Below are 51734 nucleotides of genomic sequence, written 5' to 3' on the forward strand. Positions count from 1 at the left end.
AAACCGAAATAGCTCGACATTATTAGATGGTGTAATAAAGGCACATAGATTAATAGATGATCATATTGAGAGAGTGAGAGAGAGAGAGAATCAAGAAGGAAGAGAGAAAAAGTTGGGAGTCAGAGTGAAGGTGGAGAGAGAAAGGGGAAGATATAGAAAGGGAGAGGGAGTAAGGGACATATGAAGATATAGAAAGGGAGAGGGGAGTTTGATGGAGAGAGGGAGAGAGAAGGCGAACAGAGAGAGAGAGAGAGAGGGGAAGGGAGAAAGAGAGGATAAAATAGGAATAATTGAACGTGAGAGAAGAATATCTCAAGCCGCGATATGATAGCAAGAGTAAAAGAGGGAGGTAGAAAATAAAGGATAATTGAAAGAAAGAAGAAGAAGAAAAAAGAAGGAAGAATTAATGTTGGAAGAAAAATACCATTATGGACAAACTAAGAATCAGGAGTGACAAAAACCAGAAATAAGGCTTGAGGTATGTTAAATGTTTCATCATCAGATAAGAGAGCAGAACCAGGTACAACTATTACATGTACATGATATATTGATATGAGGATATTGTAAAATGTACATGATATATTGTTATGAGGTTTAATAAAATTTAGTCCATCATTAAAAAGGTTATATGCTTAAAAGATTACTAAAAAGGTGAAAGTAGATGAATTATACACTAAATGCATTCCTCAAAAAAACAAAAATAGGATATTATTTACATTTAAAACATAAGATATGTAAATTGTTGGATGCGAGGAAGTATACAAAAACAATGCATAGGCAGATGTATATATTATAGGATGTTGATGAAGTGGGAGAGAGAGAGAGAGAGAGAGAGAGGGGAGAGAAAGCGAGAGAGAGAGAGAGAGAGGGGGGAGAGAGGAGAGGGGAATAAGATAGAAAAAATAGTATGTGAGAGGACGAATAACAGAAAGGAGGAATGAGTAATATAGTATATATTTGTAAAGCGCTTAGAGACATTTGTATTAAGCGCTATATAAAAATTAAATATTATTATTAGTAGTAAAAGAGAGAAAATGGAAGGAGGTGAAAGAGAAAGTCCAAATTCATCAATATCCAAATCTAAGATATGAGTAAACCGAACATCATCCCTAGATTATAACTACATTGATACCAATATCCACGTACATGATGATCAGTCTTATTAGAATTTTCATGAGGTATTGTTTAGTATGTCAATAAAGAAAGGGATGGTGCTTTTTCTATATCTTTCTGTCCTACAGCGCATTTGTTGGTAGATGGTTTTATTTCTAATTGATCGGGAACCTTTATATTGTCTCCTAAGGGGTAACCAGCTATTGAAGTGGATAGATTTCGTGAGGGCCTGGGCAATTTTCTTACAAAGATGAATCCTTCTAACTTCAAGTTTGTCAAGTTGTGTGTATTCAAGCGCTCCGTCGTAAGATGAATAAGCAGAACCCATGATCAAACGATGTCTTAAGTTTCTTAAGTCTAAACCTAGGCAAGAATAAGACATTTTGACACTGGTAACGCATCTTGTTCGAAGCGGTTCCCTAAAGATCTCCGGTAGGATAGTGGACTTTGCATTTAATGAAGCTAGAAAAGATCTTTCAGGCGTTGGCGTCGGAGCTTTTTGGAGTTAGTGTATTACAAGCTTCTGAAGGGAGTAGGACTCACTTCTGATGTTTATTTTGTAATTTTATGCCATGTATAGGTACTAAAGTTCAAGTAAAGTTCGGAGTAGTTATCAAGAATATTGACACCATATTAATTACCTTCCATTATAGTTTCACATTATGTGATTATTGCTTGGTATAATTCCAGATCAGTCACGTGCACAGTATCTCTAAAAAACAAAGAAAATGCAATAAATTATCAATAATTCATTGCATTTTACCACGACCCCCAACCTAAACGATTCCTCTGTGGGGCCATGCATTATGGTTCAAGGAATGCCCACATAGAGGATTTTTGATTTTGGGGGTCGGGGCAAAAATGCAATGAATTATTGCATTTTCTTGTTTCCTTTTTTATTTGTGGGAATTGCCCCCTACCCTAGCCCCCGCTGCGTACAGTCATGGTTCAGTGGCAAAGCAAGTGGCCTCGTAACTGTGAGGCCCCAGGATCAACACCCCGGGATCAACACCGTGTCGATGTGCTATATTAGTGCCCTTTTGTAGTCCCCAAGTTGATAAGCATAGTAGCAAACACATGCTTTAGCAGTCACGCAAAACAAACACTGGCAAATTATTATTCAATAAAATCTGAGAATGTATACTATTTCTAGATCTATTAGGAATAAATCATTTTCAAAATAATTCCATAACTTGGGGCTAAAAAAATATTCCAAATTTAAAAGCAACAGTGTATTTCGTATCGAGAACGGAAGAATGTAATCTGACCATTTCAAATGGCAACAAGGGATGTATTGAAATATGGACCCATGTGTTTTTCACCGTATACATGGTATCTATGCCTAGATATACTTTGTCTACTTTTGATATTCTTTTACTTATGTACAACGCTGCAAAAAAAAATGTTTCTATAAAATTCAGGTTTTCAGAATCTATTCAACTTCGGCTTAATTGTTAAAAGCCCTCTTAGGTTAAAGTATAGCATGCCATACCTAAATACATAAATGTAGTTCGGTATTTACGTTTTAGGGTTTTCACAATTAATACATATATGTATATGCGAAATCTTGTTAAGGATGGTGGTCCTGAACATAAAGGTACTATGTCCCATTTGCAGGCCAACAAAATGAAAAGGTTAAAATCCAACGGCTTTCAGTGAAAGACAATACTAATTTAGAACTTACCTCAAAACGAAAGGGCTTGAAAATTGCTATTAGTGGGAAAATAACGACCCTTAGTTGTCGAATCGACTTAAGCGATTGCAATCACCTGAGTAATAATCTGATTTTTAGACCTTTTTACCGAATAGTCGTAATTTTTGTGCTGCACACAGATTCAATCAAGTTAATTTTGACCATTACAAGTAGTGGGTTATTGCATGGAGTTAGCTTAGTAACTCCATGGTTATTGGCAAATGCTCATGTACCTGTTACAGCTCATTTTATATATGTTATTAACAAAGATAAAATATGTCATTCAGTCACTCAATAGTGTCTGACAGTGAAGTCTAGAAGGTAAACGGGTTTCCTTGCATAATTTGAATACTAGGACAATGTAATGTTTAAATTTTCCAGTATTATATGTCTGTTTTTAATTTTCTCGTATATTATTCAGCGAGGAATGTTTGTATCAAATCGGAACGAAGTAATACCAAATTTGGACATGTTTAGACTTCAAATAGTTTTCCTTTGTAATTTGATTCTAAAGAATTTATTCGACAAACATGTTTTGAGCTTCTAGGCACCCACGCGCTTCACGTCACAATCAGTGATCATAATTTTTTTTTTAATGCAAAACCTACCAGCGTGAACATCATTACAAATGATTTCAATCAAGGTACGTTTCCTTTCAGAATATTCCTTTCAAATGCGTTTTTCTTTCTTCTTTTACCCTTGTCGCAAGCCCAGCCGTGTGAAATATCTTAGTCTCCTACGATTCTGTGACATGATATAAAGAGTGTGCCAGTCCGTACATCGTGCATGTCTATGATAAATGGGGATCGGACATAAATTTGTGTGGTTGCCAGGCAAAGTCCCTCTTTTGTCTCTTTCTCTCTCTCTCTCTCTTAAAAAAAATCCAGGGTCCATGAGGAAACCTATATCCTTTACAAAATATATACAAAGAAGAAGGAAAAAAAAACACTACACTCAAAATCAGTAACAGAACTCAATGATTTTGATTTAGGGTAGAAAAATCGTAAGGCTGCGAGCAAAGTCACTTGTCGAATCGTCAAATGTCGGGTGGTGATTTTGTCTTCAACTTAACGTAGAGAGCCTCCTTCCTACATGATGTAATAATGACATAATTATTTCATGGCTAAAGTAATTTTTAAAGAATATTAAAATCATCCCTCTTACACGTCAACATGGTCAATCGCCCCATGTTGTTCATACCAATGATCTACTTTAAGCACAATGTTAAGTTGATTCACTCTCCCGCTACAAGTCAAGAAAGTAATTGCACACAATGTCATTGGCAGACTAAAATATAATAATGAGTCTTGCAGGAATTTCCATCTTGAAAACAAATGTCAAAAGGACGTCAGGATTCGCTGATTTTTGCTTGGTGTGTCACTACACAAGCACCAACCCACACATTCTCATTTTTGCTTTTCCGTAACGTGTATTTAAAATTTATTAAATATTAGAACAATACAAATAATTCTTCGAAATACATTTTTGTTCATCATAATAACATAATTCGATTCCCTCAATACAAGTACAATTTACAAATAACGATCGATTTTTGTGTGGAATGAAATCAGCTATGATAAGAAAGAAACTATAACCTCTGCCTTTACTACTCAACCCTAACAAAACACACACCCTACAGCAAAGCGTTCCCCTCCACGCACACTCACAACCACCATCACTGGGGACAAAAATGAAGAAAAAAAAGTAAGGCAAGGGCTACATTTCGCCTCGATATATATATTTTCTGCTTCATCCGAATTCATACTTCGAAGTATTAAGACCTCGAATAGCACGGCCTTTTTAGGGTTAAGCTCCTAATTTTAGTATAAATTTCCTTAGATTTAGATAATAATAAATAAACACATGTATAACGATTATAATAAAACGAAACTCAGATTCAAATTTAAAAAAAAAAAAATCAGATAGTCAGACTGGGAATATCAGACTGGGAAACCAAAACTTATATCCTCAACCATGTAAGTAGAATATGAGGTCACATAGTCACGGTCAAAGGTCATTTCAGGTCAACAAACTTAGACTATGTATGGGGGGGGGGGCTAAAGTATTTACGCTCAGGAAGAGCGTAGCAAACGAAGCGAGTGGAGCTGACGTGGGCTCCAGGGGCAAAGCCCAGGTGTGGGTCAAAGGGCGGACCCCCCGAAAGTTCAGGGGTTTTAGGCATTTTAATTACGGTCAGATGAACATATTTTGATACCTTAATTGTGACACAGGCAGGTCACTAATATGCGTGGGTCCGAGGGGACGGAGCCCCTATAAAAGCTCAGGGGTTTTAGGCAATAAATTACGGTCCGAGATGAGCATTTTTGATACCTCATTATTTTGTGACACTGGCAGGTCGCTATTCCTTCTTTCTTTCTTTCCATTTGTCTTTTTCAAAAAAGTGAGTGGAGGAGGGGGGCTCTATCCCCCCCCCCCCGATTATCGCCGTTCCGCAGGTCCTGACATGTAGGCTTCTTAATAAGCATATTTTTGGCCCGACTGTATACTTGGGAATGAGTCATTGTCCAAACGCATACAAAAGTATACATTAGTGCGCCAGTGCCCTAACCCTAGTTACCCTCACGGCCTGAACCTAACCCTAACCATGGACCTAATACAAAACTAACAATGCGTAACTATTCTCTTTCCAGGCTTTTTCTCTACTTTGGGCAGAATCCGGAGAATTACCAAAGATTGGATTGTGATTTTTGGCCATGTATAATGAATTTTGATAATCGTTTTCATTAAGTTTTCACAATAAAGTCTAACTTTGAGACGGTGTAAGAGTGGTTGTAAATCTGTATCCCTATCTCCGGCCCCCCCCCCCCGTCACTGTTATTTAGGTTACGTATATGCGCGTTCCTCTAGCAACCCCCCCCCCCTTGCAGCATAAGTCCGGTGTGTAAATTCAAAACGGGTATACCTTTTTCTTTCGTTATACGAGCCTTTTCAGCACCCCCATCCACCCTTTCAGCATATACATAATATATTCCTTTCCTTCTCTCACGCGCTCTAGCCTATCAGCCTTTGTCATTTACATTACCCCTGTACCCCCTTTTCTCTCTCTCTCTCTCTCTCTCTCTCTCGATTCCCTTATAATCGACACCCCATCTTCTTTTACGTTTTCTTATTTTCCTCCTCATTCCTTTCCAGTCTATTTTGCCTCTCCTCTCCTTTATTCTACACATTCCAAGAGAGAGAGAGAGAGAGAGAGAGAGACAGAGAGGAGGTGCGGTCATTTACATTCTCTCTCGAGATAAATTGTAATGTAATGCATAAATAAAATATTTCCCTCTCTCCCCTACATCCGACTGTATATCCCAAACTCTCTCTATGTTTTATCTCTGTCTCTCTCTCGATCAACAACATTAGAAAGAATGATAATAATACTAATATGGTACAAGTTATGATCACAGTCTTAAAAAAAATTGATTTAATTTTGATTTGATTTATAAAGGGAGTTCAGACGATGCCTATATGTTTTGTCAATACATCTATAAATACAAATAAGGCCAATAAGAGGCCAATTATCTAGAAAATAGTTATCTAGACAATTTAGTAATCTAGATAAAGAATTATCCCTTGAAAAACATCCCATGAAAAATTCTCTAACGAAACAGGGAGGTGTTTATCCCTGAACGAAACAAGAACATTTTCGCTGGATTTTTCTTTCTGTAGATGTATGGATGCATGGTCTCCTGCGTTCTGATTGGTTAAAACTGTTCCGCTCGTCATAAGTGCGTATTTGCACATAACATTTTAGGGGATTCCCGTGAGGTAATTAAGCGCTCGATCGCCCGCACGATACGGGCGGTGTGCGGGATAACGGCTCGTATTATCACGATCACTAATCTTGACTTCCATCATTCAAGCTGCCAAAGGCCAAGTTGTAGACAGAAATGACACTTTCGTGAAACAGGAAACCTGCACCATTTGCCCCAATCTGATCCGCACAGTTAGTAGCGCTGCATTTCACCAGAGAGGTGAGACTATAAATTAAATATACCGTACTTACCCGGTACTTACTTGACATGATTTCACAAAATTTGTTTCCTTCTAATTCCCACCACCACCCAGTACTGTAGACCGTGTACGGTATAAGTACTACTTGTAGTACACACAATTCACAAGCTTGCTTGTGCCTGCGGACGAACGCGTGGTTTCGAAAAAGCAATGTAATATACATGTAGGTACAGCAAATTACCATCTTGTAAGTATGGGAAATCTACCATGCTAACATTTGTTAACTAATGTTTGTCAATAATGGCAATGCTAGCTGATGGTTCTTATGCTTGCTTACATATTTGTCAACCTTCTATTGTTGACTCCAGTGGCGTACGCAGGATTTGTTCAAGGGGGGGGGGGGAGGTTTTTTTTAAATCGGGTCCAAAATTTCGCAACAACTCAGCCAGTCGCTGAATAAGCAGGGGGGGGGGGGGTCTCGAAATTTGAAAATTTGACATTTTGTTCCATTGGGGGGGGGGGGGGTTAGGTGAGCCATTGACATAATTTTTTAATTTTTTTTTTAAATCAAACAAAAGACACAAAAACAAAACAAAAATTAAAAGAGGGGGGGGGGGGGTTCCCCCAAAACATACACAAAACATACACTTAAAAAAAACTCAAGGGGGGGGGGGGTTTAACCCCAAACCCCCCTCCCCCCCCCCCCCCCTGCGTACGCGCCTGGTTGACACATCATTCTTGTAAATCGTAATTAGTTTTGTGTACATTTCATTTTACCTTTAATTACCCAAGAATCTGGAAGAATGCTGTTGAGCTGAGTGCAATCAGGTAGTCAGGCTTCCAGTAATTCCAACAAAATCGCATGAGGTGAAATATATGAAAACTATAGAGCAAAGCGACAGAGCTAAGCATCAGCAGGGAGGGAGCGGGGGTGGGTCTGGGAAAGGGTCAGAACCCCCTCCCTGAATAGGAATCATTTGCAACTTTAGAACCACATATTAGGTGCATTTTCAGGCACTAATTCCTGGAGTAATATGATGTTTAATAGCTCTTTCCTACCCCCTCCAAGAGAAGTGATCTTTTGCAATATGAGAACCACATTTGGCGCATTAATGTCCACCAGCACGTCCTGGTAAAAAATGAGGCCTTCTGATTGATTAGAAGTTAGAGAAAATTGATCTGTCACGTCGCGTAACATTGTATAATTATGCTTCGTTGCCCCTGTACAATGCACAAAGACGGTGGTCTGGTACTTCACCAGTAGTACTTGAAAAATTATCTCGAGTGTATATGTTGTTATCAGGGGCGTCGCTAGACCATTTTCAGTGGAGGAAGGGGGGGGGGGTGTAGAGGCCACCAATTACCAACAAATATATTAATGCCAATGTCCCAATGTTTACAAATTTAACCCTATACACCCAGGGCAAGGAACTAAGTGATTTTTCAGTTTCCTCCCTCCCGCGCGAAGCACGGAAGCTATGACACTTCATCAAATTATTAGAGAAAGAAGACGATTCGTTGTACCGTTCTTGACTCTTAACTTCTTGTTTTGCCCCTCCCCCCGCGCAAAGCGCAGAAGCTATGCCGTTTCATTAAATTATTAGCGAAAGAAGACCATTCGTTGTACCGTGTCCTCGTCTGAATTCAGTTCCCCCCCCCCTTTCCCGCGCGAAGCGCAGAAGCTATGATGTTTCATTTAATTATTAGAGAAAGAAGACGATTTGTTGTACTATTTTCGACTCTTAATCCTTGTTTGAATTCAGTTCCCCCCCCCCCCGCGCGGAAGCTTTGACGTTTTTTTAAATTTGTCCCTATTTCCACGAAGTGACGGATGAGTGCACAATTAAAAGAAAGTTTTGAATAAATCGCTTTCAAACTTTCAAACTATAATCTCAACCTTTTTAATGTATCAAGGGCAATTCAATGTTATATCCTGGGATTGAACATATCTCAGGTTTAGTTCTATGTTTAATTATTTCCGTAATTTCTTATATATTTGGGGGAAATGAGCTGTAAACTTAACCGTCACTTCGTGAAAACACGAAATTCAAGGACGCGCTGTGATTTTGTTTTCACGAAGTGACGGCTCGTAGCCGCGCCCGTAAAACATACAGGATTTTTCTCTCGTGAATGGAATTCCCAAAATATGGAAAAGCGTTATGTGTATTTGATGTACAGATAAAATAACTCGAACTACAAGATGTTTTATTCATTCAAGTTCGAATGATCATAGTTCTATGTAGCTTGATATCATGGTAATTTTGAGGAAAAAGCAGTCCAAGCAACGATTTCTAAATTGTAGCAACAAACGTTCGCCTTTGCTGCTCTTCAATAATACTAGGACCACCAGCAGTATTAATTAATATTTCAAGAACTCATGATAAAATCGTCTAACAGTTGATTACCCTCCCTTGATTCTTTTGTTCGGATTATTCGGCGGGGAGAAAAAGAAGTGAACGGTCTCACGCTAAACAACGTTGTATTATTATTCTCATTTGTTCATCGTCTCTACGATGCTCTTTGAATAAAAAACAGCTTTCATTGTTAGGCTTCCTGAAAGAAATTTCAATTGTTGTTAAGAAATTTTTGGTTGCACTCTGTAGATTATGATGATGTGTTTGATATTGTTTTCAATAACCAGATCAAACACATGATGAAAATCTACTGGGTGCAAGCTAATAAGTTCTTTACAATAATAAACAAAATTGAGGTGATATTCGGTGTGGCGTACACATGGCAATCACATGGTAGATAAAATTATGATCTTTAAGTACTGGGTCTAATAAATTAAAGAGAATTGAATTTAAACCCGGGTCATAGGCTACCCCCCCCCCCCTCTTTCTATTTTGTCATTGTCCTTCCTTTCCCTCGCTTATTTCCTTTTTGCCACGGAGTATGTACATGTAATGTGTAAGCGCGCACACGGAGGGGGTGGGGGGGGGTGTTTTGGGGGTTAACCCCCCTCCCTTCATCAATTTTTGTTCTCTTTTTTTGGCCCAAGGGGGGGGGGGGTGTGACTCTTAGTGAGACGAAACGCTGAATATTTACAAAGTCTCAGGTTTTTATGGGAGTGTCAGTTTATTTCAGAGTTATAACCATCAAGGGGAATGCACTCTGTCTTTGATGAACGAATCTTTTATATTTACTCCTTCCACATTCCACGTTCTTCTTCCCTTCACTCCGTGAAAACTGTACATGATAAAGCATAACAGGAATGCATAATAAGTACGTGTTCGTGAATATAAGTTTCACAATATTATAGCAGCTATTTTAAATAGCATATTTCTGAATTCAGTGTTTAACTCCTTTCCATGTTTGCTTGTAAAGCTTATAAGTCAGACACATGACCAATCTCTGGAATTTCATATAGAATGTCACAGCTAACACACAATTAAACTTATATCATCTTTATCATGTCTAAATCAGAATTAACACGTTTTCAACTCAAAATGTGACTATATTTAGTGAGCTTGAATGACTTCATCATAGTCAAGGAACACAATAACAAAGTCATAACCTTGACCTGTCATTCACACAAATATGCTAACATTTCTCATCCATTTTCATCATAGAATGTTTTATTCTGCATCAAACATTTTACTTGACTATTTCTTTCAACTTTAAGTAAAAATAAACATCAATTATAGATGTAATGACATATTAGATATTCAATAGATATCTCCGGTAAGGTAATTGTACTATCATATGTGTTAGTACACAGTTTACACAGGTTATACATTTGCTATACAAATTACTGCTGCTACTGTGTATGTTTCATACCATGTAACAACTTTAAAACTACCTGTTATACATTGATTTCATAATGTTCAAATATGTGTTTTAACTAACCACTATGCCTCCATAATACTGTAGAAACAGTTTTCAGGAACAAAGGATGCTCCAGAAAACCACAGATTTTCCTCACAAAACAGAAAACATGTTGCAAACATGATCATTGCAAATCAGCCAACAACAGGTGGCGCCAAACCAGTTTTTGACCTTCAAACTAGAAAAACTTAAGAACTGTCAAAGTAATCTTTGACAAAACGCCCTCTGTAGTTCTATAATGGCAATGTCAAGCTAAATCAATAAATACTAAATAAATTGACTTTAAAGGTAAAGACCAGTATTGGAAACGCCCCAATTTCAAAAAATGAAATGGAAGCTCTCATTACCAATCATGTGAAAGAATGTGTTTTGACTAATACATGATGATAAAAAATTTGCCGGGAAACCGCCTACTAATTCATATATTTGGTAAATTTGTTTCTCTCATGGACTGTGAGAGATATAGGGTAGTCCCATATACATCTTTCTGTGTATAGTGCTTGTAACTTTACTAAGAATGGGCCAAATTTCTTATCATTTTGATGATTCCAGAACCTTGCAGATGCTAGATGCTAGATGATCAACCTTTTCTGATCGATTCCACAACGTTTCTTTCACAATGCAATCGCATGACCATAACTGGTATTTACCTTTAACTGGCAAATACAAACTTACAACTTTCACAGGGGGTGTGCTCAGTAGAAGAAGAAAAAATTGTTTAACAGTTGATTCCCCTAGGTTGACTCTTTTGTTCGAATTATTTGGCAGGGAGAGGAAGTAAACGGTCTCAAGCTTTTATAGTTAGGCTTCCTGAAAGAAATTTCAATTGTTAAGAATGGTTTGGTTGCACTCTGTAGATTATGATGATGTGTTTGATCTTGTGTTAAATAAGAAGATCAAACATATGATGAAAATCCACTGGGTGCATGCCAATAAGTTCTTTACAACAATAAACAAAAATGAGGTAAACATACATTTAAAATATCAAATAATGCATACCAAACATATATCATCAATTATCATCAATACTACATTGCATTTTGAAACATACATTTAGGGTTTACAGTAGGCTTGCGGATGCACCAAGTGAGCGAGAGGGAGGATTGAGGAGTCACATGGTGCATCAGCAAGCCTACTGTATATCTACATCACCATGCAAGCCAATACTTACAAGCAGCATTTAGGGTTTTGGGGAAAAGACTCATCAGGTATACATCCAAGAAATACGAAGGTTATTTCAAACATTATACAGTACTTGTAAATATGCTAAAAATGTCTTTATCTTTTGCATCATCTTCCTCATCATCTGCATAGATTGTTTACCTGAAGACAAAAGAGGTATTCAAAACAGCACTGTGTGGTATATAGTCTCTTTCTTGCACGCCATGGTTATCATGTTCTAGCTGAAAGGTTTATATGTTGATCGTAACAAAACAAGGCAGTTTTTGAAGAAAAAAAGATGGTACAGTTTTTCAATGGAAAATATGACTAATATAATCATCAACGTTACTTTTTTGTTCATCACTGTTTTTCATAAATGTTTTGTGAGTAGAGTATCAGAAGCAAGTCAGTTTACACAATCTCTTTGTAGGGTATTTCAATAAAATTTAGTACACAGTCTCAAACGCTCCAAAGTTTACCAATGCTAACGAGTGACGAGTGACTGTACTTATGCGCAAAGTTTAAATGTAATTTTGGACTTTGTCCTGGCAGCGTTATTTTTTTATGCGGCACAGATTGGGGCATGGCGCGTGTTAAACCTATGGGAAGTACGTTCTTTCCCTTCTGAATAGTGTCTGCACGTACGTGAGACTAGTCATGTTCGCTAGCGCTGCGAAGAAGTTTGTACAATCGCGAACTATGTGTTTAGATAACATTCCTCTTCGTTTAAGTTAGTTAAGTTTTATTGACTAATTATTGTGATGTTCTCCTTATTGACGTGCTGCCTCCTCTTCAGATTTCCAATTTGATTTTAATTGTTGATGTAACGATTTTCCATGCGGTAGTGGATTACATGTAACACTATTAAAAACAGACCTCTACTACTTATACCGTCTAGTACGCACCCGACCAGTATTAGTCTGTAAATCAAGACCCCTTTAAAAAAAAAACCCAATCTGTGCCGCATAAAAAAATATCGCGTCCCGGCAATGACATGCCCATCCCCTCGGGCCTGTCTAATTATGAACGTAAAATATCGACCATGAAATTATTTTTTTCAAGGCTCTTACAGACGGATTAGCCTATAAGGAATCCCCAACTTTGGAGCTGGATATTTCCTATTTAATGACATTTCTGGAGTCAGCAGATGGGTTGTCTTAGTTAAGATAATTGCTTTCTTTTAAAAATAGTTCTAACGTTGAGAAATGAGTAAATAAAATGTTAGATTTTGGTATTGGACTCCCTACTTCTATTGTTGACACATTATTGTAAATTGTTGTTTGTTTTGTGTACATTTCATTTTACCTTTAAATTACCAGAGAATTTGAAAGAATGCTGTTGGGCTGAGTGTAGACCAAAATTTCTGTCTCTTTCGTTCGTTCGCCTCTGATTTGGGTAAGGTCGGCTCCTCTCTTTAGAGACAGAAGCCAACCTTAGGCACTCCTGTGCAAACTCGGTGGAACGGATCTGACCATCAAACTTGGCTATAGAGTTCCGTACCCCCAACTAAAACTAAAAACAAATATATTGATATGTTTCACAGTGATATACCTAATAATAATATTATATATAACACATGGGAAACTAGGGTTAGGGTTAGGGTTAGACAATGAGACAATGATAGAAAGAAAGTGTAATAATATTTAGCGGGGTACATAATGAAACTCTTTCCCCAAACTTATGCCCGAATACTATATTTTAGCGGATGCATATCAGACGCATTTATACTCCAATATTAGGCCTAGGCTAATCTACATCGGGTCCACTTACCAAAGTTGTTGACTATATAATCCGTTGAATGGTCCCTTTTCAGGGTATGGGTCAAAATCGACATCCATGTTGAAAAACTTGCAGCCGTATTTTAAACTCTCGCTGCGCATGACGCCATCTAAATCTCATCCCTTCTAGTCTACATGCAAGGCAAAATGATTATGAAGGAAAAACTGTGATAAATTGATTTATTGGTATGTTTTAGTAGAGTATCTCCATGTCGGAGTTACAGGTAAAAAATGGATACGAAAGTACACGAGCGCCAGATCTTGTACACAATTTGCAACTTTCTCAAAAATATCTAAGATATTCTAAGCAGTAATATAAATTGATCACCCGATACATTTTTTTGTTGGTGAAGCAATGTGTGTTTCACCTTGTATATTAGCCCTGTGGCACGATAAGAGTTAACAAAGTATCTGAAAATTTAAAATTGTCTAGAATTTTACAGATATAGTGTATACATATATATATATATGCCCTAGGTAAACTGTGAACTGCCATATGGCGTTTGTGATTATTTTCATATATATGTATCTCTATTTATATGTTGACATTTCTCCTCAGCCTGAATACCATTCATGATGGCAAAGAGACCACGAACCGAAGAGATGACTGAACCCCAGAGTGATGACACACCAAGTAAAAGGTACAGACATGTTTAGCTGAACTTTAGTATATGTCCACTGTGCACTGTGATACATGTATAAGGCCCCCCCCCCCCCCCCCCCCAAAAAAAAAAAAAAAAAAAAAAAAAAGTTGTTTGGTTCCCCTTGATTGCTTTTCTGGAGTAGGGGTGGGTTGGCAAATTTTTCATTTTTCATTTCTTTTTTATGTTAGTAAAACTTAGTACATGTACAAGTACGAGGCTAGGATTCGAACCGTTGTGTGAATGATCCACCATAACACCTCCACTTTCATCATTGGATGTACATGCATGTAGTGCCATAGGATCCAGGATTTGAGGGAGGGATACACACAAAATCTGAAGAGCAGGCAAACAAAACAATGGAAAGAACAGTTCTCATGTGCCTTTCGTTTCAAAATGTTGAAGAGGGACATTTGTGGGTGGTTGTAATATGGAGGGAGAGGGGGTATTACATGTAGCTATTTGCATGTGCCTCCTCCTCCCAATCTGCAAGTGTTATGAACTATAGAGGGTCTTTCTAATAACATAGCTGTGTACAACAGGATTATAACTACTTTCTAAATATCAACCGCGGACAATTTCAATAGCCTAATGCGTGAACAAGGCAATGAAGTATTATGTAATCCAACCATTTGAGTTTGTTTTTCAAAAGTAGATGTGATCATGTACAGTTGTATCTTGCTCATCAGAAATAGGTGTTTATTATATTTCATAAATATTCTTGAGTCATAGTTTGGATGGTACCATTGTAGAAAGACAAGTAATGGTAACGTGATGATGCTTCAGAACTGGGCAGAGATAATCAAACCATCCAAGCAACTTTCAATTCTTATAGCTGCTCTCAAAAAGGCAGGCTTACTAGAGGTGGAAGAGACATGTTTCACAAGCAGCTGCAGCAAATTTTTGCTGATGTTGTTGATGTTGCAATTTAACTATGTCATGATTACATTTAATCAAGACAGTTTCCTTTCCTGCCTATACATTCTAAATACAGAATGAGCTCAGTGGCCAATGTTGATTTCGACGACATCTTGAAGGAGATAGCCAAGGCCCTGTACAAAAAATCAGACATCGATGATCTCGGAAAAGCCTTAGGATTTGGGCCCGGAGAAATTGGTCGCAAGATTGCAGAAAACGACAAGCAAGGAGGGAATTACATGGGAACATTGGATTTGCTCAGGATGTGGCAAAAGAGACAAACACCTTTGACTGAAAAGGCGGCATTGAGGTCTGCACTATTAGAAGCTGGATTTGTTAACCTGGCAGACCAATATCTAAGCACTCCCGTACCGGGTAAGAGATTCTTTGTATGCAATGGTTCAATGATTCGTTTCATACAGAAAAAAAAGAGAATCCGAATTACAAGAAAATTAACTTTTTTTTTTCACTACTCAAAGTTTCAAAGCAGATCATGGACATGATAGCGGGGCAGCATAACGTCAAATTTAAGCCCAATTGTGCATTTTGTGATAAAAGCATCAACTTTGGCACACAGGTAGTCCAACATTTTTAAGCAAAACTTGATGTTGAGACACCTCAAATCTGGCCCTTGGGGCCCGCTGTGCGTATTTTTCACAATGACTCCTTCAGGGTACCTTTTCCGTGTATTAACATGTTTTGACCAAAATTAAAATATTTTAACAAATCTGAGTTATTGAAATTTCTTGTATGTCAAAATCATTATTTTCAATTTCCAACCAAGAACGTTTCTCCATGTTTACGGTAGCCATCAGTTGCGTAATGGGAAGAACAAAATTTGGGAACAAATTCCTTATCACCAACAAGTTGCATATTGCAGGGGCGGCGGAGCGTCTTCGAAAATAGGAAGTGGTGGGCACCAACAAAAAAGGAGCACTTTCTGGGAAAAGGGGGCACCTACAAAGGGAAACATCAACAAAACCCACACCATTGGTATACAGTGTATACCCCTACATCATCATGATTGTGATTACACTACCAGGGATGATATCAATACCGGTATTTGTTTCTTTCTTCATGTGGTACAAGATACTGCTTAATTAAGCAACATACTTTGCAGTTGGGTGTTATGGTCTGAATATTAATTTTCGGGCGAGCGAGGAAAAAAATTGTAAGATTTGTGAGGTCCCAGTATGAAAAATTGCATCTTATAAAGAAGACCCCAAAAAACGCTGATGAGTATTAAGCACAATGTAATGAAGAAAGGCTGAATAGTTATTTTATAAGTATCAAAATCATAATGTCTATAAATGCGAGCGAGCTCTGGGAAATTAAAGAAAAATGAGCTCTAAGACCCCGTTTACAGTGAGAAAAGGCCAGGCCTACTAGGCTCCGCAATTTTGTGCGTTTACATGCTGAGCCAGGCCGCGTCTTATTTTTTCGTACCACGGCGAGGCCAGATTCCAGTATGAACTCATTTTCATACAGAACAAGCTAGGAAAGCTTGCAAAGAGGTCACAAACAATTGGACTTTGATTATTTATTGCTTTGCCTCACTATTTATAAAGGCAAAAAACTAAATAAACTGATATTTGAACCCTCACGTCAACTCCAAAGTTCTATTAGTATCACGCTGTCTTTACCGATTGAGCTAGCGATGAGTTGATGAAAGAATGATTTGTATAATTACTATTACTCTATTAGCCATCCTACCGGATTCCACGTGCGCATGCGTTGGTTTCCTTCGCGAGTGCGCATGCGCAGGTTCCCCTCGCGAGCTCAATCTGGCCTCGCCGTGGTACGAAAAATAAGACGCAGCCAGGCCGCGGCCTAGATTGTAACCTTTCAATATTTTGTCAGAGTGGCGCTCTGCATGTAAACAAACGATTATTTGGGGGGCGCGCCGGGGGTCACAGTGCAGATCCGGTCGCGCGCGATTTGCAGTGAATCTTTTCCCCAATTTCCTATACACGGCGAACTTTCACTTCCGGGGTAACTGCGTTTACAGTGAGAAAAGGCCGGGCCAGGCCGCGGCCGAGACTACCTCCAGAGCAGGGCCAAATGCGCGGCCAGTTTGGCCTTTTGCGCGTTTACAGTGCTAGGCCAGGCCATTTGTTCACTGTAACAGGGGTCTCAGTCACTTGAATTAGGGTTGCATGTTATGGAGAAAGGAAAAGTAGGCACTTATCATAAGGGAAAAGGACAGTTATTAGAAACGAAAAAGTGCCCGTGTCAAAATAAAAAGGGCAATTATCAGAGCCTTCAGTGGTAGAAATGGCACTTGCGAGAATAGAAATGGGGAATCTGTGGAAGGAGATGGGCACCTATGAGAATTTGATTGGGGCATTTATCAGATGTTATAAGGGGCATTATGAAAAGGGGAGGGGCTCGTATTAAAAATGAAAAAAGGAGCACTTATCAGAAGGAAATATGGTACTTATTAGATAGAAAAATGGGGCATGTGTCAAAATAAAAGGGGCCCTCGTCAGAGGTGAAAAGTGGATTAAAGAGAAAATGAAGGGGGTTCTTTAATATTAAAAAGGAAAATGACAGTTATTAGAAAAGAAAAGGGGCACTTGTCCAGTGTAAAAAGGGGCTTTTGAGGGGGTACCTGGAAAAGTGGGGGCACAGTGCCCCCAGTGCCCCCAACAACATTTGTAAATCACTGGTATTGAATAAGAAATAAACCACGTCCAAATTTTATTTAGGGGGTCAACTGCCAAAAAATTCCGAGTTGAGTTGCATCAAATGAAATTTATTAATTATAATTGTGCTTACTTTATGATAAAACATCAATAATTCTCGTTTTCGTTTTTTCTGGGACGCACTGTATAGACTGACAGCACAAAAGAGCAACAAAATAAATAAATACATACATAGTTGTTTGATTGACATGTCCTGTATTCTCTAAGCCTTAATAATAATCAACATTGAAAGAGGCTGTTTAAACAAAAAATCCATTATTTTTTTAAGTCTTACCGCGCCAAAGGCTTTTGCTTATTTCATGATTTTATCCAAACATAAACGATGCATACTTTCACAAACCTGTGCTTTGATCTTGTGCTATATAATAATTTTATTACCTTTTCGCTGTACTGCGGAGATCTATAGCATGGTATTACGTTCCAAGTTTTGTGATGTGTTTTTGGAGTATAAAATTTGTCAACATGTATATAGTGTACTGTACAAACTATATCCACACCCCAAAACAGTTTCCATTATAAATTGGTTCGACGAGTGTGGCATGGGTATCCTCTGATATCTTGAAAAGACAATCTTATGCACACAACATTTCGAGAACACGTGAAATTAATTGTTACACATAATACACGTTAGAGCTAAAGTCCTTCCACGTGTCATTTAAGTTCGTTTTGTGTGCTGTATTTTTGTAATACTATTTCATGAACTATACGAAAACTACTTTCTTTCCCTGATATTCATGATATTCATGCGATCTACAGGTTTGATTTACCCGTCAGAAAAATTGCGCTTTTAAAAACCAATTCCCACGATCTTTAACTTATACGCTTATAAATCTGAGCCAGTAGCATACCAAGCGAGAATTGATAAACCAAGGTAGAATCACACCCAAATGAAAAACAGCTAGAACTTTGGCTGCAGAAGACAGCCCTGCATACCCCCTGCAAATTTAATTTCATTAATTTTAGTGGGATGGAGTTCAATGCGAGGGTCTGCGTCCGTATGCCGGGGTTATCCTTTGCCGAACACTTAATATCAGCAGAACCTGTTTAAACAGAAACAGCAAGACGTTTTCAACTTCCTCGGCAGTGATTTCAAACCAAGAATCTAATTTTCTTACATCATTATCTTGCAATAATATTCTTCTCTTTTTTCTCAGGTGACAATGAGGCGATGCCTAGTGAAATGATGAAGTTAAGAAAACAACTGATAAGTAGATATCGCGAGAAATTTGGTAAGATCAAAACATCGCCTGTGGACTCTCTGTCACGGACATTGCTTCAGCACATCTATGTCAGTCTCGTCCTGATGTTGGGATTGGAAGGGGAAAAGGAGGAGCCAATAGATTATGATGGGTTGTTTAAATTCATAAAAACTGACACACCGACAGGTTTTGTAACACGATTAGCTTTCATTGGAGAAGCTGGTGTAGGGAAATCAACGCTGTTTGCTAAGATAGCTCTTGATTGGGCTAACGGTAAAATTCTTCAAGAAATCCATCTACTTTTTCTTGAATCATTTCGAGAGATTAAAGAGAGCGGATTCTTCGGGGATACTGTCATGGCGCATTTCCCAGATGACTCCGAAATAAAAGGGGAACGGGTCGATGAATATGTGAGGAAAAATCCGAGAAAAGTCCTAATCTTATTGGACGGACTAGACGAGGCACATATCGACATCAAAAAGCCAAACTGCAATGACGCTATCGTATCGATCGTAAGAAGAGAACGATTCATTGATACCCCAGTTGTCATCACAACGCGTCCTTTTGGAGCTGATCAGATCAAGAGCATCATGACGATTAATGACCACTACACGTTTGGTAAGGTTAAGGGCTTCACAGAGAAAAACATTTCAACATATATCAAAAACTATTTCAAAGATGATTCTCAGTCTGCTTCGACCCTCATTAACTTCATTGATACAAACCAAGTGGTTTCTGAGTACATGGCACCCTTCCCGATATTCTGTTGTATGCTATGTTGCCTGTGGAAAACGCCATCTGGGCGGGAAAATATTCAGACAATGGAAACATTCTCGCAACTCTTGAAGCATCTTGTCTTTTCACTTCAAGAGCAATACTCTTCCAAACGAAATGAGTTAGAAGAGAGCTATGAAAGCCGCATGAACAAAGCTGATGAAAGTATGAAAGAGCTTGGTTGTATCGCATTTCAAGGTCTGTTGGCTAAACAGCTCATCTTCGATGAAAAGGCGCTCGACTCATGCATAGAGGCTGCAAGGACTGCATGCGAGGTCGGGATTCTTAGCATGGAAAAAAGGCCAGCACCCTTGCAAATCAGAGAAAGTCAGCGAAAGCAATTCATCCAGGAATTCTCTTTCCCTCATAAGTTACTGCAGGAGTACATAGCAAGTTTCTACCTTGCATCGCTGTTTCACAAAGATTGTCAAGAATTCAACAGAATCCTGGCAGACACTCTTTTAGAAAACTACAGGAACATGGAATTCAGATATGTCTTGTACTTCACTGCAGCTCACGGAGGTGAAGTAGGAAAGTCGGTCCTGGAAGCTCTATGCAAGAAAGTTGATGACATGAAATTCATCATTCAGGTTGCTTTTGAATGTCATGATTCAGAAGCCATTGATCCCGTCAGGAATTTTTTGAAGACGAAGGCACATCTAATGTTAGATTATACTCATCCAATCGCTGCACTGGTCTTCACACTGGAGTCGATAGGGCAAGAAGTAGTAAGTTCAGTGAATAGAATTACAGACGTATCTCATTTTCATTTATATGTAGTTGTGAAATGTTATCATGTTGAGGGAATACTGTCATCTGTTGAGCCTCCAGTGATCATATATGCAAATTTCGCTACAAAGAAAATACAAATACAAGAGACCTACACAATGCATTGTCTATTTTTTTTTCTGTTCTACTGACCGATACTCATTTAGAACCTGCCATGTTCTCCTGTTGTTATTAGGTATTATAGCAGGCTGCAATGTGTAATTATAGTCTCATACAAGAGCGAGAGTCCTATCATCGTTTACCTCTTCCTCATATAAGTGTAAAACTTGACTTTCCTTTAAAAAAAGGAAGGAAAACAATATTACATGGAAATTTTAGAGCAATGAAACCCGCACACCCACACTCACATCCTTCACAGGAAATAGATCACCCAACCAAACAAACTACAAATCTGATGTAGGTCATGTTATATTTTGAATATGCCTTTATAATCGTTATCGTTCGTTCATGTACTTCATACATTCACATTATGATTATATATAACTCAAATTTGATTCAATTTATATTTTTCAAACATTTGATTCATTCTTTTCTTGGTCTTGGTATATTTATATCCTTAGTATTAACACACATCCACGCCTTCTGTCTGTGGTGAAAACAATATACACCATGGTCTCTCTTTTTTTAAAACTGTAAACTATAAATGGACACACGCAAAACTAATTTAAAATTTAAACAGAAATTATATCGGAAATAAAATTTACAGATCAAATGCTAAAATTCTATTTGTTCTATTTGTTGCACAGGTAGGAAGGAGTTCTTCGATTCGTGGAACATTGGGTGTTAGCAAGTCCTGTGAAGCTAATGCATCATCGTCACATGTAGCAGCAGTAGGTCTTTTCACATTGCCGAACTTACGATCGTTGGTCTTTGAACATGTGCGCCTGGATGATGAATTCTACACAGGAATGTCTGCTGCAGCTTCACAGTCCAAGGTATAAGGGGCCTATTTATTGTATTATATCGATGAATCCTAAATCATAGCTACCATTATTTCTTAATCGATGCATACTCCTATTTGTTGCTTAATTTTAAAAAATACAATCATCAACAAAATTTGGTTATTCACACTCATAACTTTGTTCACTGCTTTTCACAAAGGTGGGAATCTACCGGTAAGCATTATGAAAGGCTTGTAAAAGGGTCTTGCCCTCTTTCTCTTCCTTTTCCTTTTTACTTATCTTAAATATGTATCTTTCTTTGTCATTTTTCTCTTAATTTGTCACAATTTGGCGGTGCTTTGGACAGAGGTGGAAAATGTGACCCCAGTCAAAGTCTTTGACCCCCCCCCCCCCTAAGTCTGTGAAGAAACAAATTTCACCATCTTCTTTCTCTTCTTTTTTCTTCTTCATATTTATTGTTTGTTTAGGTTAAAATTTGTTGACGATTTTCCATTAGGAATATAAGTTTATATGGGCTGTAATCACCACTCCACGCACTCTAGGATGTAGGATTAGATAGGAACAAATGTTCCCATAACACCTTCTCTTGCCCACAGTGCGCCCCTACACATCTATTGAAGGTACCGTAGTCAAATTATTGGCAAAAACTTCTTGAATTGTGAAAATTTTCTCACAAATTTTCCAGTGATGTAAAAGCCAAACTTAAGGGCAACTGGATTCACATCTCTTGTAATATATATACCGGTAGCCGAAGAGATAAAGCTGGACACCATTATTCTTATGTTAGAGGAAAAGTCGGTCTCTAATTATGATCATGATTGAACATAATTCCATTTTTTACTAGTGATTTTAGAATATTGATAACTTTCAACAAGTAATATCGTTTTTTAAATCATATAACTGTAATAACTGTCAAATTAACAAGAGAGGATAAAACAGTGTCGTCCGCCGCCCTACCCCACCCCTGGCGACGTAAATGAGGGTCCAAAAAGTGAATTGCATGCTGAAATAAATGGATCACCATTGGCTCAGATTTTTTGTCCCCCCCCCCCCACACCAAGATTTCTGCTTTTGTTTCTGTTTTTGTTTCTGACGCATTTTAGGCTTTTCTTACAATATATTAAGTAAATTCTACATTAATTGGCAAACGAGAAAAGGCACTGTTGCGCAACTTTCTTCTACAATATTAACGAATATGAGATTAACTTGAAAAGGAATTAAAATTTTCTTTACTTTCACTGTATTAGGTCATGCATATTCAGAAGGTAAAACACTGACTATTATCTATATAGCTGAGTATCTAATGAATACATAGAGACTCACATGAAAATAGGTTTATAAGATAAGAAAATGAGAAAGAATGTTTCTGCTGTGCATAATTTCCTCAGTAAACTGAAATTTCTTTTTCTTCCTTCGGGGAAATTTCATTTCTAAAAATTTTACTCCGGCATTGGATATGAAATATAATGATTTCTTTTTTGTTGTTTGAAGATCCGTTTTTTCTTTGAATCTGAAATTACATTTTATTTCATAATATGTGAATAGTGCATTAAGTTTCATTTGCTCAAACAGACCCTGTCCCCTCTCTTTTGCCATTTTTCTGAATGTATGTATCACAAATGCACATAATGTATCTATCACATTCTCACCTCATCGTTCTTTCTTAGCTCTAATACCACACCCCCTCTCTCTCTCTATCTCTCGGCCATTGTCAATATCCCCCGATATTGCTTTATTTCCCTCGTTTCTCTACTTGAAAGAAATTGCCAAGTAGGAACTATTGATTATCATAAATCAGTTTGCTTTATTTTTCATATGGCATATGACAATAGAACAATTATGTAATGATTTTCAATTATCAATAAGTTCTCATCGTCTCGCACATTATTATCTTCTGTTATCGTAGATTTAATTAATATCTGTTCATATTATTGAGTTGTTATACTTAAATGGAAGAACACACTCTTTTATCTTTCTATTTGATAAAGGTGAAAGAAAAATTCAAAAAGCATGCAATAAGTAGATTTTGAAGGAAAATAATGAGATTGGGTGATCCGTTTTACTCTCCTTTCCATGTACACAATGTCATTCTTCTACAAAATATTTGGTTTACTCATTCTGTGTGTTTCAATTTAGCTGAAAAAAAGCCCATCATAGTCTAAGTATATATATCCATGACATACCATCATGATGTAGTACCATAAAGATAAGTAATATTTCAATTAAACACGTTGATATTACTATTTCACTTTATTCAAACTGTCTTGTCACATCACCAGATTGAGAAGCTAGTGCACTACCTTTTAGATCTGTAGGCGTGTTTAACAGCACTTATCCTATGAATAGTATTTTGCATGTTTTTTGAAATAATTTATTGTCATGAGTCAGAAGCATGCTCATATCAATATGATAGTCTCACCATGCTGACAACAAGAAAAATGAATCACGTGAAATAGACTGGACTTTATTGTGACAAATTATTAATCATATAAATGTGTGGTTTAGGAAATATTCATAATTTGTCAATAGTCTCAAGGAGATATTACATGTACACCGTAGATGGAAATAAATAACAATCTTTATTCTGCTTGAACAGACACTCTTTTTTTTTCTCCAACTATTCTTAATTAATCACATTGGACTTTCTTCATCTCGTGTTTCTTTTCTCTTACCACACCCATTTCACTTTTAGACCTTTTCTCTCTATCTCTGTCTGTTTGTGTATCCCTCTCTCTCTCTCTCTCTCTCATTTTCTCTTTCCCTTGCTTGAAAGTCTAAGTAGAGGTTGATGATGTTACATTAATGACAATAAATTAAAACAAATTAGACATGTCGTCTATACTTGATAATACTATTCACTCTATTCAACCTGTCATGTCACATCACCAGATTAAGGAGCTACAGCACGAGCTAGCAGAGCTTGGTTCTGATGCATCCTCTCACTACGCGAGAGGTCTCTGCTTCATGCCTCATCTTCAATCACTGAGTCTGGGGAGTGTAAAGCTGAGTGATGAGTTCTACTCAACGATGGCCGATGAGGCATCAAAATCAAAGGTATACCCAAACACGGCTTGTATAGGAAACAATCATTTTTCTTTCCTAGTTTTGCATTCTTTTAACTGAACATACATGTATGTGGATAAAAAAAAATCACACTAACAAGAGAATTAAAAATAATTTATCTTCATTAGTTACTGTTATGCTCGTATCAATATAATACTTTTACAATACTGATTATAAGAAGCATGAGTCATGTGAATAGACTAGATTGGATAGTGTGAACATGCTGACAAGAAAAATGAACTATGTGAATAATTATTTATATAAATGTGTGGTTTAGAAAATAATTGATAGTTTGTCATTCGTTTGGAGGAGATATTTTATGTACGCTGTAGATAGAAAAAATAACATCTTTATTCTGATTGAACAGAAACACTCTTTCTTTTCCAACTTTTCATAATCACATTCGATTTTCTTCATCTCGTGTTTCTTTTCTCTTACCACACCCATTTCACTTTTGGCCTTTTTCTCTCTATCTCTGTCCCTCTTCTCTGTTTTTTTTCTCTCTCTCTCTCTCTCTCTCTTTCTCTTTCTCTTGCATTAAAAGACTAAGTGGAGGGTAAAATGATGTAACATTAATGACAATGAAAAATATTTCAATTAGACATCTATACTTGATATAACTATTCACTCTATTCAACCTGTCTTGTCACATCACCAGATTGAGGAGCTAGTGCACAAGAAAGCATATCTGGGTTCTGCTGCGTCCTCTCATTGCGCGAGAGGTCTCTGCTCAATGCCTCATCTTCGATCACTGATTCTGAACAGTATGGAGCTGAGTGATAAGTTCTACTCAACGATGGCCGATGAGGCATCAAAATCAAAGGTATACCCAAACACGATTTGTATTGGAAACATTTTTTTTCCCCCAATACTTTTGCAATCTTCAAACTGAACATAATTATGTCGATAAATGCTTTTCACATTAAAACAAAAAGAAGAAATAATTAATTGTCATTAGTCACAATTATCCTCATATCAATATAAAACTTGTACAATACTGATAATAAGAAATATTACATGTACACTGTAAATAGAAAGAAATAGCATCTTTATCATTCTGCTTGATCAGATACTTCCTTTCTTTTCTAACTATTCATAATTAATCACATTTGTTTGTCTTTCTTCATCTCTTCTTCATTGCTCTTACAACCCCCCCCCCCCCATTTTCCTTGGGCTTTTTAACCCCTCTCTCTCTCCATCTCTCTCTCCCTTCTTTTCTTTTTCCCTTCTTTTCTTTTCCCCTTACTTTAAAAGTCTATTTAGAGGTTAATGATGTTACATTAATGACAATTACAAATATTTAAATAAGACATGTCGTCTTTTCTTGATAATACTATTCACTCTTTTCAACCTGTCCTGTCACATCACCAGATTGAGAAGCTAAGGCACTTTGATGCAGATCTGGGTTCTGCTGCATCCTCTGATTACGCGAGAGGTCTCTGCTTCATGCCTCATCTTCAATCACTGGAGCTGTACAGAGTAGAGCTGAGTTATGAGTTCTACTCAACGATGGCCGATGAGGCATCAAACTCAAAGGTATACCCAAACACGATTTGTATTGGAATCATTTTTTTCCCCAATAGTTTTGCAAACTTCAAACTGAACACATGTGGATAAATGTTTTTCACATTTAAAAAAGAAATAGAAATCATTTTATTGTCAGTAGTCACTATTATGCTAATAACAATATAATTAACTTTCAATACTGATAATAAGAAGCATGAGTCATGTGAATATACTGGATTTTAATGTGATAATGATATCAATTCATATAAATGTATATGTTTAATGCAGGTTTCCTACAAATAGTACTTCGCATTATATATTTTTAGAAATTATTTAAATTCTGTCGATAGTTGCCAGTAATTGATTTTAAATGTGCATATAAATAGACTGATATAAATGCATATTTTTAAGCGCATATGATATCCTGTAGATAGGCCTAGTATTCCGCTTTTTTGTGTGTGGATTATTCATTGTCCCAATAAGATATTACATGCACAGTAGATACACAGATATAACATTTTATTTTGCTTGACAAGACAAGGTCTCCTTTTCAACTATTTAAGACATTTATTTGTTTTTTTTTGCTCGTACCACAGCAATGGCCCTTAGTTTTTTTTTTCTCTCTCTCTATCTCTCTTTCTCTCTCCCTTCTATTGGAAACGATTTCCTTCATAAGTTTCTATATTGCATTCTCCAAACTAAACATAATATTAATTCATCCTTTTTTTCAAAAATAATGTTTGGTTAATAGTCAAAGCCACGCTCATTATAAAAAAAGTTATCTGACCATGCTTTTAATCATGAAAGTAAATCATTTGAATAGAATTTACTTCAGTGTCATGATTATATAAATTCAATCGATTCTCACTCTCAGTCATTTGAGTCATTCTAGAATTTTTCTTTAAGGCCCGGTCACACATGGAGGACGCATGGGGAACGCACGGCCAACGCATTGGAAATTTGCAATTTTGGCCAGTGCGTTGTCGTGCGCCCAACTTTTGTCGTAGCTACAGCGAGCTGACACCAAATGCATAGCGTGTTGCTAGCGCGCTGAGCGCATACAGGGCGCATACAGGGCGCACACAGAGCGCACATGATAACAACTTCCACGAATGCACAGCGTGTTGCTAGCGCGCTGGACGAATGGTCCACGCATGCACCGCGTTCTACGACGCACGGCCAGCGCATTGGAAATCGGAAAAGGCCGTGTGCCTAACTTTTGTCATGATTTTGGAAAAGCTAGCGAGCTGACACAAAATGCACAGCGTGTAGCTAGCGCGCTGTGCGTATACAGGGCGTGTGCCCCGCGTATGTCTGGCGCTGGTCTAGCGCGCTCAACGCACGTCTGGCGTGCCTTTGGCGTGTACATTCATGCGTCGAGCTCCGCGCACACTTTTGAGCATGCTCAAAAAATCCCGACGCACACAGCGAATGACGACGAATGCATAGCGCTGGTCCGGCGTTGGTCCAGCGCGCTCGACGAACGAGTAACGAGTGATGACGCACGCCTAGCGAACGACAACGCACTGGCCAAAATTGGAAATTTTCCATGCGCCGGCCGTGCGTCCCGCATGCGTCCCCTCTGTGTGACCGGGCCTTTAGAACTACACATTATTTTCTTGTGATGATATTCATAGTTTGTGAATAGTCTCAAGGAGATATTACATGTACACTGTAGATGGAAAGAAATAACAATCTTTATTCTGCTTGAACAAACACTCTCTTGTTTTCTTCTAACTATTCTTAATTAATCACATTGGACTTTCTTCATCTCGTGTTTCTTTTCTCTTACCACACCCATTTCACTTTTGGACCTTTTCTCTCTATCTCTGACTCTGTCTGTTTGTCTATCCCTCTCTCTCTCTCTCCCTCTCTCATTTTCTCTTTCCCTTGCTTCAAAAGTCTAAGTAGAGGTTAATGATGTTACATTAAAAGTACTATTTCCCTTTTGCAAGCCAAAAAAATGAAAAATGAAAATTTGAAAAATAATACTAATTTAGAACTTCCCGGAAAAAAGGTGGGTGAAAATGTCTTCAAGTGGGAAAATAATGACTTTTAGTTGTCAAATCGACTTTAGGGCTATAGAGCCCAAAAGTAATAGTCTTGATTTTCAGACAATTGTACCGAATGGTCATACGTTTTATGCTGCGCAAAGATTCAATCAGTTTAATCTTGACCATCACAAGAAGTGGGTTATTGACGTAGACGAACGCTCATGTACCCTTTACAAAACTCTTTTCATGTATGTTATTACCAAGGAAGAAAAAAAGCCAGCCAGTCACTCATTAGTGTCTGACATTGAAGTCTAGCAAGTAAGCGGGTTTCCTTGCATAATTTGAATATGAGGACACTGCTAACGTTTAAATTTCACAGATAGGACATACATGACATATTCATAATTCCTGCAAAGTTTTACAGAATTTGAGGTTGGCTGCAAAAGGGACATAGTACCTTTAATAACATTAACAAATATTTAAATTAGACATGTCGTCGATACGTGATAATACTATTCACTCTATTCAACCTGTCCTGTCACATCACTAGATTGAGAAGCTAACGCACAGTGAAGCAGATCTGGGTTCTGCTGCATCCTCTCATTACGCAAGAGGTCTCTGCTCCATGCCTCATCTTCGATCACTGAGACTGGACATTGTGGAGCTGAGTGATGAGTTCTACTCAACGATGGCCTCTGAGGCATCAAAATCAAAGGTATACCCAAACACGATTTTTATTGGAACAATATTTATCCCCCAATAGTTTTGCAATCTTCAAACTGAACATATTTGGATAAATGTTTTTTTTACATTTAAAAAAGAAATAGACATCAATTTAGTATCATTAGTCACTATTTTGCTCATATCAACATAATAATCTTACAAAACTGATAATAAGAAGCATGAGTCATGTGAATAGACTTGATTTTAAAGTGATTATGATATCAATTCACATACATGCCTATTTTTAAAGCACATATCATATTAACTTTTCAGAAATATTCATAATTTGTCAATAGTCTCAAGGAGATATTACATGTACACCGTAGATGGAAATAAATAACAATCTTTATTCTACTTGAACAGACACTCTTTTTTTTTCTCCAACTATTCTTAATTAATCACATTGGACTTTCTTCATCTCGTGTTTCTTTTCTCTTACCACACCCATTTCACTTTTGGACCTTTTCTCTCTATCTCTGTCTGAGTATCCCTCTCTCTCTCTCATTTTCTCTTTCCCTTGCTTGAAAGTCTAAGTGGAGGTTGATGATGTTACATTAATGACAATAAATTAAAACAAATTAGACATGTCGTCTATACTTGATAATACTATTCACTCTATTCAACCTGTCATGTCACATCACCAGATTAAGGAGCTACAGCACGAGCTAGCAGAGCTTGGTTCTGATGCATCCTCTCACTACGCGAGAGGTCTCTGCTTCATGCCTCATCTTCAATCACTGAGTCTGGGGAGTGTAAAGCTGAGTGATGAGTTCTACTCAACGATGGCCGATGAGGCATCAAAATCAAAGGTATACCCAAACACGATTTGTATTGGAAACATTTTTTTTTCCCCAATAGTTTTGCAATCTTCAAACTGAACATAATTATGTCGATAAATGCTCTTCACATTAAAACAAAAAGAAGAAATAATTAATTGTCATTAGTCACAATTATCCTCATATCAATATAAAACTTGTACAATACTGATAATAAGAAGCATGAGTGAATAGACTAGATTTTAATGTCATAATGATACAAATTCATATAAATGTGTGTTTTTAAAGCATGTATCCTATGAATAGAATTTTGCATTTTGTTTTTAGAAATTATTTATAGTTTGTCAATAGTCTCAAAGAGATATTACATGTACACTGTAAATAGAAAGAAATAGCATCTTTTTCATTCTGTTTGATCAGATACTCCATTTCTTTTCTAACTATTCATAATTAATCACATTTGTTTGTCTTTCTTCATCTCATCTTCATTGCTTTTACAACCCCCCCATTTTCCTTGGGCTTTTTAACCCCTCTCTCTCTCTCCATCTCTCTCTCCCTTCTTTTCTTTTTCCCTTCTTTTCTTTTCCCCTTACTTTAAAAGTCTATTTAGAGGTTAATGATGTTACATTAATGACAATGACAAATATTTAAATAAGACATGTCGTCTTTTCTTGATAATACTATTCACTCTATTCAACCTGTCCTGTCACATCACCAGATTGAGGAGCTAAATCACCGGGAAGCAGATCTGGGTTCTGCTGCATCCTCTCATTACGCGAGAGGTCTCTGCTTCATGCCTCATCTTCGATCACTGTGTCTGTACAGTGTAGAGCTGAGTGATGAGTTCTACTTAACGATGGCCTCTAAGGCATCAAAATCAAAGGTATACTCAAACACGATTTGTATTGGAATCATTTTTTTCCCTAATAGTTTTGCAAACTTCAAACTGAAAACATGTGGATAAATGTTTTTCACATTTAAAAAAGAAATAGAAATCATTTTATTGTCAGTAGTCACTATTATGCTAATAACGATATATTTGACTTTCAGTACTGATAATAAGAAACATGAGTCATGTGAATATACTGGATTTTAATGTGATAATGATATCAATTCATATAAATGCATATGTTTAAAGCAGGTTTCCTACAAATACTACTTCGCATTATATATTTTTAGAAATTATTTAAATTTTGTCGATAGTCGCCAGAAATTGATTTTAAATGTGCATATAAATAGACTGATATAAACGCATATTTTTAAGCGCATATGATATCCTGTAGATAGGCCTAGTATTCCGCCTTTTTTGTGTGGATTATTCATTGTCCCAATAAGATATTACATGCACAGTAGACACACAGATATAACATTTTATTTTGCTTGACAAGACAAGGTCTCCTTTTTCAACTATTTAAGACATTTATTTGTCTTTTTTTGTTCGTACCACAGCAATGTCCCTTATTTTTTTTCTCTCTCTCTATCTCTCTCTCTCTCTCTATCTCTTTCTCTCTCCCTGCTATTGGAAACGATGTCCTTCATAAGTTTCTATATTGCATTCTCCAAACTAAACATAATATTAATTCATCCTTTTTTTCAAAATAATGTTTGGTTAATAGTCGAAACCACGCTCATTTTAAAACAGTTATCTGACCATGCTTTTAATCATGAAGGTAAAATCATTTGAATAGAATTGACTTCAGTGTCATGATTATATAAATTCAATCGATTCTCACATTCAGTCATTTGAGTCATTCTAGAATTTTTCTTTAGAACTACACATTATTTTTTCTTGTGATGATAGCTATATTTTTCAATTCACTTTAGATAACAATGGTCAAAGTGAAATCGGGTATAATGCAAAAACAAACACATCTTTTCTTAAATATATATATGGGAATAAACAAATGTGTATCATTCCGACAGGGGTAGCGTGACCGGGGTCAGGTTATGATACATCATCCCACAATTTGCAAAATTGAGACATGTGTCCTTCCTCCGACAGGAAGTGCCTTCTTCGAAGTGAACAAATGCCCCTCCCACGATAGGAAAATTTGCCCTCTTTGCTATCTACGTGTCCCTGGTTCATAGCCGTTTGTAAAAAAAAAATTATAAAAAACATATCCAAAATAGAAACAACAACAAAACTACGGACAAAACTAAACAAAAATAGTAAGAGGACATTTTTCTTTTTTTAATTTTTTTTTTGGACAAACAAAAAAACAAAACAATTACAACTCATAAGGGTTTTTTTTTCTTCAAAAAACATACACGTAAAAACAAAACTGAAGGAGGGGGGGGGGTTTAAGCCCCCCCCCCCCCCCCCCCCCCTGCGTACGCCCCTGGCTGTCAATACAAGAGCGAAGGCCAGGATGAGCAGATTGGTAGGGTACGATGAGAGAGTTGAGATACACTGGAGCTTTGTTTTGGATGCACTTGTAGACAACCGTCAGGATCTTGAACACAATGCGTTGCTTGATTGGAAGCCAATGTAGTTCTTTTATCAACGGGGCGACATGATTGCGCTTACGGGCCAAGTTTATCAGCTTTGCTGCAAGATTCTGAACCTTCTGGAGACGCGGTATTTGTAATGATATGATCCCATAAGATATCATTTTGATGTAATATCTTCCCACCGATACAATAGCTTAAGTACCTCTTTTGAAATACATCATGCCATGCATATTGAAATGCTTTCTAGTTTATTATAATTCCGGTACATTGTTTTCTTTAAACTGCAGCAGAAATTGAGACAACATAATCAGACTCAGTGAATGATAAAGTTACTGAGATGCAGATTCATCTGATATTAGCTATGATTTAAAATGGTGTTTATGTTAGTAAAGACAATAATTGGATCACATCGGGGATTTCACTTTGGTGTAAACTGATTTTGGATAAATTGTCTTGGCACAGATCCAGACGCTGAGTGTTAAGGATGTTTCCATGATGACTCCACGGAGACTACTCTCCATTCTCTCGCTACCACGCCTCCAGTCACTCACCTTGAGGGATATCAGACAAGTTGACATAGACGATGGAGAGACACTGGTTTGTATCTTTACTGTTCCAAGATTGAATTCAAAATCCTCTTTTTGCTCCAAGCTCAAAAGGAAGGCGTTCAGAAAAAAACCTGAAGAGACTAAATATGAATGATGAAAGAATTGCCAAAAGGATAGTGTATTTTGTTTTGAAATCAAGTTAAAACGACATACTATGGGTTGTTTAGAAAATCGATGGATGGTGTTATTTATCAAATATGTATACGTGCACTGTTCTAGTTTTTTCATCTTGGGATGAAGTTTAACATTGCACATATTTTTAAAGCTTGTTAAATATCATTTGATAAATGATTGCCATTTGTTATTTACCATGGAGAATCCTGTTGCTTATTTTCTTCATTATCAAATTCAGTAAAGTGAAGTCATTTGATTGATTTTTTTCGTTAGTCTAGGTGACCTTATAAACACTGAACTAATATCACAATAAAAAAAGATGATAATAAATACTAAAATCCCGTCATCTTCCACCGAAATGGAAGGATTAACCCTCGAATAATAATGTTGGTGGAAACAGACAAAATAAAGAAAAAATTTAACGAAGGTTTCAGAAAAAGCGGAAAAAGAATAAAAACATTAAGAAATTTTGGATGTCGATAATGGTAATGATATACAAAAACTCATATTGTCAATGCGATCATGATGTGTTATGCCATACAGAGAGAAATCCTCTTTTTATATTTTGTATCCAAAATACTGAAAAAAAGTCTCATGATAAACAAACCTCTATTTAAATGGAGGGCAATACACTTCAATATCATTTCTTACATCAGCATTGGTTTCCATTCATATCATATATAGTGAGCCTTTTTGCATCGCTCTTTCTTGTAGACTCGTCCAACCTCAGTAGATGAGCTTACTGTGGATGGTAAGCATGTGATCAGCCTGTGGAATCTTGGACTTCATACATCATGTCCCAGAGTGAAAAAACTCAAACTGAGCTACCAGAAAGAGGAGAATGTCTCATCAGACATCATTACAATGGCCTGCACTCCATTCTATCATCTAACTCACCTTCAAATCAAGGGAGATAAGTATCGATCATCTACTACACTGAATGATCCTGTGTCATTTTGTGATGCGGTAAAAACATCATGTCCTCAACTCACCAAGCTATCCTTTATGTGGATTAAACTGAAGAACGAGAAGGCAGCCGAGGTCATCCAACTCATGAAGACTCATCCACACCTGACAAGCATAGAGTGAGTCTCATTTGATTTACCAGGGTAACGATTTCCACTGTATAATCAAACTCTTACTTGTATTTATTGTGGAATGCATTTCGGTTTACCTTTTGCTGTGAGTTTCTTATCTTCATTTGCTACCTCTCTCTCTCTCTCTCTCTCGCCCACCCCCCCCCCCCTCCTTCCTCTCTCTATGTCCCTCTCGTTGAATTATTTTTCTTTCTCTTTTGTAAGTTCTCTTTGATTCCTGCCTTCCACTCTGTTTCCAGCATTTCCTCTCTTTCATTCTCCTTATCATTGCCTCTTTTGCTATCATACAATATAACTCTCTAAAAAGAGATGGTTTTAAGTTTTTTTTACGGAACGATACAAACCTGTATTAAGCATATATCTTATGCCGTATGCTTTCATGGTAATTATAAAAATGGGATACCTGATTATGTTTGATCTCATAAGAGGAAAACTAGTGTTGATTTAACACAGTTGGTTCTTGATATCAAAAGGAAATTGAATTGGCAAAATACTCTGCCCAACTAGCAACGTATCTTTATTGTCACTGAATTTGATTTCATTCGGGGTCAGCGGTAGCTGCATTAAGGTTTTGAAATGAATCTCAGATGGTTAAGAAAGTGCATACATGAGTGGGTTGTCTAAAAGATTAGATGATGGGGTGCTGAATAGGGGATTTATCAATAGTTGATCTCATGATCTCTTCATTTTAGGTATCAATATGATTTTCTTATTATAAATGTAAATCAATACTTTATCTCCTACATACACAACTTTGATACCATGGTTATTTGCAGTCATGCAATATAAATACAGGGCAACATTATGCAAGGTTGGATGTGTAATTGTAATCTATTCTCACACCACATAGCTAGCATACATATCTGATGGCTTTTTAAGAGAGTGTCGTTCGTCAGGTTTGTTCAAAAGATCATGAATTGAGCCCCCGAAATGTACTGTTTTATTACTATAGGCTACGGAGGTGTCCTACCAACACGGGTCTGGATCCATTGGTTTCTGAGGTGAACAGTGAAGGCAAGCTGACTGTCACCGTGGAGCATACTTGGGTAAGATATACAACTAGATAAAATGGCCATCCTCCGATTGATTCTTCTCCCTTTTTCTGACAATCCATTGATTCAAAGTAGGCTGTTTTTTTAATTATCCATATTTAACTCCGCCCAATCGGTACTTAAGAATAAAAAATGCACATATTTTAAGCTGTCTTTTATGTGTTTATTCTGGCCTCATTAAAATTTTCATGTCTAACAATAGGTTTGTTCTTGATCTGTGAAATGATATCCGAAAACTGAAATATAACAAACAACAAACATAGAGAAAAAGACTCTTCACAACTATATGAACATTTTTAGTGAAAAAGTACTTTTCCTTCACTTGCATGATGTATAAGGCAAAAACGCTTATCGTACTTTGTTCTCTTTAAAAAAAAAGCGATATGACCTTAATATCTGATAAAAAGATGGAAAATGTCCATTATCTATATAGGTCTAATTGAAGAAATGTTTTAAGTTATCATGTAGCATGCATCTTAGCAAAACTAAACTCCACTCAGCAAGGTGACAAAAGGTAGATAGATAAAACATGCTTTTTACAATAATGCAATATCCGTGAGTTCTATTTTTTTTCTTCTGTACATGTTAAAGATGAATAATGTTGTTTGTGGCCTGCATTTTTTAATAATCAAACTGCCTGTATATTCTCACTTCTGGAAATAAAAGCAACAACAAATAACATTTCATGAAGCAATGATGTCATTAAGATGGGTGATAGGTACGGAGTGTAGTCCTATATGTGTCCCCTCTTCCTCTGCCTGCTACCTTGGTTATGATAGTGACATCATGTGTCAAATATTCCCTGCCTGAAATGTAATACTTGTAGTACCTTTCGGGGAAGAATACCTCACTAATGTCTACAAATACTCTAGAATTATTAGGGCCTGTGTAATCAATTTTAAATCTAATTTTGGTTTTACTAAAGTAAATGATATCCTAGCATATGATCATTATATAATATCGGATGGCTTTGAGTGTGATACAAGAATATATTGCTCAAGCTATGACAATATTGGACAAGTCAAAGATGATATATTGTCACGAATTTGGTTTCATTTCGTAGATAGCTATTTCGGCGTAGTAGTAGCTGTCTGTCGCGAAGCGACAATGACCGCCTTCATTTTCACTTTACAGCTGTTCTCCATACAGCTCGCTGGCCTGCAGCAGTTGTCCAAGTCTTGGTTTCAATTTGCCTCCGCTTAAGGTTCCTCTTGATCGTGTCCTTGTAGCGAAGCCGTGGACGACCAATCCCTCTTTCGCCAGCGGGTAGTTGCGAGAATAGTACTTGCTTTGGTAACCTCTCAGAGGGCATCCTGATGACATGGCCTGTCCATCGTAGGTTCTTCCTGATGAGCAGGTCCTCCATAGAAGGAAGGTTTGCTCGCTCTAGTACCTCTTTGTTGGTCACCTTGTCCTTCCAACTGATTCTCATGATTGCTCGAAGGTGTCTCATCATGAACGCGTGAAGTTTCTTTACTTGACTTGTGTAGAGAGTCCAGCTTTCCGCACCGTAGATGGCGTAATTCAAGTTAAATAAACGATGGTATAGTCACGTGTCAATTTCAAGAATGTTTGATCGTGCATGTTTTCGACAGTTTTAGTCTCATTCCTTTTCTACCATGAATAATTACTTGTTTTCTTCTGTTTAGTTTTATAGATTAAAACTAGTGCTTTCATTTGATATATGGTTTGTTTCAATCTGATATTGGAAAATGAAGTTATATCAATGTTTCTGTAATTCTTGGAAACCTAACGAGAATAACAAATGTCTAAGAAATGTATATATAAATCAAGTGTTCATGATATTCCTGTCATGGTCTACATGATTGCCGTCGCCCACCGGGCACACTTACACTGTAAGGTGATCAGACTATGTTTGGATATTTGCCCAATAAATGTTGCGTGCAAACGAAGTGATTGAAATGATCGTTTGCATGTCTTTCCATAAGGAAGCCTAAGATTGATTTCTGATCTTAGGTGACGACCATGGTTAGGATCTAGGTTGTGTTTGTTGGGTCTTTTGCGTTCTAGCATTAGACGATACCAGGGATTGCTCTTTCGGTGGTCTGGAGTAGACGGCTGGTAGGGATTTACTGCGTAGCAGAGCCAGTGGCATGGTCGAGTAAGCTGACTGTACAAAGACAGACGGTCTGGTTGTTTGAAGGTGCATGCATGAAGCAAACTGGTGCGGCCAATGGAAGTTGCATGCACAAGCAGACTGGTATAGACGTCTGAAAGGTGCATGAAGCAAACTGGTGCGGCCAATTGGAGTTGCATGCACAAGCAGACTAGTATAGACGTTTGAAAGGTGCAGACGCGGACTGGTTTAGTCGGCTGGTGGTACACGACGGTACAACGGTTGGTAGAAGACGGTGGTGAAGTACAGACCTGTAAACGGTCTGGTAGTGTCGACTGGACGGTGGTCGAGAGGTGGTGCAAGGTCAACGGGGCAGTATATCTCTGCCAAACGGATCCACGGCGAAATTGGTACCGGACTAGAAAAACATACCAGCAGAAGGCATCCTGACAAGATAAGCTGCTGGGGAGTATTCGACAGAGCTCCGATTTCGTTACATGTGGTGTCAGAAGTGGGATCCAGTGACAATGGCACAAGGAAGAAATAGGCAGAATCGACCAACGCCAGGAGAAATAATGAAGCACTTAGAAAGGAGTATGACAGAAGTAGATCAAATGATGGAGCAACTACGTGCTTCGATGAGTCAGGTACCAGTTGCAGACCCAGAACCAGGCCGCCAGGAAGCATTTCCCCCAACTCTGAGTGGACAAACTGCATCAGGACCAACTGCAGATTCACAGATGCCAGCGGCACAGCGGGTTAGATTTAGTTCAACGCCCCGAGAACAAAGTAGACGGCTGCCCAGTGCAGGAACTGGAGTTCATATTACACCACCGCTTTTCTCTCCACCTATGCATGATGTGGGGAGGGCAAATGATGCATTAATCGGCAGACGATTATGGTACCAGACAGATTTGACGGTCGCAGTCCTGTCGAGGATTACTTGCACCATTTTGAGGCATGTGCTGGAGTAAACAGATGGACCAAAGTAGAAGCAGTGCAGTTTCTTGCTGCAAGTTTGAGAGGATCTGCTGTGAAGTTGTTAACCCAACAGCCTGGAATGGATTTGACATACGACGAGTTGGTATACAGACTCATGAACCGGTTTGGTCTTGGAGGTAAAGCTGAGGTATACCTAGCAGAGTTGAGACAGCGTCGTCGGCAACCAAAGGAAAGTCTCCAGGAATTAGGACAAACGATACGGGAGCTGTGTGCATTGTCCTACCCCGAGTTCGATGAAAAAAGACAAGACCGACTAGCGCGCGGGCATTTTCTGGATGCCGTAGTAACACCAGAAATAAGAGAAGGATTGTTCCGTGCTCAACCTCGCACGCTTGATGATGCCGTGGAAGCAGCTTTAAATACAGAGGCCTTCCTGAGGATGGAGGGTCAGAGAAACGAAGTGAAGCGTTCAACCACGTACAGTCGATCACTGGAAGAGTGTGAGGTTTCAGCCATCCGAGAACAGCAACCAAGGAATCCTACTATCAATGAGATAGTAAAGAAGGTATTAGATGCCTTAGACATGAGAAATGGGAGGAATACGATTAAACCAGATGTACCAGATAGGAGACCGGAACAAACCATGCCAACTAAAGTCTCGGAACGGGAAGATAACCGGTGTTTCAACTATAATGAATTGGGACACTGGAGGAACCAATGTCCTTATCCAAGGAAAGTTAGGGGAGGAACAGCACCACCACCAGCAAGGAAAGCAAATACAAACATGCAGTGGGCAACTGCAAATGGGATGACAGATGAAGAGGAGCAGACCAGAGTTGGTTCGTCTCAGGATCCTAACAGGAAAGGACTTTTCCTGGAAGGGAAAATCAATGGACAGTCCTTGAAATTACTGATCGACACCGGAGCCACCAACACTTTGATTTCAGATAAGGTGTTTGACCAGATAGAGGATAATAGAAGACCTGAGTTATTACCAGTGACCAGCGTGGTACTACAAGCAGATGGGACCCCGTTGAGGACCAGAGGTAAATCAAGGCTGGAAGTGCAGATCGGAGATTCACTTGTCACTACAATGGTTACTGTGGCCAGCCTCAAGAACGAAGGCATTCTTGGGCTAGATTTCCTAGTTCAAATTAATGCCGTACTTGACTGCCAGAAGATGGAATTGAGGACCGAATGGGGCATAATTCCATGCCTAGATAGTGAAGGAGAATCATTCTGTAGAAGGATAGTAGCGGGGGAGGAATACTCAATTCCTCCAGGACACGAAATGGTGCTAGCAAACAGAGTAACAGGTGAAAAGATAGCACTGTGTGAAGGACTGGTAGAATCTCCTGTGAACCCAACCGAGTTATGGAAAAAGGGACCCATCGTTGCCAGATCTGTCGTGAAGGCAGATGAAGATGTGTTAATTGCCTGTCAGGGTGTTCAATTCAACAAGGGAACAGGGGATCACAAAGGCAGGCACTGCCATTGCCTCATTGTCAGCGCTGGAAGAAGTGGGCACAGAAATGTGCAATCAGACGATGCCCATTGAAACCAGTGCAAGCAGAAACATGCCACCCGACAAGCAGGGAGACAAGGACGTTGATGCCCGACGTACGACTACCCACTTCTTTCAATGTGACTCTTGTACCAAAAGTTATGAGAAGAAAGACTCTTTGCAAAGACACAAGCGAGAAGTGCATATCCTGAAGTATCGTTGCGACCAATGCGATTATGGCACGGGTAGGAAGACGGAGATGGAGCGGCATCAGGGAGCCCACGATGTAGCTGTGGTTCCCGTGAGAAAACACAGCTTAACACCTGTTTCTTCGCCAAGATGCAAACCCACTTCCACGCCAATAACAGGGACGTCTGAAAAAACTGATGCATCGTGGCGTCATGTAAGAATGGACTGGCGGTCGCCGCCACGTGATGATCCAAGATTGGACCGACCCCGAGGGAGGTCACCACGTCGATCGTTACCGCTCATCGCGACGAAAATCCAAATCGCCCCAAAGAGACCTGACGAAATCGTCATGTCAAAAGACCCCGGAGTCTCCACAGCATGATGGATCGGAAGCTTCCCCTCGACATAGCCGACAATCTACGCCCGAACCAGGAGAAGAGTTGGATAACGACGAAAGGTCCCCTTCACCACTTAACTTGCGATATTCATCTAGGAAAATGGCGTCGGAGACTGCATGGGCTAGTGAGTGGACTGAAATTGCTAGTAAGAATGCTGAAACTCAAACTGACACTGATAGTTCTCGTTAAAGAATTCAGTCAGTACTGCATGAACTTAGAACCGCTGGTTCCGGTGGGAAGGATACCTAGATGCCCATGGACGTTATTTTCTGTAAATGTGTTATATGCAGTTTGTAGATTGTTGTTAGATATCGCTCGGGGATCGAGCTAAGGAAAATCAGGGAGTTGTGTCACGAAATTGGTTTCATTTCGTAGATAGCTATTTCGGCGTAGATGGCGTAATTCAAGTTAAATAAACGATGGTATAGTCACGTGTCAATTTCAAGAATGTTTGATCGTGCATGTTTTCGACAGTTTTAGTCTAATTACTTTTTTACCATGAATAATTACTTGTTTTCTTCTGTTTAGTTTTATAGATTAAAACTAGTGCTTTCATTTGATATATGGTTTGTTTCAATCTGATATTGGAAAATTAAGTTATATCAATGTTTATGTAATTCTTGGAAACCTAACGAGAATAACAAATGTCTAAGAAATGTGTATATAAATCAAGTGTCTCTAGTGTCAATGAGTTTCCTGTCATAGTCTACATGATTGCCGTCGCCCACCGGGCACACTTACACTGTAAGGTGATCAGACTATGTTGGGATATTTGCCCAATAAATGTTGCGTGCAAACAAAGTGATTGAAATGATCGTTTGCATGTCTTTCCATGAGGAAGCCTAAGACTGATTTCTGATCTTAGGTTGTGTTTGTTGGGTCTTTTGCGTTCTAGCATTAGACGATACCAGGGATTGCTCTTTCGGTGGTCTGGAGTTAGACGGCTGGTAGGGATTTACTGCGTAGCAGAGCCAGTGGCATGGTCGAGTAAGCTGACTGTACAAAGACAGACGGTCTGGTTGTTTGAAGGTGCATGCATGAAGCAAACTGGTGCGGCCAATCAGGGACGTGATAGAGAAGGACTGGAATCAAGCCGCTCTCCTTTGACCCCATGCTCCAAGCCGCCGAAAAGTTATGCGCTAATCTGCAACTGTTGACCAGGTGGTGAGATAAATGAGCGCATGAAATTTCAGGGGTTAGAATTCCTACATCAGAAAATGGTATCACTGCAACTGTTCGCTGTCCCTTTCAATGATTTCTCATCCATTGTTGAATGTGTAAAGAGTAGAACAAGCGAACACAAACTTGCGTACTTTCATCCTTTTTTAAACTTGAAAAATACAAAAAACACGCGAAAACACGCATTAGCAAACTTAATGTTATTGAAGATTGTAAATCATGGATCAAATAACGGGACATTAAAGCATGCACAAATTAGCGCATCATCCTAAAATATTGAGTTTTTGACAGGATGTAATTTTTCTTTTACCAACTCTGGCACGCAAATTAAAGGAAGGACGGAGTTCTAAATTTGAAAATTTGTTTGATGCACTATTCCCAATAAAATCCCCATATAAAGTTTTTGATTTACACTGAAATTTTGCCGGTAATTTAATATTTTGTAATAAATGTAAAACTGGTGCCTGGCTTCCGAAAGTCTCCGCAGTGGAAGCGCGGTTCGGAGCATGGAACTTCAAAGCCAAGTGGAATGTTACACATCCCATTGTTACGCTTTAGAACTCAAGAATGCGTTTGAATAAATTACAAGAGTTTCGCCTCCTTTTCTTTCACCTCCCTGGGCCAATGGAAGTTGCATGCACAAGCAGACTGGTATAGACGTCTGAAAGGTGCATGAAGCAAACTGGTGCGGCCAATTGGAGTTGCATGCACAAGCAGACTAGTATAGACGTTTGAAAGGTGCAGAAGCGGACTGGTCGGCTGGTGGTACACGACGGTACAACGGTTGGTAGAAGACGGTGGTGAAGTACAGACCTGTAAACGGTCTGGTAGTGTCGACTGGACGGTGGTCGAGAGGTGGTGCAAGGTCAACGGGGCAGTATATCTCTGCCAAACGGATCCACGGCGAAATTGGTACCGGACTAGGAAAACATACCAGCAGAAGGCATCCTGACAAGATAAGCTGCTGGGGAGTATTCGACAGAGCTCCGGTGTCGTTACAATATATTTGTGTATCACACAAAAACAAAGCCAAACAATATTATTATGATCATTATTAGGCTGAATAGCGAAATAACAAAATTTTACTTACCTCAGTAAATATTTCTTTTTTGTGTGTCATATCGATATCAATAGTTAAAGTTCCCGGATAACTGAGCAATACAAAAACAATATTGGTCAGTCATCCGGGTACTGCGCTAAAGAAATAGAATACACTGATTTATTGTACCACTTGGAAGCCTTATATAGATATTAATTATCAATATCTCTCCAATTTGAATATACATGTATGATTGAATCCATTAGGCCTAACAACTAAATGTAGTATTGCCCTTACTGGCCTTTAGGTGCCAGCACCTGGGTCAGTCGGTCATTTTTTTTTTTTTTTTTTTTTTTTTTTTTTTTTTGGGGGGGGGGGGGGGTTGCTTTTTTCCCTCTTTGCCTGATATTTCTCAGTTTTGAATGCTTTAATACATGTGTTTCAGCGACATCATTTCATTCATATCTTTTCACCTCATAATAAACCATGGTCTACAATGTTGTGTTGAGACAACACTCTCTGCTTCCCAGCTGATGAAGTTATTTTCAACTACCTGTAAAACTTGCTAGCAATGTGAAGATTGTTGACAAATTTGACAGGTAGTCCCGGGCACAAAGTGGTCTCTTTACTAACCAAAGAAGGGACCGAAACTGACACAGAAAAAGACAGCCTGACAGTTTTGCATACAAGAGGTTCAAATCACTATTACAAATTTTTGTATTTAAACTGGCCTACTTCATAGAATATGCTCTTCATTAATGTTTCAGCTCTAGGGATTGTTCCCAGTGTACACTTTTTGAGTCTGAAATGAGTCAAATCTGACAAGAAATTCAAACAATTGAAATACATAAATGTTTGATCTCACTGCATGGTATATACAAATACACGAGGATAGGGTCTATTTATTTATGCTAGCAAGATTTTGAAACTAGGGCAGAACACTAGTGAGAATTTGGGAATAATTTGATGATTTTAAGCATTTATATCCCATTTAAACAAACAAAATACATAATTTTTTCTTCATTGAATATTTTTTTTTTTTTTAAAGTAATAAAAAGCCGACCGTAGATTTTTAACATTTTTGGGTCGGTCGCAAAGGGCGATACCACAATACAACAAAGGCCTTACCTTTTAGTTACTGACTGAAGGTTAAATGAAATTAGACAAACATCTCTAAAAATGATTGTAAATGATCTATTCATTAACACAAATATATGAAATCTGACAAAACAAAAATTACAATCTCCGGAAGATTAAATTTATTAATTTAATTCACAATATCAGAGAAATTACAATTGCCAAATTTAAAAACAAATCATCCATTGTTTCTTTGAATGGTACTTTTTATATTCTTTTCATTTACACCTAGTTTATATATGTTTAAATGATTTCTTGTATTCTTATATAGCGGTGATGAATGGGAAGATAATGCTCGAGTGATATGTGGTTGCGCCATCAAGCAACAACGTCAAGTAACAACGTATCAACGTTTTGTACACGTTGGAAGCTAGCTGACCCTCATCAGACCATGTGATGGCAGCAGACTACTACGGCCTTGAAAATGAAACCTGTCGAATGTGGACGTAACCAGGCTACCCAAATAACTAATTACTACTGAAGGATCATTAGAGTTAACATGTATGGAATACAGTATCTTAAGCAATTATTGATTATACTCTGTCTGTCTTGATACTTTTCATTTTAATTTATGCAAAAGTTGACTCCCTGTACAATATGTATTTTAGTTTTGTATATGTTTATATATGTTTATATTTTAATTTTTGTTTGTAAACTGAACATTTTCAGCCTGCAAGCTGCTTGTTTGATGTATTTTTGCAATAAACCAAACCAATTCAATGAATATAACTCCAAGATAAACAAAGATTCGACGCCTTGTGTGCTCTCAACATTCAATATAATAAAAAAAAGAGGTTTCCTGGTGATGGAAATAGGATGGATTATTATGTTAAATCAATCTATACAATACAACCTACAGCATACAATATACAGCCTACAAACAGCAAGCTATGTTAGGCATCTTCATTTCCTCATTTCCAATCTTACTTTTAAAGTCCTTAATTTACAAGTAACTACCAAAAAATCAAAGTGATTTGATATATTTTATGAACTTACATGTATTCAAAATACGTCTGTACTGTTACTATCATTACATTTCTTGTAAATAAAGCTAAAAATGTGTAACCTGAAATATGAAATATGAAAAGAACCAAACTGAACCAAAGTGGATTTGAACAAATCCAAACTCTCTGTTGATTGTTTAATACCAACTCCAACTGGTTTGAGTTTTCTCATATTGGCTATACTGTAATGATGATTATAATATAATGCATTGCACAATCATAACAAGGTCATCAGGAATCTAATCCGTAAGGTTCTTTTGATATATCCTTCATCACGGTGATACATGTATTCTGTAAGAATTCAAAGGAGCTTTCCTGTATACCAGGATTTATTTCATTGTCTACGGGTAAAGTAATTTGTATCAACTTTTTCCTGTTTAACCGACAATACATCCATTATCAAGAAAGATTGTTGATAATATTGAGTGTAGAAAGTGTATACTTGATCTAGACAAGTTTTAGTCTTATTTCTGTTGTATCCAATAAATTCTTGCTTTTGATATTGAACATGTTTTTCTAACTTTAATCAAATGGTTTGGAAAATGGCGTTTGATGGAACACTTCTCTCGATTTACAGGATTATTGTTGTTTTATTTAGTATCATTAGACTGTGTATCTATTTCCCATCACAATGATGCAATGTAAGTTATGTTTATATTCGTCTGTGATCAGTAGATCTGAATAGGATATAGACCAATGTAATAGCTTATAGGTTGCCAAAGGTTTATTCTTATATACAATGACCATTTCTTTCAATTTCTATTTCAAACATCCATTGCTCCTGTACAGTGTTTTTACCATTACATAATATCAATGTTTACTCTATTATAAATATATGTTCATTTATGTCTATATTGTAATGATTGTTTCCATTATTACCTGAGTTGTAATGATTTACCAGTTTGTGTGCAGTACACCTAAATATGGGAAATAGAAGTGGAATCTTGCAACGTGTGTTATGTTATATTCTCTTTGTTCGAGCTGTATTTATTTAAAGCATTGTTGATCTTGCCTTGATAAAATCTGGAATCATCTAAAAGCAAAGTGTGAATCCCTCTTTTTGTTATATTTCCAATGTTCATCGATTTGCAGGACTGCTGTAACGCGTTATTGATATCTGGAATGTATTGACTATGTAAATATATATATATATATATATATATACATGTATACTGTTCTCAGCTGAGGAATCACATTGCATTCATTCACGTCTTTCCACAAACGTTTTTTTATATCTGAATTTATTTTTGCAAATGTATATAAGAGTATATATTTTTGTATGTGAATAAAGTGTAAACACCCATCTTGCAATGTGTGTTACGTTATATTCTCTTTGTTCAAGCTGTATTTAAAGCGAGGGAGGATGGAATGAAAATAGATGAGAAACAATAAGAAGAAGGGAGAGAGAAAGCCAGAGAGGAAGAGATATAAAACAGAAGATAAAGATTAAGAGAAGGTATAAAGAGAGGATAAAGAGAAAGATAGTTGAGAGGTGAAAATAGAAGAGAAAGAAGAAGAAGAACCAGAGAGAGGGGGAGAATGGTATGAAAACAGAGGATAAAGAAGAAGGGAGAGAGAAAGCCCGAGGGGGGAAGAGATAAAATGGAAGATAGTTGAGAGATGAAAATAGAAGAGAAAGAAGAAGAGAGAGAGATGGAGGGGGAGAATAGAATGTGACATACCAGACGAGATACAATAGACATGTACAAACAAGAAGTATAAACCTGTACTCAAAACGACGAATGTTGTAAATGACTTCCCACAGTTATAGTTAGGATGATTTATAACAAATGGCTTTTGGAATATAGTAATCTTTGAGGTCTTGTGCCGAGAAGCAGTGTCTGTGCTTCTTTTCATGGACCACAGGAAATACCATAATTTGGCTCTTACAGGTGCTCTATAAATCATAGTTTCAGCCGTACTCCAAAATTGATGTCTTCTTTATTGGTTGCAAAATTCCCTCACATAATAACAACAACCCCCTATACATGTATAGCGTAAATATTAGTCTTGTATATGAACAAATGTGGACAGGCAAAGGCTGATTATGTGCATGAAAAACAAAGTTTATTTTTAAAGAAAGGGGCGTCGACCCAGGTCGGGTCTTGAAGAAAACTGCCAACATTGGATGCTAAGGAGAGCGGGGAATGAGGAGGGGGGGGGGGGCTTTGTAATGTTCATTATTTAAGAGCACCAGTGGTTTGAATCCATGATATTTGGCAATTTGCTGTTTCATACAATTAACAATTATTGTGGAGTTATGAATATAATAATACATATCCACCCCCTGTATGGCCTCCCATCGCAGCAGCTATCCTGTCCTTTTCTTCTGTAATTTCATAGCTCCTCTTCCATTCTATAACCCTCACTCCAAATCTCAAATTTAAATTCTTTTTTACATCCTCCTTCTGCTCTCCACGGCATTCCTCAATCTCCTTCTAATCCTGTCACTGTCTACATCATCACCTAATCCCCTTTCTCATGACCTCACCCTTTTCCCCGTCCCTATCAACTACCTTAATCTCCCTCACTCTCTCATTCTTTGTTTCCTGTCTCTCCCTCCCCAACTCTATCTCTACCCCTCTCTCTCTCACCCCCTCTTTCTCTCTCTCTCTCTCTCTCTATCTCTCTCAGTACTTGCTCCCTAGCTTAATTGCTAAATTGATCTTCTTTATATCACCTACTGCCCAACCCCCCCCCCCCACCCCCAACGCTGCATGATCATGAGAGACTGAATCATTCACAGTGTATTGTATCTGAAAAGCCAGGAGTAGAATCACAGGTTGATAATGCTGCTATATCTAACAATCTTAAATGTATGAATTTGGAGACGTTCAAATGCAATTCTGAATTGCTTGAATACATTTGTGAAATGGTCTCTACATAGACACTCTTGTTCAGTTTACACAATCACACTCCACATTGCACAAATTCAATACAATTGCACATCAACTAGACAAACATGTAAAACTTCAATAATTTAATTATTACAATCCACAAGAGTACACTTATTTGGCATACTTTCATTTATGTCTCAATGATTCTGAATCATGATCTCAAAGGTATGTCTTTCACATTTTAAGTAAAGTAGCCCCTGAAAGGAATATGAAATCATGAAGCAATCAAATGGGGGGTGTTACATCAACATTTGTCAGCCGACAACTGTCAACGCTGACTAAATTTGACCAATCAGAGGCCTTGAAAATAGTCAGTGACTATAGAATTGTTGGTAAAAATGATATTAGTCGGTGAAAACCATCGACTTTATTGTTTCATGAAACGCCCCCAGGTTTCCAGTTTCTGTGTAGACTTGAATGAAATGAAATGATTGCACTAACTTCCAAGGAAGGATTTCATAGTTTGATATGTACATATCAAATGTGTAAACGTACATCACAGCTGAATAGTTGAGGGAAGGGAAAAATAAAAGTTTGAGAGTCCAGCTGTAAATGGAGATACAAAGCTGTTAAGCTTTTTTTTCCCGATCTGTAAAAACAGATGAAATAACAATGACAGATTTAGAACATCATTCATGTTACACAAGAATGCATGATATAATATAAAATATCTGAAGAAACCAACTAACTGTATCTATAAAGATTCATTTAAACACATTTTGCTTTTGTAAACTGTCAATCTTGACCTCGTCCTTTAACTAACACAAAATCAGAGTAACCAATGGCTACAAAACCTAATGCATTTTCTAACATGCATTACTTTGATAAACTCATATTTTCTGAGTTTCTCAAACTGACCTGACTTTCCTTTAAACAGATTACTGCCAATTTGCATAAACCAAAATAACTGTTTAACATCTCTATCTTGTCTCCATACACAAGCATGATTATTCACATCTATTTGCATATCATAAATTCGTGCTAAAAACCTCAATATTGGATTGTCACTTTAAATGTATTGTATGACCTTCCACTGACTTTGACAGGCACTTAATTTGCATATTTCTGCTCGCCTATAAAAATTGGCCTTAAAAAAAACTGTCTTATAAAATGTCTTCATTCAATTAAACACTGTTTGATGAATTAAACTTAAATATCATCTGACAGTGCTCTAAAACTATGCAACCAAGAATTGTTTTAACCACAGTGGCACAGGTTTTTCCCAGTAATAATCTAGAGATCACACTTTATACAAAATAAACTATCTGTAATGTACATATGTAATCCACACCTGCACTACAGCAAGCCTTTCCGAGTTTAACTCTTCAAATGAATAAACACTCTCTTTCAATTCTTAGTCAAAATACCAAGCCAGAAATGCAAAGCTTAACCTTTTCAGCAAGTCAATAAATAGTGTCTTGTAACTTTTATGCAAGCTAGGCTAAATCAAATTCTACAGACCAACTTTTGTCACCCACACAAGCTGCATAAAATCCAAGATTGTTAATAGTATATGCACAATAATAAACATCCTTAATCTTCAGGACTTCTATAAATATACACTGTTTACTTTATAAATGACATAAAACTATATTTGCCTAATACTGTAATTCTGTACGTTTTGTCAATTATTATTTAACTGAAGAAAAAAATGGTTTCCGTTCCAGCTAGGTTGACCACCCCCCCCCCCCCCCCCCCGGCTGCGTTATTTTTTTATGCGGCACAGATTGGGGCTTTTTTTAAAAAGGGGTCTTGATTTACAGACTAATACTGGTCGTGTGCGTACTAGACAGTATAAGTAGTAGCCTATAATCTAGGCGGAGTGCCGAGATTTTTTCTTTGCTGCTAGACTAACCTTAAGCAGAACGTCTGATACGGCGAGACTACGAACCGTATCAGACGTTCTGCTTAAGGTTAGTCTAGCAGCAAAGAAAAAAGCTCGGCACTCCGCCTAGATTATAGGCTATATAAGTAGTAGAGGTCTGTTTTTAATAGTGTTACATGTAATCCACTACCGCATGGAAATTCATTACATCAACAATTAAAATCAAATTGGAAATCTGAAGAGGAGGCAGCACGTCAATAAGGAGAACATCACAATAAACGAAGAGGAATGTTATCTAAACACATAGTTCGCGATGAATAAACAAACTTCTTCGCAGCGCTAATGCGCTAGCGAACATGACTAGTCTCACGTACGTGCAGACACTATTCAGAAGGGAAAGAACGTACTTCCCATAGGTTTAACACGCGCCATGCCCCGATCTGTGCCGCATAAAAAAATAACGCCCCCCGGCTCCTGGCCGCGACTTTGCGTTTTACACCCTGGCCTGGACATTTTCCCGGTAAATAGCAATGAAACTGCTTGAATGAGTCTAGTCTAACGTGAAGTAACAATAAAACCTATGTTGCTCTTTTTTATTTTTCCTCTTAAGCCACGCCATTATTAGTGATTGTGCGCATGCAGCTATTAAACGTGACGTCACCATATGAAATTGCACCATCCAAGTAACTACTTCGTTTTCAATAATTGTAACGTCACAATAACTTCAAGTAACAACTTGGATTGGGATATGTAAATTCTAGATGTTCGACTTTGTACAGGTAAATGATTATATTAGTGTTACGGTAGGCCTACTGTTTTCTTGAAATTCAAACATTTTTAACTTTTCATGTTAGTTGTGCACCAGCACCACATAAATGCTTGGGAAATTTCATATTTGCACTCGTTTCAAGCTTCAATTGCCAAGATGCAGTTTACAAGTACATGTACTAGTATATTATAAAAAATGGTGAATAAATCACAATATCTCTGTGGAGTATCTAAATAATAATTATAATATTGGATGATCAATTTTCGCGAAATACGTGAAATATTGTTACTCGCTGAAGAAAAATATTTTCACGTATCATCCATTATTATGTGTATTCAGTTCGTTATCTCCAAAGTAAAGTGCGGTGCACGCCTCTGCGCCCATGAATCCGCCTATGTTCAGATCTCTTTTTATCTACATGTGCATGTATTTTCAAATAAAAATTTCTTATAGTCATTTCTTGCATCTAAATCTTAACACACTGTCAAATTATCTGTTCAAATTTCTACTATTGTTTGCTTTCACTTTTACTACATATTTCTTCTTTATATACTATTTATGCATACACATACTCCTGTATCTTTTGTATTACTTCTCTGACATTGAAGGATTAGATTACATTCACGAAAAAAAAAAGTATATGAATGTAAAGCAGTAAATAAAGTGCAAATGAATTCATGTAAAACTGGTGTATAATTTCCTTTATATGTTATGTGTCTGTACATTACACTAGACAAAGTGATGAATGGAAAAAGAGAGAAAGAGAGGTCTTATAAACAAATATCATGAATTTAAAATGAGAAAGAGAGAAAGGGAGAGAGAGACAGAGGTCTTAGAAACAAATATGAATTCAAGAAGTGAGAAAGAGAGGGGGTCTTAGAAACAAATATCATGAATTGAGAGCTAGAGAGAGAGAGGTCTTAGAAACAAATATCAAGAAATGAGAAAGAGAGGGGGGGGGGGGTCTTAGAAACAAATATGAAGAGAGAGAGAGAGAGGCCTTAGAAACAAATATGAAGAGGGGGTTAATGAGAGAGAAAGAAAGAGGGGTCTGAGAAATACATACGAGAGAGAGAGTGGGTCGAGAGAGAGAGGTCTTAGAAAACAAATATGAATAGAGATGGGGGGGGGGGGGGGGGAGAAATGGGTCTTAGAAAACAAATATGAAGAGAGATGAGGGGGGGGGAGGTCTTAGAAAAAAAATATGAAGGGAGAGGGGTCAAGAGAATTAGAGAAATTAGGTCTTAGAAACAAATGACATGAATTTAAAAAATGAAAGACGTGATCCCACAATAATAGAAAATGGTACGAGTGCAATATTTAAATCACAGTTTATGTATTACATTACCATTACACATATTATGTCGAGTGTAGTCTGTGTATGTGTCGATATGTGTACACGTGTGTTAGGGGGGGGGGGTCCGAATCAGCAAATGGTTTGAAAGTAGGCTACACGTCAAAAATTGAAACCCTGAAGAAGGCGGAATTAAACCACAAAAACCATAATATTATTTGGTTTCTCTCTTTCCTTACTTTGATTAATTCCTTCTCTAATTTCTCCTTTCTTTCAAGTTAGTTTTTGTTTTCTCTCTCTGCTTATGACATTCTTTGTTTCCTCTCTGTTCTTTAATTATTTATTGTTTTTCTCTATTTCCTTCTGTTTTTATTCGTTGTTTTTCTCTCACTCGTACGTCTCGATACAAAAGTACATGTACGGCGTACCGCGACACTGGACATATAGGACGTACGTTGAGCATTGCAGAAGAGCTACGTGCGCGCGCAATATCTTGTCATGGATAGACTTTTCCCAGTCGGTTCCTTGAAATTTATTGGGAAAAGGTCCAGGCCAGGGTGTAAAACGCAAAGTCGCCTCCTGGCCCTGGCTATTACTCTCTCGCACGCAAACATAGCGATTGTGTGCTCTCC

At 37.7% G+C, this 51734-nt stretch overlaps 1 protein-coding gene across 1 annotated transcript; it reads left to right on the forward strand.

Moving 5' to 3' along the window:
• The first annotated feature begins 24338 nt into the window (after nucleotides 1-24338).
• LOC115921422 lies at nucleotides 24339-45616 on the forward strand. The gene is made up of 9 exons (XM_030978889.1): nucleotides 24339-24461; nucleotides 25186-25350; nucleotides 25899-26063; nucleotides 28578-28742; nucleotides 30245-30409; nucleotides 32440-32574; nucleotides 33414-33784; nucleotides 34749-34842; nucleotides 43585-45616. Exons 1-9 carry the CDS (start codon nucleotides 24339-24341, stop codon nucleotides 43588-43590), a joined length of 1389 nt encoding a protein of 462 aa, XP_030834749.1. The 3' UTR covers nucleotides 43591-45616.
• The last annotated feature ends 6118 nt before the right edge of the window (nucleotides 45617-51734 follow it).

The sequence above is a fragment of the Strongylocentrotus purpuratus genome, unplaced genomic scaffold (assembly GCF_000002235.5).
Source record: "Strongylocentrotus purpuratus isolate Spur 01 unplaced genomic scaffold, Spur_5.0 spur5_scaffold_1, whole genome shotgun sequence".
In the NCBI taxonomy this organism is placed as follows: Eukaryota; Metazoa; Echinodermata; class Echinoidea; order Camarodonta; family Strongylocentrotidae; genus Strongylocentrotus; species Strongylocentrotus purpuratus.

Excerpts from the sequence above, each read along its gene's own strand:
- LOC115921422 (XM_030978889.1), top strand. The coding sequence starts at position 24,339 with ATGTCACATCACCAGATTAAGGAGCTACAGCACGAGCTAGCAGAGCTT. Across the intron at positions 25,351-25,898 it reads ATGAGGCATCAAAATCAAAG|ATTGAGAAGCTAAGGCACTT; the intron begins GTATACCCAAAC and ends TCACATCACCAG. Across the intron at positions 30,410-32,439 it reads CTAAGGCATCAAAATCAAAG|ATCCAGACGCTGAGTGTTAA; the intron begins GTATACTCAAAC and ends GTCTTGGCACAG.